The sequence below is a fragment of the Bidens hawaiensis genome, unplaced genomic scaffold, assembly GCF_021521415.1.
Source record: "Bidens hawaiensis isolate Kalapana, Puna unplaced genomic scaffold, B.hawaiensis_p1.1 tig00040320_1, whole genome shotgun sequence".
NCBI classification, from domain to species: Eukaryota; Viridiplantae; Streptophyta; class Magnoliopsida; order Asterales; family Asteraceae; genus Bidens; species Bidens hawaiensis.
In genome coordinates this window covers 28,670-97,960 of record NW_027497122.1, presented here as the reverse complement: position 1 = coordinate 97,960, position 69,291 = coordinate 28,670, and the positions used below count along the sequence as shown (strand labels likewise).

At 36.7% G+C, this 69,291-nt stretch overlaps 4 protein-coding genes and 1 pseudogene across 9 annotated transcripts; 2 read left to right on the top strand and 3 right to left on the bottom strand.

Annotated features, from left to right (window-relative positions):
* Positions 1-18,820: 18,820 nt before the first annotated feature.
* On the top strand, positions 18,821-23,994 carry LOC143592036 (cyclin-D1-1-like). Of its 2 annotated transcripts, XM_077072057.1 has the most exons (7): positions 18,823-19,218; positions 20,379-20,468; positions 22,147-22,242; positions 22,337-22,538; positions 23,129-23,259; positions 23,361-23,447; positions 23,769-23,994. In XM_077072057.1, the coding sequence occupies exons 1-7, from the start codon at positions 18,976-18,978 to the stop codon at positions 23,802-23,804; spliced, it is 885 nt and encodes a 294-aa protein (XP_076928172.1). In that variant the 5' UTR covers positions 18,823-18,975; the 3' UTR covers positions 23,805-23,994. The 2 variants fall into 2 exon arrangements, with proteins under 2 accessions (XP_076928171.1, XP_076928172.1); XM_077072056.1 differs by lacking the exon at positions 23,769-23,994 and having other exon boundaries at positions 18,821-19,218; positions 23,361-23,589.
* Positions 23,995-26,966: 2,972 nt separating this feature from the next.
* LOC143592035 (uncharacterized) lies at positions 26,967-28,049 on the bottom strand (annotated as a pseudogene).
* Positions 28,050-43,792: 15,743 nt separating this feature from the next.
* On the bottom strand, positions 43,793-48,567 carry LOC143592034 (uncharacterized). Its single transcript, XM_077072055.1, has 4 exons — positions 48,275-48,567; positions 46,198-46,278; positions 44,848-44,971; positions 43,793-44,062 (listed from the first exon to the last, which is right to left on the bottom strand). The coding sequence occupies exons 1-4, from the start codon at positions 48,565-48,567 to the stop codon at positions 44,015-44,017; spliced, it is 546 nt and encodes a 181-aa protein (XP_076928170.1). The 3' UTR covers positions 43,793-44,014.
* Positions 48,568-50,551: 1,984 nt separating this feature from the next.
* Positions 50,552-53,736, bottom strand: LOC143592033 (uncharacterized). Of its 4 annotated transcripts, none has more exons than XM_077072051.1 (5): positions 53,468-53,736; positions 52,147-52,317; positions 51,863-52,066; positions 51,320-51,417; positions 50,552-51,153 (listed from the first exon to the last, which is right to left on the bottom strand). In XM_077072051.1, the coding sequence occupies exons 1-5, from the start codon at positions 53,724-53,726 to the stop codon at positions 50,683-50,685; spliced, it is 1,203 nt and encodes a 400-aa protein (XP_076928166.1). In that variant the 5' UTR covers positions 53,727-53,736; the 3' UTR covers positions 50,552-50,682. The 4 variants fall into 4 exon arrangements, with proteins under 4 accessions (XP_076928166.1, XP_076928167.1, XP_076928168.1 ...); XM_077072052.1 differs by having other exon boundaries at positions 50,554-51,153; positions 51,866-52,066; XM_077072053.1 differs by having other exon boundaries at positions 50,866-51,157.
* A 1,118-nt stretch (positions 53,737-54,854) lies between these two features.
* LOC143592029 (AP-1 complex subunit gamma-2-like) lies at positions 54,855-67,205 on the top strand. 2 transcript variants are annotated; one of them, XM_077072047.1, is made up of 18 exons: positions 54,855-55,112; positions 56,948-57,250; positions 57,511-57,652; positions 58,936-59,109; positions 59,718-59,897; positions 60,002-60,156; positions 60,458-60,548; positions 60,663-60,826; positions 60,908-60,962; positions 61,304-61,426; positions 61,716-61,811; positions 61,898-62,025; positions 63,061-63,165; positions 63,845-64,104; positions 65,090-65,344; positions 65,439-65,611; positions 65,744-65,848; positions 66,896-67,205. In XM_077072047.1, the coding sequence occupies exons 1-18, from the start codon at positions 55,081-55,083 to the stop codon at positions 66,989-66,991; spliced, it is 2,637 nt and encodes an 878-aa protein (XP_076928162.1). In that variant the 5' UTR covers positions 54,855-55,080; the 3' UTR covers positions 66,992-67,205. The 2 variants fall into 2 exon arrangements, with proteins under 2 accessions (XP_076928162.1, XP_076928161.1); XM_077072046.1 differs by having other exon boundaries at positions 54,856-55,112; positions 65,436-65,611.
* The last annotated feature ends 2,086 nt before the right edge of the window (positions 67,206-69,291 follow it).

Genomic DNA, 69,291 nt, shown 5'->3' with positions numbered 1-69,291 from the left:
AGGGGTGTTTTCCCGCTTACTTTTGAATCTTTTTTGAATTTTGAATTTCAAAATTCGAAGAGTTGGTAGAAAGATAGGAACAGTCCAAACGTCTGAAACGTCGTGCGACGGTTTCTTCTGACTGTGTCAGGACGTGCAGGAAGTTATGGTGACGTGACATTATATGGTTATTCCAGTCTCTTTTTCAGGCGCGTGGGCGCGATTTTTCGGGCGCGTGGCCGCGAAATTACTGGCACACGTCCTGTCAACAGCTGTTGCCAGCCTGTTTTTTGCCACGTGTCATAGTTTCATTGCACCCTCAATTTCTCTCTCCTCCGCATTAAATTCACCGCATTAATTGCGATTAGTATATAAAGGGGGAGAGGCCTCTTTGTAATCCACACTTTCACCTCTCTTCTTCTTCTTAGTGATTTCCGGCAAATACTCCCCTTTTCAGGCAAGCATTTTCCCGAAATCACTTTCTTCTTTCTGCAAAATGTCTTCTCGTGATGCTGAAGCTATAGCTGACGACAGGGGTACTGCTGGTGAGTGCCAGTGTGCTCTGCCCGGCGATCAGTACCGGTATGTTGTCAGGAAGTTCATGCTCGATCATCTCGAGCCTGAGTTTCCTGAATCCCACCAGACCGTGTACGATGCCCCCAGAGGCAAGATCGGGGTTTATGCTGCATTTTTTGTCTATGGGAATCTTAGATTCCCATTGACAAAATTTGTTTACCGTGTCCTTGAGAGGCACGGTGTTCATTTGACCGAGCTGCACCCCATGGCGATCGCCAAGATTCGCCATTTTGAGTGGGTGTGCCGGATTTTGGGCATCGAGCCCCATGTGGACCGCCTGATGACCTTCTATACCTGGAGGTGCATCCAGGGGTGGTACACCCTGACGACCCGTATTAAGGGTCTGAAGATTTGCGACACCGAGCGCAGTCTTCGCGCGTGGAAGCAGGAATTCTTCTACATTTCTGCCCGCGCCATCCCTCTTGCCATGAAGTTTAAAAATGGCCAAGCGATACCGAGCCTTTACGCCCCCAATTACCAGGAGGCGGAATGGTTTTCGAAGATATCCCGGGTCCAATCTCCGGTTTACCGGTTTGCGGAGTCCGGGATGGTCATGTTAGGGATGAGCCGGGTGTGGAAGAATGCGTCTCAGGTTCCCATCCTTCTCGAATATGGTTTGAACTCTATTCCCTATGGTATGTCTTGTCTTTCTTTTTGATACGAGTTTGTCTTCTAACTGTTTCTTTTCTTTCAGAGGGAAATGATTTGGAGTCGCTTCTGTACCCGCGGGAAACCGACGGTCCCGCGCGGATGGGTACTCGTGCTCTGGATGAGGGCGAGTTGCCCATCCTCGAGCAAACGGCGGATCGTTTTGTGGAGGTCTATCCGCTGGGCCACGAGATCCTGAGCCACCGGCGGCCAGGTAAGGCGATATTCTTTCCTCAATCCCTCAATGCTGTACCCGCTGTTGGAATTCTTGACCTGTCTTCTTCTGAGGAATCCTCAGATGCTCCTCCATTGGTGCGGGAGAAGAAGGCTGTTGCCGGCGGGAAAGGGAAGGAGAAGGCCTCCACAGCTGGTCCGGTGGTTCTATCTGACTCGGAGTCAGATAGTGAAGAGGTGGCGGGGAAGCCCGGTGGTGAGAAGACCACTGCTCCGGAGGCTACGACCGTTACCTCCGAAGAACCAACGAAGACGACGGTGACCGGTACCAAGAGGCCGGCTCCATCGGGTTCCTCCCCGCCCGTCCGTACGTTCAGGGTCAAGAAAACCCGTAAGTACAATCATAGTGTCTTTGTAGATTTATCACTTCATAAATTTAACACTTTCTTCTTTGTGCAGGCGTGGATGTTGACGCATTCCGGGGTGAACCGCAGGGGAGTATCTCCCCGCCAATGACGGTAGGCTCGGTCAGCCTTCCTGAGGCGTCGACCCAGGCGCCTGCGCCTGCATCCGCTGGTCCAGTTGCTCGTTCCTTTGAGCCAACTGTTCCGGCCGAGATGACGTCACCGCCGGCCGTGAGTGCGATTTTTACAGCATCCTTCACGGAGCCGGCGGTTACTGCTGCTGCTGAGGAGGCGGCGACCAAAGCGGCGACCACAACGGCGACCACGGCGGCTGCCACCATGCCCGCGCCACCGGCACCGACGGGCGGACCATCAGGTACGCGCAGGGCTTCCCGCCGATCTTTGCCACCTTCCCGTCTGCCTGACCTGTTGGATGGATTTCCTTTAGGTTCAGGTGATGGGTTTGGCGGCTATCGGCCTGTCATTGACCCTACAGGTGCGTAGGGTTCCTTTCTTTTTCCCTTATGTTTTTTATCATCTTTTCCTTACTGCCTTTGTTTCTTTTGCAGTGTCGGATTCCAATGAAGTGTATGTTCCGCGATGGAACATACGCCGAGGAACAACCCTTCGTACCCCTGTGGAGTGCGTGGACTGGGCTCGCCACGCTGCTCCTCATGGTGCGTTGGGGGAAGCCATGGCTAGCTACCAGGAGGGTAGGCTAACCAATGAGCTTCGGGTTCTCCAGGCCCGGATGCAGCCGCGCGTCGAGCTGCTTTGTCGTGAAAACGACAAGTTGAAAGCAGCTCGCGCCAAGGACGTATCTGAGGCGCGTGCTCTTCGGGAGGAGAACCAACAGCTGGCGGCAGCTGCCGCCGACAAGGAGAAGACCTTCAAGGCCCTCGAGGTTGAAGTTCAGGCGCGAATCGAGGCCCGTTCCAAGGCTGCCCAAGCTGTGAATGAACAACTTCGGCTGGCCAGGGAGACTGCGCGAAACGCAACCGAGAGGGCTGCCAAGGCTGAAGCCGTTGCTGAGCCTTTGCGTGTGGAGAATGAGGAGCTCAATGCCAAATTAGAGGCTCTCCAACGCGCTCATGATGCCTTGGCAATGGAAGATGCCAAGAAACTCCAGGAAATCCTGGACCAGAGGGGGGTGCTTGACCACACCGAGCGGAAGCTTAAGGGCGTCGAAGAGGCTGCCGCAAAGGAAGTTTTACTTGCCAACCTTAACAAGAGCGAAGCCGAACGCGCCCATAACGAAGCTCAAGCTGCCCTCCAATGGATTCTTCGAGAAGCGTTGCCTCAGGTATGTTTAGCTTTATCTTCACGCTTTTCTTTTGTAAGAAAAGGTTCTAATACTTGTATTTTTCCTTTGTAGGTTGTGCGTCGGGTCTTTTCAGAGACCTCTTACGATGATGCCATGAGCGCAGCCCTCAACGCTTCTCATGAGGATGGGGAAAAGGCCGGGTTCCTGCTTGGTCTAGGGTTTGTTGAGAAAGGCGTCCCGCCTTCCAACTTCCCTTTGTTCGATGTGGATACCGAAGCCATTTACGACCAAGCATTGAACCAATACGCCGTCTTCCCGCATCCAGTGGTGGAAAAGGTGGACGAAGTAGCTGTTGCTGATGATGGGTTAGCTGTCCTTAGAGCTTTCCTTGAACCGTCACCCTCTGCCGATGGTGCGGGTCCAAGTGGGAGTGGTCCTGAAGCATGATCCAAAAGATCCCTTTCCGCCACTAGCGTAGATATTTGCTCTACTTTTGTATGCGGTTATATACCCAGCAATGTTTGTAATTTTCAACTTGATGAAATAAAGAATGTGTTTTGTCCTTTTCTTTGTTTATTTTACGCATGTTTACACTTAGCAATTTCTTTAGTACTTAGATAAGTTAACTTTTTGACATGGTAAATTATAAGTTTATTTTTGCCTCCTCTTTCATGATTGTGCGGGTAGGACCGTCACTTGCACTTAGTAGGATGGCTAAACTTACATTTATCCTGCGTGGAAGTTTTCCTTATCTTTTCCCTGAAATTTTCCAAGTTTTCAGAATAAGTTAACCTTTGAACGTGGTAATTGATAGGTTGAAGTTTTGCTTCCTTGTTTGTGATTGTGCGGGTAAGACCGTCACTTGCACTTACAAGGATGGCTAAACTTTACTTTCATCTGACCTGCGTGTAGGTTTTCCTTATAACTTTTTAACATTTTTAGCGTTGTGTTTATGCGGGTTTTGCCGCCTTCCACACGCAACTACTTACTTCTTCTCGCATTGGTGCGGTGAATACCGGCACATGGGAAGTTCATAAGTTAAAGTTAAGGCTATCAACACATTGTGTAAGGAGAATCATTTCCATTAGAAGTGGCTCTAGGCCTTTTCTTTACAAGTTTGGAATTGATCTACATATAACATTTGCGTAATTGAGCTCCATTCCATGTTCTTGGGATAGGAGTGCAATCGAGCCTTTCAAGCCGGTATGCGCCTTTTCCCAGGACTTCTTTGATAATGTATGGCCCTTCCCAGACCGGGGCCAGCTTTCCTGGGCGCTCTTGGTTTGAAGCCTCGTTGTTACGCAGTATGTAGTCTCCTTCATTGAAGTTGCAGAGTTTTACCCGCGTGTTGTAGTACTTTTGCATTTGTCGTTTGTAATTTTCTTCACGCACTGCGGCTAAGTCTCTGCGTTCCTCGGTTAGCATAAGGTCTAACCGTCTTTCTGCATCATTGTCTTTTGGCTGGATCAAGACCCTTGGTGAGGGTAAACCAATTTCGACTGGGATCATGGCTTCAGTGCCATAAGTGAGACTGAACGGGGTTTCCCCCGTACTGGCCTTTTTCAGCGTTCTGTTTGCCCAAAGGACGTGCGGGAGCTCGTCCACCCAGCCGGATCTGTGTTTCAAGAGTCTTTTCTTTATGCCATCGACGATGCTCTTGTTTGCTCTTTCCACCTCACCATTACCTTGCGGGTGTGCCACTGAGGTAAAGGTGTGGGTGATTTGAAGTTCTTTCAGCCACTGCTGTAGCTTCTTGTCAGCAAAGTTGGTGCCGTTATCGCTCACCAGATTCTGTGGAAGTCCAAAACGACAGATAATAAATTCCCAAATAAATTTTTTGATATGTTTTGCGGTTGTTTGGGCTAAGGGTTTTGCTTCTATCCACTTGGTGAAGTAATCGATGGCTACCACTAGGAACTGAACGTTTCCTGCTGCTGTGGGAAATGGGCCTGTCACATCGATGGCCCACTTCTGAAATGGCCACGAAGAAGTGACAGGAACAAGTTCGTTCTTTGGGCGATGCGTGTTGGGTGCGTAAAGCTGGCAAGACCTGCATTTTCTAGTGTATGCCAGTGCATCCATATGCATCCCTGGCCAAAAGTATCCCGCATTGTTCAGCTTAGCCACAACAGCGCGGGGACCTGCGTGAACTCCACAGATGCCCTCGTGTACTTCCCTTAAAAGGTAGTCAGCATCTTGGTTGTCCACGCATCTTAAAAGTGGGCCAAGAAAGTTACGTCTGTAAAGGTTGTCATTGATGAGTTGATAATTCAGTGCTTTACAGCGTAGTTTTCTTGCCTGTGTTTTTGATTCTGGTAGCGTTCCTGCTGCAAGGTAATTTATTATTGGTGTCATCCATGTTTCTGTACCGGTTTGGATGACACAAATTTCCTTGTGCGGGACTGATGGTGCTTCGAGGAGTTCAATGCGGATGTCCTTTCCCAAGTGGGTAAAGGCTAGTGATGCAAGCTTGCTCAACGCATCCGCAGATTTGTTTTCGCTGCGCTTGACATGTATGACTTTACAATCATTAAAATCACGCATAAGGGTTTTTGCTTGGGCGAGGTACAGGGCCATTGTGTCGTTCACAGCCGTGTACGTCCCATTTATTTGGTTGGCCACCAGCATGGAATCCACGTGGGCTTCCAAGTTTTTCACTCCCATTTTACGCGCAATTCTCAATCCGGCCAAGAATGCTTCGTATTCGGCTTCGTTATTCGTACTTGGGAAATCCAACCGAATAGCGTAAGTATACTCTTGGCCCGCTGGGTTGGTTAATTTTAACCCTGCGCCTGAACCCTCGTTGTTGGCTGCTCCATCAGTGTAGAGTCGCCAGATATCGTTAATCTCCTGTGCTGGGGAGGGTTGAGCCTCCTCCTGGCACTCCTTCTCCCGCGTAGCGGGGACTTCTGCAATAAAATCGGCCAGGACCTGGCCTTTTATGGCTGGTCTTGGCTTGTACTTAATTGCATATTCTCCCAATTCAATTGCCCATTTGGCTAGACGTCCCGATAATTCGGGTTTGCCTAGAACGTTTGAGAGTTTGAAGTTGGTGAGAATGGTGATTGGGTGGCCCTGGAAATATCGTCTTAGCCTGCGTGAAGCGTGTATAAGTGCTAAGACTAATTTTTCGAGGGTAGAGTACCGGGTTTCTACTTCTGTTAGTACACGGCTAACATAATAGATTGGCATCTGGATGCCTTTTCGTTCTGTTAGCAGTACTGCCCCGGTTGCTCTATCTGTTGCGGAAAGGTATAGGATTAACTCCTCTCCCGCTTGTGGTGCTGTAAGTGTTGGGAGTTCGATCAGGCGCGACCGAATCTCCTGAAAAGCTGCTTCCGCTTCTGGTGTCCAGCGGAAGTGCGTTTTCTTCAAGCAGTTTCTTAATGTTGACACGAAGGGAAACGACTTATCCGCATGGTTTGCCAAAAAGCGATTAAGTGCGACTAGTCGTCCATTCAGTGTCTGAGCCTGTTTGATGGTGGTAGGTGATTCCATTTTAACAATGGCTTCGACCTTTTCAGGGTTCGCTCTGAAGCCATCTTTAGTAACAATGACTCCCAAGAACTTCCCTTCTTCCATCCCAAATGAACACTTGCTCGGGTTGAGCTTCATGTTTATCTTTCTGAGCGTGTTGAAAGTTTCTTCAATGTCTTTCAACATCGCTCCTGGTTCGGGGCTTTTGATGACCAAATCATCCATATAGACTTCCAAGTTTCTCCCGATCTGGGCCTGAAACTCTTTGTCCATCAGGCGTTGGTACGTGGACCCTGCGTTCTTAAGTCCGAAGGGCATCATTTTATAACAAAATGTACCATCGGGCGTCCGAAACGCGGTTTTGTCCTGGTCATCTACGGCCATGTGGATTTGATGGTACCCCTTATACGCATCCAAGAAGCATTTAAGGCGAAATGGTGCCAACGAATCCACTTTTAGATCAATTTCTGGTAACGGATAACAATCTTTGGGGCATGCTTTGTTCAAATCTTTGAAATCTATGCACATGCGCCATTGTTTGTCATTCTTCGGTACCATTACGGGATTTGCAACCCATGTTTGATATCTACTAACGCGTATGATGCCTGCGTCAAGGAGTTCCTTGACTTGGGTTCTACACGCGTTAGTTTGTTCAGGCCCCATTACTCTGCGCTTTTGTACAATTGGCGTAACAGCCGGATCGCACTTGAGCTTATGCTCCGCCTTACTTCGGGGTACACCAGTCATGTCAGCTGGTGTCCACGCAAAGATGTCAGCGTTTTTCTGCAGTAAGCGTTTGAGTAAGGTGCGGGTGGGATCAACGATTGTTGGTCCAATGGTAACGGCCTGGTCGGGGTATTTGCCATTGAAGGCCCAATTTTCCGGTTCGGTGATGGTTGGTTTGGTCATTTTTGGTTTGGGTTTAGATGAGACAGATGCGATGCATACCTGGGGTATGCCAGTGATCATCGCTATACCCTCAGCTGTTGGCCATCCCATCATGCCGTGGACCGAAGATACCACGGCGTTGAATCTTGTCATCCCGTCTCTTCCGAATAGGATGTCGTACGTGTGGTGTGGCTTTCTCATCACGACAAAATCCACGTCCTCTGTGCGTGAATGATTCCCATCGGTAAGAGTAACGGGGAAAGATAGGATACCCAGGGGGGTTTCTGTGCTGCCATCAAACCCTTCCATTGAAGCGTAGACCGTTTCCAAGCGTTCTTTGTCTTCATCATCCAGCTTGTCAAAGAACTGCCTGTACATCACCGTCGACGAAGCGCCGTTGTCAACAAGAGTGCGGGAAGTGATGTAATGCCCCAGCTGGCTTTTGATGACGATGGGGCCTTCTTTGCTGGGGCCTCCTGGCACTCGCGGGAAGCGCACCTCAGCTTCCTTCCACGCGCATGGTTCTGTCGCTCGTCTTTTTCTTCCTGCGACTTTGCCATGAACCATGTTGATGCTGATGTCGACGGGCTTTCGTCCGTTACCTCTGTACCAGTTGTCATTTCTTCCTCTCTTCCTGATTGATGCCACGAGATGTGCAAGTCTTCCATCCTTCACAAATGTCTCAACAATATCCTTCAGGGATGTGCACTCTTCAGTACCATGGCCCTTTGTCCCGTGGAAATCACAGGATTTGCTTTGATCCGCATTAGGTTTCTGTCGGATCAATGGGGCTTTTGGCCATGGCAATTTTTCCGTGGCAAATATCTCCGTGACGCTCTTTGTGAGTGGCGTCCACCGGTGTTTTCGGTTTGAAGGGTGTGTGTTGTCCCTTCCGCCAACAAGAGGGCGAGAGCTGGATGAGGTGTCAAAGTTTACCCTTGACTGCCAAATACCTAGCCGCCTCTTTTTGTTCTGCCGGGCGGTCCTAACGTTGTTTTCCCTTGTCCTCTGCGTGTAGAGGTGAGTACTCTGGGGAAGATCTCTTCCCAGCTGCTTCTCTGTCTCGGCAAAGCGCTTGGCTGCCGTCATGATGGCATCCCATATAGATGGCATGCCGTCCTTACCCGTTAATGTGCGGATAAGTTCTGGGTACTCGGCGCCCTGGATGAAAGCGGCGCGAACGAGATCTTCGCTTACGTTGCCCAGACTTAGTTTCTTGGAGTTGAAGCGGGTGATGAAGTCTAGTAAAGATTCATCCTCCTCTCTCACGCAGTTGAGGATCGTCCACTGCTCTTCAGTATACTTCCTCTGCTGGCTGAAGTGCTGGCTGAACTTATTCTGAAAGTCCGCCCAGTCATATATGTGGTGGACTGGTAAACGATCGAACCATGCCCTGGCTGCTCCGACCACAGTCATCTGGAACATGTAACACCACGTGGGCTCCGTCCAGTTACTGACGGTAGCCCCTGCAATGAACCTGTTCAAATGGTCGTCTGGGTCGGATAGACCATCGTAAGTGCCAATGTTGGACATTTGTTTGGCACTTCTCGGGGCAATTGCTTCCGCAATGTCCCTTGCAAATTTTGACTTTCCTGCATTCGTAGCAGTTGGTCTAAAGGTTTTGGAGAAGTCACGCGGGTTTTTCTCCGCATTTGTTGGTTTAAAGGCTTCCCCAAAATTCCTTTTTGGCTGGGGGTCCGTTTCCTTACGCTTCCCTTTCGCCATATGGCGAGGGTTTGCGTCGGTGTCGGACTCCCCCTCGTCATCTGAGTACTCGCCCTCGCTGTTCATAATGAGGTGTTGGCGAGTACTGCCGAATTCGTCAGCCTGTTGAACTGAACGCAAGCGTTCGTCCAATTCAGCTTGGAACTCTTTCTGACGTGCCTCGGCCCACGCCTTCACTTGATCTAGTGTTTGGCGAGGGACCCTCGTACGTTTTTCCAGCTGGGTATCGGTGAACCCCAGTGGAATATTTACTCCACTTGCCCCGGCTTGGGTAGTCGGGGTAGTGTTCGTAAGGATTGTATAACCGCCGGTGTTTCCCCCAGTTGCTGGGGTTATTACCGGGGTTTCTTGGTTGGTTACTGGCCTTTGGACCGGAGTAACGTTAACCATTCTTCAGAAAATTCGAAAAAACTAAATTAATTCTAGCTTTTATGCACGGATGGCGCCAATGAAGTAACGTTAACCATTCTTCAGAAAATTCGAAAAAACTAAATTAATTCTAGCTTTTATGCAGGTAGGTCCCAGCAGAGCCCAGTTGGTCCCGCAAGACTCACCTTGAACAGGGACGTCTGCGCAAAGGCCATCTGCTTCCGCAGGACCCACCATGCTCATAGAACCTTACGCGCAGTACGCAAGCTGTACACGCAGGGAAAGCCTCCCAATGGTGAAGTACCCCGCCTGTTCCCGCAGTTGCGGATACAAGCCATCAGGGAAGTCTACCCGCAGACAGCAGGGCTACACGCACAAGACAATAGATACTTCAGTAGTCACATGAAGGAATGAGCAAGGCGGGAACAATCCCGCCAAAGTGAGCCAGTCCGTATGATTCTGAAAGATCTGTACTATACCTACCAAGGTATGGATAGGACAGACAATCTGATCAGAACAGCCCATGAGCCAATCACAGGGTGACAGCTCACCGACAACAGTACGAGGAGGAGCACCCTCTAGTACTGTTTGTCACTATTAGCCGCTGCCTACTCACCAACCCTTACTGCAGGACGTGCGCAGCCTACAGTTGGTGAAATAGTGTTACTGTTGGCCGTAACCTATTCACCAACCAGCATGGCCTGCGTATAATCCACAGTACATAGGATGTGCATAATCTACAGTTGGTGGAATAGTGCAGCCGACTTTGTTACTGTTGGCCGTAACCTACCCACCAACCAGTATGGCCTGTGCATAGTCCACTGTTGGTTGAACATGAATACTATTCAGCCGGCTGTACCTTCTAGGAAACCTACCTTCGGCTATAAATACTCCAACATCTTGGAATGGTAAGATCATCTGCTATCCAGTTATCTAGCAATCTCTTAATATACACTTATATTCAGAGCAACCTAGTCTGATTCTCACGCCGGAGGGTGGTCACAAGGAGGAACCCCCCCCCCTTCTCAGTGACGAGCTTACGGTGTTTGTTTTGCAGGTCTCCTGAAGAACAGCCTTCTCAGCTAGATCTCATTCGTGGGAAACATTACTTAACCCCCAGATTATTTATAATCTGTACCGGGTCACTTAGTGTTTCTTCAAATATCATTCAGGTGGCTCACCGCTAGGTCATCTTGTGATGGTTAATTGTCGTGAATTTTTGTAGGGTTCTATTATGCGCACTAGACACATGCATACAACTTACTAAGGTTGTTATAATGCCGCCAATTGTAACTGAGTTTGATTCATTTTTAGCAGTAATTATAAACGGCTTGACGGTAAAAAGAAGTTTGCTGAATCTGGGCGACCATATCTTAAGGCCTCTTATTTTATTAAGGTTTAGCTTGGTTGGATTTCCAGATTTTATTAACGAGTGGAAACAATCAGTATGTATGAACACGTGTGATTGTTTGCCTTTAATAAATCGCGTATAAAAATGTATTTCGACAAATTATCGCGTGTTAAAGTTCTAAGCGAGAAGAACTAACTTTTTTATGAAATAGGTCCAGATTTTAGAATTCGTTTTAGGGTTGCAAATGTAAAAGATTAAGCTACCATTGGCACTAAGAGTTATTAGTTAATTAATTGATAATTCATAGTTTGTCAATTACACAAAAATTAAATAAAAAGATCGAGAATAACTAGCAAATTAAATGAAAAATCAAATGTTTATAAGAGTGGACGGGGCGGTGCGTGATGGGTGATCCATCACGCGTGATGGCCCTTTCAACACCGCCGCCGCCCCCTTGTCACACGGAAATTGGCTTAGTTGCGTGATGGGTGTCACGTGGGATGAAGGTTCCATTTCCAAGAAAAGAGCCGTTAGGGTGGGGGGGGGGGGAATGTAGCCGTTGGGATGCTTGGAAAATAAAAAAAAACATTATTTACCTATATAAATATATCTTCAAAACATACACAAATCCAACTCAAAATCTTCTATTACATACACCACTTTTAACATATCAAATGGAGGGTTCTAAGAAACGTCGGTCGGGTTCAAAGAAAACCCAAACCCGACCAAAGGTTCGACAAAATCTAGGCGCCTGAACTTCAACCTCGAGGGCCTTGAAGGCCTTCTCCTTGTCGGCGGCAGCTGCCGCCAGCTGTTGGTTCTCCTCCCGAAGAGCACGCGCCTCAGATACGTCCTTGGCGCGAGCTGCTTTCAACTTGTCGTTTTCACGACAAAGCAGCTCGACGCGCGGCTGCATCCGGGCCTGGAGAACCCGAAGCTCATTGGTTAGCCTACCCTCCTGGTAGCTAGCCATGGCTTCCCCCAACGCACCATGAGGAGCAGCGTGGCGAGCCCAGTCCACGCACTCCACAGGGGTACGAAGGGTTGTTCCTCGGCGTATGTTCCATCGCGGAACATACACTTCATTGGAATCCGACACTGCAAAAGAAACAAAGGCAGTAAGGAAAAGATGATAAAAAACATAAGGGAAAAAGAAAGGAACCCTACGCACCTGTAGGGTCAATGACAGGCCGATAGCCGCCAAACCCATCACCTGAACCTAAAGGAAATCCATCCAACAGGTCAGGCAGACGGGAAGGTGGCAAAGATCGGCGGGAAGCCCTGCGCGTACCTGATGGTCCGCCCGTCGGTGCCGGTGGCGCGGGCATGGTGGCAGCCGCCGTGGTCGCCGTTGTGGTCGCCGCTTTGGTCGCCGCCTCCTCAGCAGCAGCAGTAACCGCCGGCTCCGTGAAGGATGCTGTAAAAATCGCACTCACGGCCGGCGGTGACGTCATCTCGGCCGGAACAGTTGGCTCAAAGGAACGAGCAACTGGACCAGCGGATGCAGGCGCAGGCGCCTGGGTCGACGCCTCAGGAAGGCTGACCGAGCCTACCGTCATTGGCGGGGAGATACTCCCCTGCGGTTCACCCCGGAATGCGTCAACATCCACGCCTGCACAAAGAAGAAAGTGTTAAATTTATGAAGTGATAAATCTACAAAGACACTATGATTGTACTTACGGGTTTTCTTGACCCTGAACGTACGGACGGGCGGGGAGGAACCCGATGGAGCCGGCCTCTTGGTACCGGTCACCGTCGTCTTCGTTGGTTCTCCGGAGGTAACGGTCGTAGCCTCCGGAGCAGTGGTCTTCTCACCACCGGGCTTCCCCGCCACCTCTTCATTATCTGACTCCGAGTCAGATAGAACCACCGGACCAGCTGTGGAGGCCTTCTCCTTCCCTTTCCCGCCGGCAACAGCTTTCTTCTTCCGCACCAATGGAGGAGCATCTGAGGATTCCTCAGAAGAAGGCAGGTCAAGAATTCCAGCAGCGGGTACAGCATTGAGGGATTGAGGAAAGAATATCGCCTTACCTGGCCGCCGGTGGCTCAGGATCTCGTGGCCCAGCGGATAGACCTCCACAAAACGATCCGCCGTTTGCTCGAGGATGGGCAACTCGCCCTCATCCAGAGCACGAGTACCCATCCGCGCGGGACCGTCGGTTTCCCGCGGGTACAGAAGCGACTCCAAATCATTTCCCTCTGAAAGAACAGAAACAGTTAGAAGACAAACTCGTATCAAAAAGAAAGACAAGACATACCATAGGGAATAGAGTTCAAACCATATTCGAGAAGGATGGGAACCTGAGACGCATTCTTCCACACCCGGCTCATCCCTAACATGACCATCCCGGACTCCGCAAACCGGTAAACCGGAGATTGGACCCGGGATATCTTCGAAAACCATTCCGCCTCCTGGTAATTGGGGGCGTAAAGGCTCGGTATCGCTTGGCCATTTTTAAACTTCATGGCAAGAGGGATGGCGCGGGCAGAAATGTAGAAGAATTCCTGCTTCCACGCGCGAAGACTGCGCTCGGTGTCGCAAATCTTCAGACCCTTAATACGGGTCGTCAGGGTGTACCACCCCTGGATGCACCTCCAGGTATAGAAGGTCATCAGGCGGTCCACATGGGGCTCGATGCCCAAAATCCGGCACACCCACTCAAAATGGCGAATCTTGGCGATCGCCATGGGGTGCAGCTCGGTCAAATGAACACCGTGCCTCTCAAGGACACGGTAAACAAATTTTGTCAATGGGAATCTAAGATTCCCATAGACAAAAAATGCAGCATAAACCCCGATCTTGCCTCTGGGGGCATCGTACACGGCCCTTTCAACACCGCCGCCGCCCCCTTGTCACACGGAAATTGGCTTAGTTGCGTGATGGGTGTCACGCGGGATGAAGGTTCCATTTCCAAGAAAAGAGCCGTTAGGGTGGGGGGGGGGGGGGAATGTAGCCGTTGGGATGCTTGGAAAATAAAAAAAAACATTATTTACCTATATAAATATATCTTCAAAACATACACAAATCCAACTCAAAATCTTCTATTACATACACCACTTTTAACATATCAAATGGAGGGTTCTAAGAAACGTCGGTCGGGTTCAAAGAAAACCCAAACCCGACCAAAGGTTCGACAAAATCTAGGCGAACCGACGAGATTTCGCTTACAAGACGAACCCGACACAAACCAACCTTATTATCCCCAACCTTTTCAACCGTCCCAAAACCAACAACAACCTTCCCAACAACAACGTTATTATCAACCGTCCCATAACCAATCGTATCAAAACCAACCTTTTATTCCCTCTTTTTCTACCCAAAATTACCCAAATAATGCTTTTCAAACTTTTGGATCTCAACCGTCTCAAATGTTTGGATCCCAACCGTCTCAAATGTCCGTCGATCCTCTAGACGATAACGAGGTTATACATCAATTTGCAAGTGTTTTTCGTCACGAAGTGCAAACTTTGGATGAAGATAATTCCGCGGATGAGGAGCCGCATCAAAGAGGTAATCGGCGTTGGTTGGCCTATGAGGAGGCCTCCTTGACCAAGGGTTATTTACATTGCTCCGAATAAAAAAAACACTCAAACCAACAAAGAAAAGAAGCGTTTTGGAAACGTGTTAAAGAACATTTCTTGAAACTTTCCGGCGCAACCGAACGAAACAAGGATCAAATGATTGGCAAGTGGGGAGATTTGAATAAAAAATGTCAAAATTTAATGCTTGTTACGTCCAAGAGGTAACTATTTTAGTTTATTTATTTTATAATCTATTACTTTATTTTTATAATTTGATATATATATTTTTTCTAAATGTTTTGTAGTCCCGAACTCCACAAAGCGGAGCGAGCGAGGCGACTATCATAAAGAACACTTTGGCCGAATATGTCCAAGCTTACAAATGTGGGGATTTTCCCCACTTGGATGCGTGGGAGATTGCGAGACATCACGCGAAGTGGGAACCGATTTCGTTGGTCGATTTGAACGGACCAACGGCTCCAAGGAAAAAAGCATCTTCTTCAAAAAGATCAAAAACTTCCGAGTCCGGGGACTACACAACGTCTACCGGCGGCTTATCATGCAACATGCCAAACATGAACTTGAACGAGGAACACGAAGACAATCCCGACGAAGACATACCCACACCCACACGGCCGAATCGCAAGAAAAGTGGGGGAACCGTCAAGACTTGGAAAGGAAGCGGTGGCCGAAAACTTCGCCGAATACAAGTCGGCTAAGATGGCGGAAATGGCCGAGATGAAGGAGCGAAGGAAAGAGGCTCATATTTTAAAAATGAAACGTGAGGAGACGTATATCAACCATTTGAATGAAAAACAAAAAAAACGCCGATCTAACTTTCCTCCTACAACCGCACGAACATCTTGAGGAACCATTTAAATCGCTCCTACTTCAACGCAAACGCGAGATATGCGACAAGTGGGGTTGGGAAGGGCCGTAGGTTTTTTTTGTCGTTTTTTTTAATTCAGTTGTTTTTATTTAATGTAATATTGTTTTTTTAGTTAATGTAATATTGTTTTCTTTTTATTTAATTTAGTATTTATTAAAAAAAAACAATCACATCACACCACCACCCCTAGTAAAAAACCATCACATGTGATGAATTTTAGGTTGATGATGTGGCACCATATAATTGGATGGGGTGTGTGATCAGTGATGCCACCACATCCACCACCCCTCCCCCGCTAATAAAGTTAAGCAAATGTGACTTTTTTTTGTCGTAGTGTGTTTTGCTACATGTATGATTTTGATATGTTTCAATAACTATAAATATTCTGAACCGTGTAATTGATTAATAAAGTGTTTCCTTTTCTAATAATAATATAGGTTTTTTATAGTTATAGTTATTTGGTTACTTTTTCACTTTTTTACGTTTTACTTTTAAAACTTTTATATACGAATAAGGAAAAGCTATAAATATTCTGAGCTTTGTAATTGAATTTTTTTAAAACGATAAACAAAGTCGGCCACCCAGGTACATCCACTGACAAAATGTGACGGACGTTCGCGACCGCAGATAGCATTGGTGACTCAGACTGTCACCAAATCTTGGGTAAAACCATGTCTCGCGCACAACATTTTGTCTCAAACAAGACTCGAACCACCTACTTAATAAGTCATCAGGATACTGTTGACACATGTTCGCGATTGCATACAATGTTGGTGACGCAGCCTGTCACCAAATCCCCGAGAAATCCATCGCCTGAAGCACACTATGGTAAAACTATGTCTCACGCACAACATTTTATCTCAAACAATACTTGAACCGCGTACTTAATATGTCACCAGGATACCGCTAGAGCACTACTTCTTTATGTCATATATAATTGATTAATAAAGCGTTTCTGTTTTTAATACTAATATAAGTTTTATAGTTATATAGTTATTCGATTACCTTTTTCTTCCTTTTTTTTTTTTCATTTTTACTTTTGATACTTTTAAGTACATATCGGGGAGAAAGCTATAACCATAAAAACACACCGCCAAAATATTCTTAGATTAATATTTCATGGTTAAAGATAAATATATAAATTTCTTTTTTCAATATTTATGAATTTTATATGTTTTTATGAAGGAGTTTGTTGGGCAAATATTATAACCAGATCTATATTTTTTCAATAAAAACCTACAACGTTTCATCGTTTATCACTTGTGCTTTAATCCGTATAGTTTAAAACCAACTAAATATCAAAAATCATTAATTATTGTATTTCTGTTAGTCGATAACTATTCAATACCAAAATTGTTGTAAAACCAACTAAATCCTAAAGATAATTCATTACTATTTATTTATTAATTAATAACTATTAAATATTAACTTAAAAATAAAGAAAAACAACTAAACAAATACTGATTGTTTTATACAGTAATAACTGTATGATAAATTTATTGTCTTTTGTATTTCGCTTAATTATTAAATACTATTTTTTTCATTAGTTAAATATGCAGTACGAGCTCGGCTCGTTTATACCCCCTTCTTTTACCTTATCAAATAGTTAGATAACTTTATGTCCTTCAAGAGGTGTGAGTTCCATTGATTGTAAACCTTGATGTCATTTGAAAATAAAATTAGAGAATGTATAAATCACTATTATCATCATCATCGTACTCATTGACGGACCCAGGATTTTTTGTCAAATTTTCGGTTTACAAAATTTCCAGGACAGTCGTTATTCGGGTCGGGTCGAGGCGATGGACATAATAAAACACGGAAATATGGTGTCATTGGAAACGAGTAAGTAAAAAGAATTTATATTAGAAACTAGATAGAACATAGACTTTTAATTCATTTTTATTCATACCCAAAAAAACATAAACGTAAGCTATATATATAAATATATATATATATAGTCTTACATACATGACCAAACATGAAAAACTAACACAAATAAATGGTTAATTATAATATGCATATACAAAATAAATAATAAAAGAATATGCAAAATCCATGTTACCATTATATATGTTATATGGTGATAAAAAAAGCAACAAAAATAGAATATGATAAGGCTTGAACCTGCAACCTTTCAAAGGAAAAACAATGGACTTTTTACTAGATCAGTTCAGCCTAATAGTATGGGTTCCAAGTATAAGTTTTTATGGGGTCCTTTCAAAATTTAATATACCACCTCTTAGTAATTTTTTAAAAAATTGGTGTCCCATGACCCCAATGGGTTCTATGTGGGTCCGCCCCTTACCGTACTCAGTAAATCTCATTAATATCAAAGTTATATTAGGGTCCGAAAAGGGTAAGATGTAGACATCATTACTTTTATCTTATAGATACAGAGAAACTGTTTACAGTAAGACCCTCAGCTCGACAAAAAGAATGTATAAATCAATACTAAAAAAACTCTCATTTTTTAAGTATAAGTATTTCATTAATTCAATTAAATAGTGTTAAAAAAGGGACCAATTCCCAAAATAGTCCAATACAAGAGAGATTTTTTAAATAGTCCAAAAGTTGTTAAAATTCACAAAATAGTCCATGGAAACTTATCTGCAACGTGACTTTGGTATTCGTGACGTGAGATTTGATTAACCACTCACAGTTTGACACGTGTAAAGGTAACGTGAAAGTTTCAACGAAATCTGTCTTCACCGAGAGTTTTCAACCCAAAATCATTTTCTCAGAAATTCACCTCCTCCGACGCATTTCAGGTAAATTTCGTCTCCTACGAGAAATTTCAAAAAAGTTACAAACAAAACGATACTTTTCCTATAGAATTAGTCTTGTTAGATGGTTTTTAAAAAAGATTAAAGAAAACGACAATTTCCCAATGAATTTAATCTTCTCAGATGATTTTCATAAAAGTTTTAAAAATTTGGCAAGTGTTAAAAATGTGATGGGTGGTGGTGGTGGATGATGGTGGTGGTTGGTGGTGGTTGATGATGGCGGTGTGTGGTTGATATGGTTTTCAAAAATGTTTTATAGACAACTATTCTTTTTATGCAAAAAAAATAATTTTCATCTAAAACCATCAAATTTAAAAAATTTATAACAAACTCCATCTTTTCTGACAACTCATCTTTTTATGCAAAAAAAGTCGAAATTCACCTGAAATGCGTCAGAGGAGATGAGTTTATGAGAAAATGATTTTGGGTTGAAAACTCTCGGCGAAGACAAATTTCGTTGAAACTTTCCCGTTAGCTTTACACGTGTCAAACTGTGAGTGGTTAATCAAATCTCATGTCGTGAATACCAAAATCACGTTGCAGATAGGTTTCTATAAACTATTTTGAGAATTTTAACAACTTTTGAACTATTTTGAAAATTTCTCTCTTATATTGGACTATTTTAGGAATTGGCCCTTAAAAAAAACATGCCATCATATAGTTCTGTTATAAACAGTTATAATAATAATAATAATAATAATAATAATAATAATAATAATAATCCCTTTACAAAATACGTTGCAGAACACTAGTAGCTTAATAGTTAATACACACAGACACGTATACATCTTCATATATATATTTATACACAACACACACACACCTATCACTTCATTTCTTCACTGCTATCAAACATGTTGATACCAACACTATGAACACCATCAAACAATATCAATCATCATCATCTCAACACCACCACCACCATGTCTTTATTATCTGACTGTTTCTCCGACTTACTCTGTGGCGAGGACTCCGGCATATTATCCGGCGACGACCAGGCGGACTGCAACTACGAGTTCGATTATTCGGCCGATTTCGATGACTCGATTGCGGAATTTGTTCAGCAGGAACGGAAGTTCGTTCCTGGAATCGATTACGTTGAGAGGTTTCAGTCTCAGGTGTTAGATGCTTCCGCTAGAGAAGAATCGGTTGCCTGGATCCTTAAGGTAGTTTATTATTAATCTCCATCTGATCTTGGTTGAACTGAACTGTATTGAAAATGATATTCAGTTATTGGTTTTGGTTTTTTTGGAAATCGAAACCTGTAACTTTAAAAGTGCGTGCGCACTGGTTGTTGGTATTGTTTTCCGTGAGAAGATGGTGATTCGTCCCGGTCAAATTGAACAATATTTTTTTTTGAACGGCAACTAAGTAACGTCGGGTACCTCGTACGCGGCCCTCATTGGCTAAAGGTAACCCGAGCCAGCCACTAGTCCAGACGGACGGAGACCCTAGCGGTCCACCTGTTGAGGGATTCACCGGATAAAACCCGACACCCACGCCCGCCAAACGGCACGACAGTGAGTTGTATTTTATTATAAAACCAGGTGAGATCAGGACTCGAACCCTGGCAAGCCAGAGTCATCCCTCATATCTCCCATATAAGTTGGTGGTAGTGAGGTTTGATCCTCCTACCTCTCACTTGTAAAGTGAATACTCTACCATTGAGCCACAACCAACTTATGGTCAAAGTGAACAATATAATTATCATTTTAATAATAATAATAATTTTAATAATATTATACTCTTTTCTAAAGCTGCGCTCTAAAATCTGTAAAACGATAGTGGTTCGTTCCGGTTAAACGGAGAATATTATTATAATTTTAATAATAATAATTTTAATAATGATAATAATATTAAAATTATTATTTTCTAAAGATGTTTGTTAATATGCGGTCTTAAGTCGTTGAGTTTGAAAATTTTTCAGTTACCGGATTCGATTTCTTTGTAAACACGAAAACTTTGCTGGTGCTCGAGAAGTTAATTATCATTTAAAACTCGTGCTAAACATATTTTTGAATCAGTGTGCAGCGATTGCTCGAAAAGTTGAGTTAATTTAGACATATTCCAGCTCAACACGAGTTTTAGATGATAATAACAAGCTAGAATATGTCTAACTAACTTTTTGAGCAGTCGGTGCTCACTGTAATTCAACACGAGTTTTAGATGATAATAACAATAGGTGCGCACCTGTTGTTATTAGCATTTAAAACTCGTGTTGAGCTGGATTTAATATTTGTAAAACACGTCTGATTATTGATTATTAATAGTCGGTTGAATCGGTGAAATATTGATACGAGTTTTGTTGTTTTCGGTGATTTAACAGGTGCAACGGTTTTACGGTTTTCAGCCGTTGACGGCGTACCTCTCCGTCAACTACCTGGATCGTTTCATCTATTGCCGTGGCTTTCCGGTGGTATATTCCGTTGTCTCCGTCAAATATTCTAAAAACATTTTTCTAAAATTTTATTTTATTTCCACTAAAAGTGGTTTGGATTTATGATGAAAATGATTTTTTTATACAATTAAACCCTCTATTTATGTGCTTAAATAATAATTGAATTTTAGCATTAGACGATTGACTACACGAACATGTTAACATGACACGAAGTTAAACAAGTTTGGGTTTGACCGTTTGAGCTTAACAGGTTTCGAAATGGGTCCACATGTTTGTAATTTTTTTTCTAAATATAACGCCATAACCTTTTTTAAAAATAAAATGTGTATTAGTTAGAAATAACTTTTTTTGCAACTTTTTTTCATTACATATGTGATATTTATCGTGTCGCATATTCGTGTTTGAAAACAATGACACGATTAATTGTATTGTTGTATTCATGTCTAGCATTATAATTAATTATGTATTATCGTATCGTGTTTAACCTGTTATTTCAGAGAAAATATACCACATTTGGTATTGCCATGCTAGATTACTATCACACAATTTTAATTATACATGATTTAATTGCACTATATAATAATGTTACAAATAAGAAAATTGTTTACAACCATTACTTTCCAGAAGAGATTCATATGAAGTGAGAACTAGTTGATAATTAAGTGGGACCATCACATTTTTTGCCCTCTTTTTGTTTCTTTCTTTATTGTACTTGGAACAAAATTTCATCACTTTGAAAGAAATTTCTGGATTTTACTTTTTCTAATTAATTTCTTTTAAAAAAATAACATTTCTAATAATACCTTATTAAACAAGAATGGACGTAACATGTTGTTCATTTATTAGCTCCTTTCACATTGAACCAATAAGGAAATACACTTACTTGTATTTGTCCTTTTATTTCCATCTTGTAGGTGTCTTTGCATGATCTAAACAAAGTACTAGGTCCCATATGATTTCATGTTTTTAACAACTTTTTACATTTTATCATTATTTACCAACCAATTATTTTTAGATATTAGATGATGTATTTAAGTGCGTGTGTGTTAATTAGTGTAAACTTCTTTATCATGCAATAATCATATGTTCATGGTGATACAGGGCTCAACTGCTTTGCTGTCTATTTGTCCACCTGTATCACATGTGTGTAAATTTATATCCCTTAAAAGCAATTAATATATGACATGTTACTTTATGTAAATTACTTTTAAATAGAAAACTATACCAGTGACGTGACATACTGAAAGCAAGACAATAATGTTTTACGTAACTGTCATATTTATCACATTTAAAACAATAACTACAAATTTTATAAAGCTGGTAAATATGACAGGTAGAACATAATTGTCTTTCTTTTTGTATATCACTATATCTTAACAGCACAACGTATAATAAACCTATACGACCTATTTATTTATCATTTTCTCTATTTAAAATTAGTGTATTATTAAACGCGTTTATAAACGATTATACACTTTTTTTTATTTTAAAGTAAAATCAAAAGATAAAAAGGAGATCCAATATTCTTTCAAAAGGTGGCATTTTGATGTGCCCATTTGTCTCTACTAGTCCCACGGAAAACACTAATTATATTTATATAATCATCATCTATTATTAATAACATTATATTTAATTATTTTTGCAATTACTTTTTGTTTTTGTGTTTTCTAATCTTTTTTTTATTAATAATTAACAGGCAAATGGGTGGCCTTTGCAACTCTTATCTGTTGCTTGCTTGTCTTTAGCTGCTAAATTGGAGGAAACACTTATTCCTTCCATCCTTGATCTTCAAGTAAACATTCTTCACTTTTTAATTTATTTTTAATTTATTTCATTAATATTTAATATTTCATATATTTAAATTAATCTTTTGATCATTAACATAGGTTGAAGGTGCAAAATATATTTTTGAGCCGAAAACAATACGACGAATGGAGTTTCTTGTGCTCAGTGTTCTGGATTGGAGACTAAGATCCGTTACACCGTTTAGCTTTATCAGGTTCTTTTCACACAAAATCGACCCGTCTGGGACGTATACGGGTTTCCTTATCTCAAGGGCTACCCAAATTATCCTATCAAATATTCAAGGTATGTAATTATAATATACTAGTTTGTGACCCGTGTAATACACGGACAATTAGTGAAAATTTTAATATTTAAATATTAAGCAAAATACAATCAATAACACAGTTGTCATATATTGTTAATATAATTACAAATTACACTAAAATTACAAGGATTACAAAAAAAATTAAATAAATAAATAAATTTATTCCACGGAATTTGTATATATCATAATTAACACACATAAATATATCACGAGAGAACTGATAAACTTTAAAAAAAACTATTATCGAGTTGTAATTATCATCGGTCACTGCATTGTGCGTGTTTCTAGTAGTATAGTAACATTTACTTATTATTTAACTTAAAAAATTAAAAATAACTATTAAGATATTTTCTTTTATGAAAAAACTATGCTAATATTTAATTATCCGCATGCATGTATGTGTTTGCATGTTTGATAATAATAAATCAACCACTTATTTTATGATTTTAGACCCTTTAGTCTTTTGATAATAATAAAATTATTATTATTAGTTTATTAATAATATATATTATCCATGCATGTGATTCCAAATGCCAAAAAAGTTGACCAAAAAGTTTGACCATTGCAGAAGCAAGTTTACTTGAGTATTGGCCATCATGTATTGCTGCTGCAACCATACTGTGTGCAGCAAGTGATCTTTCTAACTTCTCACTCATCAATGCTGATCATGCTGAATCATGGTGTGATGGTCTCAACAAAGTATGTCACATTCCGCTTTAATCACTTGTACATTATGCATTAAAACTTGTACATTGATATAATATTAAAATATTAATTAAAAAAAATAACTTGTCTTTCAGGAGAAGATCACAAAATGTTATAGATTGGTTCAAGGAGTGAGCCCTTCAAAGATATTACCGGTGCACGTTCGAGTCATGACGGCTCGGGTGAGTACCGAGTCGGGTGACTCGTCGTCTTCGTCATCACCTTATAAGAAAAGGAAGTTGAATAACTACTCGTGGACAGACGATGACAAAAGATCAAGCTCTAATTAAACGAGACAAAAAAACAAATAAAATAATATATATATATAATATAAATAAACCTAGATTCCTTCTTATATTTTTTCCAAAGGAATCAATAAATTCCCAAAAAAAAAATTAAAAAAAAATGAAAACATTAACTAAGAGTGATTTTATTAATTTATTTTTAATACAAAAATGCAAAATGTCATGATTCATAATTATGACTTTTGCCTTGTTCCCTAGGGCAAAGGGAGTTTGGTACATAGTATTTTGGTGTGATCAAAATTTGTTTATTTAGTACAAAGTGGAGAAGAAGCCAATCGTTGGTGTGTGAAAGAAAGTTAAAGTGAAGTGGGAAGTTGTGTTGAATTCAAAGGTGGTATTCATTGTTGAATGCATCAAGATTGAGGGGTGGAGCGTATGTGGGGCCCACTTTACATAATATTATTATATACATAATAATATAAAAATATTAATGGGACGGATCAGATAAAGTTATATTATTGGTTGCGACTTGCGAGTGCATATAAGACCGAAACAACAAAGGACGAGGGTGAAACGGGGATGAAACGATCAACGACGGGCGGCTACTCTTTTTTTAATCTTTTTTTAGAAAATTAGATTTGATTTTTTTTTATGTTATGGAAAAAAAGAGAGATTTGGATTTTGAGATTGGTTTGAGAGAAGGATACATGCTTATTAGATTTGTAAGTGTGTTTTCACACGTGTGCATGTGTGTGTTTTTTTGGCGGGAAATGTAAGGGCGCATCTTACCAAAATGCTTGATTAGTCCCGGTCTCTTGTTTAATTAACATTACATAACCCGGGACCTTGATTTGTTTCGTTTTAGTTCTTGATAAATGATTTTCACGTGTGTGACGGTGACACGTGTGTTTGTAAATTCTCTTTAATTATTTTATTATAATTATTTTTGTAAGAGTGAAAATCAATGTCACTTTCTAATGGTCTGAATTTGGCCTAACCAAACCAAAGGTCTTTGGGGCCTTTTTCTTTTATTATTATTATTATTATTATTATTATTAAAAAAATTTGTTCCATTGAACATGTTTGTATTTGTCATGTCGAATATTCATGAAATTAATTATATAATTTCAGCATGTTCTTATTCCCTCTATTCTCTCTCACGTGATTGACAAGAAAGTTATTTGTAGGTTTCTTATTTGTTTTAAACCTCAAACATACTTTATGGTGTGGAATTTCATGCTTCTATGTGTATCATAATGTGTAATGGACCATACTAAAACCTTTAATCATATCACATCCAACTAACGATGCTAATCGATATTGTTTGTTTCATATCGAGGAACTCTAGACAGTGTTTTTCTTTGTCTGATCGGTGACTTTCCGGAAGGTCATCGGTCTTGTAAGTACTCTTGATCAAACACGCTTAACTATGGAGTTATTTTCTCATTGATATTCGATATGTTCAATACGTGTCACTGATATTCAAACACATGCAAACTAATTACATAATCTATCCCACAAGCTTCGGTTAGTTACATATTTAGCCCACAAATATGACTTTTGTAATTCTTTGTAATTCGGTAACCCCCAAGTTTCATTAAGTTACACAAATAACCCACAAGTTTTTAATATGACACAAACAGTAACGAACGAGTTTAAAGCAACTAGTAATTTATTAGCTCAACATATTATGCTTATGTAATGAATTGTACAAATTACTATTCTATAATCTATTTTATTAAATTTAAGTATGTTTCTTGACAAAAAATGATTGTCAAGGTGTTTAAGTTGAAGAATAAGTTAATTGGGTAATCAAGATAAGAAATGATTTTTTAATCAATATCTAAATTACTTAATGAATGTGGGACTTAGTGTATTATGCTTGTATGCTATGATTTGAGTTTAGTTGGGTCCCATGAGTTTGGGTGTTTATGTTGAATATGACTTATAGATGGCCCTTATTTCTCTTAGCCACCATCTCCACCGCCCTCTCGTGACGGCCATCATCATCATCATAATAATAATAATAATAATAATAATAAATCATATTCAAACACATACACACATACAACATTATCATAAGACTATTTGTAATGGTTTAACTAAAATGTTAATGTCACGTCACTCTCAGTAGACATAGATGTTTTTACTAACTTTTCTATCAATGTAGTTTTTAAGATACTTAATTTTATAGCTTAAAAAGGGTTGGTGGCGCAACTTGTTGTCAGTTTGCCTTACATATGTAATGGTGATATTTTATACTGAGATTTAAAAAAATATAATATATATATTGAACTAAAGCAAATTAAATAAAAAAACAAGAAAAAGAATGGGTGATGTGGATGTTTATGAGTGGGTGACACAATTAAATCACTAAGCAAATGAGCCTCACGCCCGTCATCAGCATGGCGCTTGGGCACTTCGTGCCACATCTTCATCCATGTATAATGGTGTTTAGCGTCCTTGCAAGGTGATGTTACAATGGCGTTGTTCCACTACACCTAGTCTAAACAAAAATACGCAAGAAAATGAAAACTGATACAAAATCATTTATGTAGTTATGTTGATGTATCTAGTTACACAATCAACCCACAAAGAAGTTTTTATTATCAAATAATTGGTTGTTCAGAACAAAATTGTATCCTAATTATATCTATCGAAACGAAATCCGTAAACTCCTATTCACATGACACGTATTGTGACTCGCCTTCAATCATCATAAGTGGTGATCATATTTCACAACTCAATCGCAACGTACCTACACGATTATAGTGTAGACCGATAAATCATTAAGCATATTGATAATAAAAAATGCTCAATCTCTCGGTGGTGGACGTAAGATTTCTTTTCATAGAGACTTAACCAAAACTTTTTGAAGCACAATCGAGATTTTTGCATATAAATAACACTTTTTTTAATGGGCATGGCTACCCATTCTTCTAATGTAGTTCCGCCTCTGCTCGATTTATATTTTCGTCTTTTAAATTCAAGTTATGCTATCTCCCCTGTGAGACTTGCTTAATTTTTTATTTTTTTTTATTTGCCATACAAAAAGAAACATGTAACAAAATATCTCACCCGGTGCCTATATAATCAAAACCAACCTATGAATATAAATATATAATATATGATTAGATATGTTTCCAATGTAGTTTACATGAAATCATATTACAGTTGATGTCACATTGAACATGTAGGGTGGTGGATGTGGTGTGATCACTCGTCATACACCCCACCCAATTATATTATGCCACATCACCAACCCAAATTCCATCACATGTGATGGTTTTTTACTAGGGGTGGTGGTGTGGTGTGATGGTGTGTGATGGAATTTTTTTTTTGTAGCTTTAAAAATTATAACAATATTTATTAGAACTTAAAAATAAAAACAATAGTTTAATAGAACATAATTCAACTTAAAATTTAGAAATAAAAAATAAAAGTTACAACGAACGTCTACTTCTCGTCTGAATCCGGAAATTCCAAACCTAAAGAACCTATATGCGCAACAAGATCCCATCTCAACCGATAATGAATATCTTCATCCCGCAAGTCTAATTGGACATCATCGGGAACGGGAACATGAGTCGGAGGATCCGGTACCCAATCTGGAGAAATTGCATTTCCATCTTCTTTTATTAACATATTGTGTAATATGATGCATGCATACACGTAGCTAGAGATCGTGGGTTTTTTCATTGCACGAACTGGTCGACTGAGTATGCACCATATACCCTTTAAAACACCGAAAGCTCTCTCGACATCTTTTCTTGCCGATTCTTGCAACTTCTTGAACGCCTTTTCAATGGTCTCGATAGGAAACGAAAAGGCTTTCACAAAAACAGACCATTGCGGGTAGATACCGTCGACAAGATAGTAGCCACGTCTGTAATATCTCTCGTTGACAAAGTACGGACAGAAAGGTGCGGTGCCATCTGTTACGTTTTGAAACAACGGTGATGTGTACAGAACAGTGATGTCGTTGTTTGAGCCGGGAACACCAAAATAAGAATGCCAAATCCATAAATCATTTGACGCAACCGCTTCTAGTGAGATGGTCGGTCGTTTGATATCACTCCTAACATACGCCCCTCGCAACTCCCGTGGACAATTCCTCCATTCGATATGTGTACAATCGATACTACTGAGCATCCCTGGAAAATGCCATCTAGCCTTGTGTGCGGCGTAAAGACGTGTAATGTCGTGTCTTGTTGGTTTTCGTAGAAACTCTTTGGCATACAACTTTATAATCGCGTTACAAAAGAATTGTAGACATTCACGTGAAGTTCTCTCAGACATTTGTAAGTATTCATCGAATTGGTCGGGTGGGTTACCTGTCGCTAGTTGACGAATAGCGGATGTGCATTTTTGAAGCGGCGTAAAACTTCGTTTGCCTCTCGCGTCGTAAGATTCTTGAAACCATTCTTCGTTTGCTTCGACGTCGGCTACAATCTTTAAGAATAAAGATTTCGGCAAACGAAAGCGTTCTCAAAACGTCTCGTCGTTGTACTTCGGCTCCTCCCCAAAATAGTCGTTCATTAGCACGTCGTGGCCATGTATATGATCACGCTCCACCACCTTTTTCTTTGGACGGCTCGGGCCTTCAAGTTCTTTGTATAGCAACGGGAACCATTCAAGAATGTCATCGTCCGAAGACGAAGAGCTATCGGTGTCTAAGGGCATCGAGTGTTTCAGAAATTCCATATTTTTTTGTTGTGAATGAAGGGGAAGTTTGAGAGTGTTTTTGAGTTGGATTTGGTTTTGATTTGGATTTGGTTTATGTTTTTGTTTTGGTTTTATATTGTTTTTTTTAAACCCCCCTCCAACGGCTAGATCCCCACCCAACGGCTACATTTCTTCTTGGAAATCACACCCCACCAAGCGTGATGACCATCACGCAAAATACCATTTTGCGCGTGACCATGGGAGCGGCGGTGGTGTGGGTTTTCTCATCACGCGTGACGGGGAGGCCACCACGCACCGCCCCGTCCGCCCTAAAAGCTAACATGCTATTGTATATATTTGTATTATACATTATACATTTTTATATCTTCCTATTTTGTATTCGGTTTAAATTGATATTTGTGGCCATAAACCAATTAGAGTAGGGTAAGTTATCACCAATGTATATATAAAATTATATATGTTTATATTGTATTTACAGTAGGTGACGAAATTATGATTTCTTGGTTGGGTCAAGAATGTAATGTGTCGACTATATTCAGATGGTCCAGTTTACACTTTTCTATAAAATGCCTAATATATTGAATAAATAAATAAATAAATAAATAAATAAATAAAAATCTAGAATATCCGAGAACTTAATAGAAAGAGACTCCTTTTTATTTATTTATTTATTTATGTTTTTTTAACGACAAACTACACTACTCCTAAATTACACAATTTCCTAAAGAAACGTCATAGTCAAGGATCGAACTTTTGGCAAAGAGGTTCTTTTTAACGCCATTGGTTCCGCTAGACGAGAAAACCCCACCATTGAAAAGTTGTATATAGTTTTAAGAGTGAACTGCGGTTTTCCTTCATGTGGCTTGCTCAAATATGCGGTTTTAGTCTAATGGTTTCAAATAGGCGATTTTCGTCCATGTGGTTTCATTTCACTTGCGATGAAACCCCACACCACTAACCCTGTTAAGTCTAGTCTTTAGACCCATTAACGTGCTCCTCACGTGAAGGACAGTTTTGTCCTTTTTTCCACAAATACACACCAGCGACTCACGTGAGGAGGCTTGCGGATTACGGTTGGGGTTTATTTGGGGAGAAAAAAGACAAAATTACCCTTCACGTGAGGGACACACTGATGAGTTTAATGACTAGACTTAACGGGCAGTGGGGTGGGGTTTAATTGCAATTGAAATGAAACCATAAGAACGAAAACTGCAAATTTGAAACTACAGAACAAAACCAAAAATTTAGACAAACCACATTTTACTCTAGTTTTAACTTTTAACATTATAGCATTATTCTTTGAATCGGACAGGAAAGCAACCGTTTATAGAATTCGTTCAGCCGCGTGCCTTTAAATCATCTTCATTTGAGTCGGCTAGTTATGTCGCCGACCAGATGAGCTGATTAACCAAGTTTTTAACAACTTATTTATTTATTTTTTACTTTTAAATGTATTTACCGGTTTATTTACATTTAGGATTCAATGACTATATATATTTTACTTATTTCTAATGTATTCCCAGTATTAATGTTTTCTGTTTCTAAGACTGGTTTAACACTGGACCAGACCGCTGATAGTCCGGTTATAAATACATAGAATTGAATCGAATCGAATTGAATCGAATAGTAGGCAACTATGGTCGTTAAAACATTGAATTGGAAGTGACTAAGTAATATGAATCAACCACACCAAGGATCCCACATACAATTTTTTAATAGCCACCACGAGATTATATATACCTTTTGAAGTAAAAATAACTTTTGTATATTTACCTCATGCAGCATTTGTTGCCATTTTTAAAGTCCATGAAGCTACAGAATACCCTTGTGCCAATTGATATTTCAAAGTTACACAGCTCACAGCTGTTTTGGTGGACCATAATGAAGGAAAAGTCAAAATAAAATGTCAAACTCAATTAGTGTAGAAATATAAATTATAAAAAAATAAATATATATTTTTAACTATGAGAATGTGATAGAATACTCATACGACCTCACTAATACAATGCTAACTAATGTGATAAGCTAAAACGCAGCTTACGCTCTACAAATTACTTTGAAGAAAATTGAAGGCAGAAAACCAGTAGAAGCTTGATTTGTAAAAAAATAATTATCAATTTGTGTTTTTTATTATTTTTGTAGAATAAAGATATTTGATATATTATGAGAGTATATATATATATATATATATATATAAACTAGGGGTGTGTGGGTCAAGTTATTCTACAAAGGGTAACAAAAATGAGAAGTGTGAGAAGCCATAAAAAATTGACATGTGTCAAGTGTGGACCAAAAGGAAAAGAGTATAGAGGTAATTGTACATATTTTCTCTCTCCACATGCATGATACATGTTAATACCCCCATCATTTTAGAACGTCTATAACTTTTTCGTATGATATTTTTTTAAAAAAATAAATTCATCATAATAACAATCGTTTTTTTATCTTTAATATGAGTATGATTTTGTTATATAAATTTTAGAACAAAAATTACGTCATTGTGTCTTTTCGCACACCATTGTGTCTTTTCGCTTATCATGGTGTCTTTTTTCCTCATTGTGTCTTTTCGCACACCATTGTGTATTTTTTCGTCATTGTGTCTTTTCGCTTATCATGGTGTCTTTTTTCGTCATTGTGTCTTTTCGTACACCATTGTGTCTTTTTTCGTCATTGTGTCTTTTCGCATACCATTGTGTCTTTTCGTACACTATTGTGTCTTTTCGCTTATCATTGTGTCTTTTTTCGTCATTGTGTCTTTTCGCACACCATTGTGTCTTTTCGCTTATCATTGTGTCTTTTTCCGTCATTGTGTCTTTTCGCTTATCATTGTGTCTTTTCGCACACTATTGTGTCTTTTCTCTTATCATTGTGTCTTTTTTTCGTCATTGTGTCTTTTCGCTTATCATTGTGTCTTTTTTCGTCATTGTGTCTTTTCGCACACCATTGTGTCTTTTCGCTTATCATTGTGTCCTTTTTCCGTCATTGTGTCTTTCAACTCATCATTATGTTTTTTAAACACTAATAACAACGTTGTGTAATAATTATATGTAAAAATAATGATAAAATAACAACAAATTATCTAATACATAAAACACAATGATTAACACATGTTACACAATAACTTGAAACGTAACACAATGGTGAATACGTATAACACAATGACCTAAAACGTAAGACACAATGGTGAATACGTATAACACAATGGCCTAAAACGTAAGACACAATGGTGAATATATATAACACAATGACTTGAAACGTAAAACACAATGGAAACAACATATTACACAATGACACAATGAACAATAAAAAACACAATTAAAAAAACCCATTAATTTTTTTTATTTTTATATAACAATATGATACTCTTATTAAAGATAAAAAAATGCTTATTATTATGGTGAATTTTTTATTTTAAATAATGTCGGATGAAAAAGTTATGGAAATTTTAAAATGATGGGGGAATTGACATGTGTCTTGCATGTGGAAAGAGAAAGTCAACAAATGTGGGTTATTACCTTCATGCCCTTTTCATCAATTTTTATTTATTAAATTAATCTCAGCCATTCAAATCTAAGATCAATGGATTAGATTCCTTCTCACCCTTCTCATTTTTATTGTCCTTTGTATTTTAACTTTACCCAAGGGTGTGTATGGTCGGTTTGGGGCGGTTTTGAGTCAAACACATAACCATAACCGATCCATTATGGCGGTTTTGGTTAATCGGTTTTGAATGTTATAACGAGTCGGTTTGGGTCGGTTAACCATAGCCAAAACAATGTATCTACGGCTAAAAGTTTGGCACCAAATATTACAAAAAAATGACATTACATAGTATAACAAAATATATAATCCATAATACTAATACCATATATTTAAAAGAACGACAACATATAATCCAACAATGAAATTCCAAGTTAACTCAATAACAAACGTGAACAACCATCAAAATGGTGTATTCCGATCATATGTTCGGTGGAAGTTAGCCTCGAACATATTGTTGGTTAAATAAATGGGTTGGTTCGGTTATGGCGGGTTTAGAATTATCTTTAACCAAAACCGACCCATAATTGGTGGTTTTTGAAAATTCACTAAACCGACCCATCGGTTATGTCGGTTATTTGTTAAAATCGGTTCGGTTATGTCGGTTATGGTTCGGTTAAATGGTTATGGCGGTTAAGTTGCTCACCCCTAATATAAACAATACTACAAGCATATATGATAAAAATTGTAAATCATGAGACAAACATTCCTAAAAACGTGGAGTTAATTTGGGAAAATCATGGATTTAATCAAATTATCATTTAGTTGGAAATGTGGTCATGATAATATTTTAAGAGTTAACTATGATAATCATCCCTCTATTACTATATTTATATTTTTAATTAATGTGTATTATCAGTTTTTCACATTTAGTCTATTTCTCTTAAAACATTTAAGCAGTATTTTTTTAAACTCAATCTGAATTCCTTAAAGTTTCCACTTAATTTCTTTTTATGGTTTTATAGAAATGTTATTTATTTGTAGTTATAATCTATAAAAATCAAGTTGTTTTTAAATATTTTATTATCATGATGCAGAAATACATTATTTATGTAACAAGACAAAGAATAAAATAAAATTATGTTCGTGTTTTTGAGCATGATTTTCAACAATTACCGTACTAAATATATCAATTCTCATTAATGGTATAAAATAGTAAAATGGATTGAGACTTAAAAAAGTAGGAGATCATATCTCTTCATTTGTGGTTCTTATTATTATGAAAATTCTACTTACAATGGCGAGGACCACAAAAAATCAATAAGTTTGGTGAGAATATTATTTATTTGTGCTTACAATAACACCAACATTTAGCCAATAAGACATCTTTCAAATCTTGTTCAAAGATAATAGTTATACCAATAATTTCATTTGTGCTAACTATATCACTAGGTAAATAACACATTGTTTGTGGACAAGTGAAACATTGTACTTAGAGAATGTTTAACATCAAGTGATAATCGACGTGTTTTGTACGCATTGATTGTAGACGAGTTAAGAACTCTAGAGTTAGCCATACTTGATGGGAGTAATCCCAGAATGCGTGACCTCCTTAGAAGTCTCCACTTAGGTAACAACAGATATTCGTTAGCTCCATTGTAAACAAAGTAGACAACATTGCTCAGTTAAGGCCTTAAGAGCCCAGATGCTACAAATGGTATCTGAGCTACTCTAGAGTGGCTTAGGATGGTGGTGCGAACATCATCTATTACGATGCTTCACCATGAAGCATTTTTAACATTTTAGACGAAACTCACATTTTTTATCGGGATAACGAGAAAAACTCATCGAGGATGATGAGTCTATAAGTGGTGGGTGTTTGTAACACTCTTTGAAAATTCCACATCATATGTGGCGACAAAGAAACTAGGCTCACAAGGAAGGACCAACTTTATACATCACCTAACGCATTTTGTGGCCAACTGGCAAATGACCATAGATGAGAGGATAACTTTATAGTTAAGCATTATTGGGCATCTCCTGAAAAAATCAACCCGTGCAATAGAAAACAAAACAATGAGCTTCATGTAAGCAATACGGAAAAATTAGTTGGTATAGGATGTCAGATGCTACATTTATGACGTTTGAACTTAACGGAGGAGTTGTAGATCGTAAGTCGTAACAACCGTCAAAAATTTATTTTGAAAGCTGGAGAATTGAGTTTTGAACGTCAGGGTCCTTGACTACTTTCACTATATGTCAAAAGAATCACTTGATATTACATATCTTTATAGTGGTAATTATCCGATAAACATGTTGATCACTTCTTTTTATTAAAATAAACATTGACTTTTAGCCTCTTTAAAATACAAAGTAATCGCCGTATAATCCTAAGCCTCTTTAAAATATAAAGTGATCGCCACATAATTATAGTAATATACTTAATTTCTAAAGTAATGGTTGTAGAGTCCTAATCTATGGTTGGTTAAAACCTTTTGACAATATTGTAAAAGCTCGAATAATTGGATCCAAAAAGAAGGTAAGTTTAGGTCATGATCTACTTTGATCGAGGTACCACTAGTAATAACCTTTTCAAACATTCAAGATTACTTTGAGAACTTATTAATTAAGCTACTAAAATTACTTTTTATTTGTGATCAAGAATAACATAAAACTTAATAAAGTTAAGGACTTATTAGAATTACGCGTAGATTATAAAAAATATTGCTTTTAAATGTATCGAAATTAAATTATTATTCACCTCACTTGGTAGACGCTCTTATCTCTTAGTGAAAGGTTATAGTGAAAGGTTATGAGGATTAACCCATGCAAAGAATGCATATTATTGAGGGATTTTAGTCATTTAAATCAAATAAAATCTAATTAAACATTATTTGAATTTGTCTAGTTTAATTATTGTTAAAAAGAAAAACTATTATTAGTATTATTAATAAAATCAATAAATTTTGTCGTATAATTAACTTTTTAAACTATTAAAATTTGAATATGTAATTATAAAAGACGTCAATTTAATAGGTTTGGTTTACTATAACGTTGTCAGGTAAGCATATTTCTGGCTTCTGGTTACATACATGACTTTGTAAAACCATAAAAACTTTAATATTAGTAATTTTAATATCTTACATAAAGTTACAACACATGATTAAATTATTAATTGCTCCAAACAAACAACTAACAATAATTAATAAACCTAATTAATATACAAATGGCAATAGTTTCACACTTAGAACATGACCTTTAGTTCAAAAAAATCTTGTGCCTTAAGATATTTAATTATTTTAAAGGGTTTATCATTGAAGGTCTACTAATGGGTGCTTTTTGTTCCCAAGTAGTTTAGATGTAATATCCCTACTTAGAGCTATATTTAATTAATTAATCCACCTCACTAATCACACCCACAAACACCCTTTTCCAATATCCACCCCATTGAAAAGCTTGACCATAAATTTATGCATTTGGATTATTATGATCAAATTAAATAAAATAGTATGTATCTAAATACACACATATACATATTTATAGCTTGAATACAAAATTAACTTAAACCAAAAAATCATAAAAATAACATAAAAAACAATAGGTATAACTATTAAGTTTTTTTTTAACCACAACTGTTTAGGTGGTTCTCGCACTTCTATAGTTAAACCATCGTGTATTGGACCAACTCGATACATCAACGTATCGATTTACAAGCGTGGATTTTTAAACTCATGTAAATCAAGATATGTATACTATTGACATTTTATAATATGTAAACAATGTGTTAAAAGCATTAATACAACTCAATGTCTTCTTTAACGAATATATTACTTAGAACTTTTTATTTATCAAATGATATAGTATATTTTTCTATTACTAATATTTTTTGTTAATTAGTTAGAAAGGTGACACACAAAAAGACAGAATTGGAAGGCCAAAAGATGTTTTTATTGTAATTGTGAGTCATGCATAAGACATGCATATTAAGTGTTTATTTGATTATTTTGTGCCATGATATTAGGATTCCCTTGTACATACATATGTTAAAGCACATTAAATATTCACAATGTTTACAAACTTTGTGGTTTGTGCAGCTAATACAACATGCAATGCATAACCCATACTCAAGATTATGCTTTTGATCTACTTAATTATTAGTAGAGAAACTAAACAAGCAATTCATGAAATGATAATAAAAATTATTTTGAATTCAAGCTAAAAAAAAGGTAAGGTATATATGTTTCATCCATTTAAAATTAGTTATTTGGTATATCATAGCATATCTCACTACACATAACATCGTAACTAGTCTCTTTCACGGACAACGTTTTCAAAATTGAACAATCAGTTGGACCATGAACTACCCACATAATCATTCCACTTAGATACTCTTGAACAACCTTCATTTGGCTCGATTGATTGAACTGGCAAACCAGGTCGATTGTTGGACTAGATTTTTTACTGTATACTTTATTGTTTTCATAGCTTTTTCTTTCCAAAATCAGATTTACTGAATCTTTTTCTATCTCAAGCTCCATATTATGTTAACATTGTAAAGTCACTAAAAAAAGAAAAAGTTTTATATGTTGTTTAAAAGTAGATATTAATTTACACACGCACACACACATATGTATATATATAGATAGATATATATGTAATTTATTAACGATATCATACTGTCATGAAAACATTACTCACGTAGATGTCACATCTGCCTAACTTAAAAGTAACTTTTAACTCTTTGTATATGAACTTCAATACCATATGATCTTTATATATTTAAAAATATATACTCCTAAATGTAATAATTTTTTTTTGATTTTGATAAAAAAAACAATATCAAATTGTGTAAATTAACAATAGTTTAAATTTTGACAAAAATATTTTACTTGTATAACGGTATAAGTCAATACAACTAAATCTAGAAGTCTAACATAGTTTGATTTTGATTACCTATATTTGGGACCATGTTGATGCAACCTTACTCTCATCTCATTAAAATTATGAGGCACCCAATTGTCAATATGGAAAACTTATTATGTTTCTATCATGACTCCCCATTATTTGATCTTCATGATAAATTTCTTGAAATCTTGAAATGCCCACTTTCATGTATCCATTTCTCATGATTTTGTTTGTAATTCTAAAGGTTAAAAAATTAACAATTTGCCCCCCTCAACTACACTATGCATGACAACCCTATTCCCCACATTTATTGTGGTCATAACAATGAAGCCATTTATAACCATGAAGTTATTTATATAAACCTGTATTAACGATTTAAGTATGCATACAGACAGAGAGATAAACAAGAGTCGATTCACCTGGTGATCACTTGTTAAAAGAGTCAAGTCGGTTGATAGAGAGCGGAATAATCAAGTCATGGTTGATACATAGAATTTGGGAAAATGGATCGCGTGTCAAGTTCAATTGTCTACATATTTCAGTTTAGATTTATAGTTTTATCTAACTTTATAATCTAGCTTTTACTTATGAATGTTTTGTTATATATTTTAGTAACTCTTGGTTCTCCTACAAAATTTATCATTTCAATCATTATTTTGTCGTTAAAAATTGTGTTTAATGTATTATTTACATTAATTCATATTTGATAACCCTTTTCACCTCTTTAGGTTTTATTTTATTCGTATTTGTTAAAACGCATCCAGTTTTTACCGTATACATCTTACGTTATGAGTTCAAAACTGTCCATCGTCAGATTTATTATGAATCGCATCAAAGGACAATATATGGAACTTTAAGTGTCTTGATGAAACTTTGGTTGCGGGGCATTTATATTGTGCACATGAGTTGGAGATTCTTTCATTTTTACAATCTTTTAGGTTGTATGTTTTGTAGATGACGTGTGTGGTTGTACGTCGGTTGTAACATGTTAAGTTTTCATTTAGAAGATAATAATATGCAACATATCAATGGTTTGTCCAAGAAAATTTGATGGGCATGTTAGCATCAATAATAAGAGTGTCACTATTCAAAAATGACATATAGAACAAACAAGAAAAATGGACTTTACTATATATAGCTTTTTAATTGATAAAATTCATAAACTTATTCACTCATTTCAACTACTCTGATAACGATAACTTTATAGTGATCTATAAGAAATAACGTTGTTAGATACCCCTATTGGTATAAAATTCAACCATTTACAGGACCAGCGTCCATTGTACACCCTAGAGCCCATATCCTAACTAACTTGAGGACCATAACATGCGTGTATACTTTTTTATCGCTTCCCTTATATATAATTTGTTCGTTTAATTGTGTTATGTTCCGTTATTAAGGTGTTAATAAGAGGGAAAACATTTGAAGGTTATCATTTTCTAATTCATAATTCTAGTAAGAGTTTAAGTCAATAATAACATTACCTTCTCTCACATATATGAGTCAGGGTTTTTGTGAGATACTTTGATTGATCTATATATGCAAAACATATAAACATGGGTACTTTTTAAGAAATGCATTATAAACATCTGAATCGGCTAATACTATTAAACTAATTGATTGTTTAGTAGTCTCTTGATGATTCCATTAGAAGGCTACATTTGAATCAGTCAATATCAAAGTGTGTTTGGCACACTAAAAGGAAACCTTCGAATCAGTCATGGATCCTCCGAATCGGTAAAGATTTATAAACTTGCTAAATGAAATATCTGAATCAGTCAGCCCTCTTAATAACTCGAATGGTTGTTCCAACAACCCCAAAATTCATAATGATGTAATATCAACAAACATATTGGTATGGTTAGCATTCCTTGAAATCATGGGCACTTTTCATGACATATGGAAAATTTAGTGGATGGTCCAATCCTAGTCTATCTAACATGTCATCTGACATTCTCTTTATTTCATAACCCCAAATCCTCTTTAAAGTTAGGAATCCAAAGTATGTGTGTACCAATATTCCGATGTTGCCTTATTAAAGCCAAATTTGCTTTATGTTTTCTCACTCACTATGAAATGTTTGTAGAGTTTTGGTCTAAATTAATTGTAGCTAGGGAGCAACCAACGCATCTCTTTATCATAACTTTATTTATTAACCAATAAAGATAAAGATATTACCCCATAAATTCATCTTTTGAATGTATATTTTTTGCTTTTGGGATGCTACTTACAACATCAAGTAAAAGTTTAATGTCCTTCAAACTAAAGAACTCAAAAGTTAAAATGATAATGTTTGTATTAGTATTGTTTTCATTTATCAAGACAGCTGATATTACTCTTAATCTGTTTTATACATATGTGTATCTTTCACAGTCAGTCTTTTCATATATAAACCTTTTTAGGTTTTGTCAACCAGAATGAGACGTCGAATTTTGTATTTCTTGAAGACAAGCTAACGGCGTATAATCATATATACGTCTAAGGAGTACTAATGAAAGCCTGGTTTTATACAAATGATAATAATATTATTTCTTCATTTTTGAAATGTTGGGAAACTTTTTCATTCATCTCAATATCTCATGGAAGAATTTAAGACCACAAAACCCAAAATATTCCATGGGGTAATTGACGTCATTATCAACCATATCTCTAATTTCTTTTAAGGGAGACTATATAAACCAAGAAAAAGAAAAAGGAGCCAAAAAGAGAATACTATTTGTACTTGACCTCCAATTTATGGACATTTTCTTTGTTTGATTTGATAATACATATATGCACTACTATACTTGACAGTGAATATACACATATTATATTATATATAGGGAGAGGTATATATATATAGGAGAACTAATACTAAAGAATACTTTGACCAGTGACGGTCTTAACTTTCAATTTTATCACCATTAAGACCATGTGTAGTGGATGGGCTACAAAATGAGACATTTTGTATCATGTGGTGACCAGTCAGCAAAGGGTGAGTTTTATTTTTAAGATGTAATGGTGTTGTAGCCTCATATACATACATACATACATACATATATATATATATATATATATATATGTCTCACACATACATATATATAATAATACACACACACAACACAGGCGAGAAATACCTCCCCCCCCACTCACACACACAATTCGCCCCAAAAAATCGCCCATAGGGCGGTGTTCGCGCTCCAATTCGCCACTTGTAGCCCTTTTTTTGCCGCCCATTATATAAGGCCTAACAGTCCCGATCAGAAAATAGTTAACTTTGTTAATTTTTGATGAAGTGGCATGTGACATGGCGTGTGTTTTGTTTATTTTTGATGACACGGCGTATTGTATAACATGGCGTGTGACTGTTATTTAGAGCCTGAAATTAGAAGTTACTCAAATTAGCTTACAATTAATTAATTAAATACTTAGCCCATTACACTCAACTCTTTACTATTTCTTAATAATTTTGTTTTTGTTTATTGTTATCATAATTAGAAGTAATATACTTGTATGGAGCACCCTAAATCTCGAAAACGACCCCATATTTCACTTAATGTGATTATCCTCCATACACTGTGTACACGGGTTTATTTGCTTCTCGTGATTTTGTACTTGATATCGGTTCTACATCGAACGTGATATATATATAGGTATATATATATACATGTGTGTATACATATAATATTATTGATATTATATGGTGATGCATATATATATATATATATATATATATATATATATATATATATATATATATATATATATATATATATATATGTAAACAAAAGTTTACAAATAAAGGCAAAAATTATATGGCTTTATAGGTGGAAATGTAATGGTAGGGTTTCCAATTGATATTGTAGAGCTTTGGATGCTATCTAATGCTATCTATCTATGCAAATGCAAATGCAAATGCAAATGCAAATGCAAACATAATGCTTGTGCACCATAAAGCTGAAAATGAAGGGGAGCGTCTCCTACCATTATTTGTCTCATTTCTTTTTAATATCTCACTAGACTAGACTATATTTCTTTTATAATTTGTAACCCACATTTTCAAATTTGGATTTTGACTAACATTGTCTTCTTTAATCGCGTAAAATCCTATGTCGCGGTGACAATAGTGGTTATTAACCCCACCCCCCCCCCCCACCCACCCAAGTGTTTAGATATGTTAAAGATAACGTGAAGATTTTCGAAAGTGTGATGTCAAAACGGTGATGTATAACACAGAGTCGGAGGGTATACTTTTTTCGAATATAGAACCTTAGGGATTGTAAGAGTGAAGTCTTGGTAGATTACGGTATCCCTTTAAACTTGTTACAATGTAGGAAACACATGATCATCATCGATGAAGATTTTTTACTTGTGTTTCTCTTCGAAAATATTCAGAGATTTGTTGTCACTAGAGTATAGAACATGAAAAACGAGTATCATATGAAACCGGTATACATTAAAATTATTTATTAAACTCACCAAAACACTGAAGAAATGGATTTATAAAGCCCAAACTTGATATTTGGTCATTTAGACCCATTTTGTGTGACTAGGTCCTTCAACTATGGATAGTAAACGAATATATTTGATGTGCCAACGTTTAAGCTTTAACCGCGTAATACCATCAAACAAATATATTTGATACACACGGGTAAGCTATGAATGTGACATGTAACAAATAACTGTTACTCGAAGGCAGAGGTGCACAAATCGGTTAAAAATCTAGTTGGTTTCTCTTCAAATCTTACAAACCGATCCCAACCCTTAGATTTCAATTGACTCCAAACCTGTTTCACTGTGCACCTCTCCTCAAAAGAGTATGGTTTATTAATTAGGTACGAGACTAGTTACAAAAAATAACCCGTCTTATTACTATCCGTAAACAAAGCCTATTTTATGAAGATTGTTTGCAACGCTCCGACAGCCAAGTGATTGCCAATACTTACCCAGTTACCCAAAGGTCGTATCAAGCGGGTATCTGTTTATTAAGTTTCTCTGAGCCCAAGATCAATTTTGTTCATAACCGAACCGTTAATCATATTCTTTTCTAGGCTCATGCGATAAGTATGTATTAGTCATTAAGTGTTTCGGGTCAACTTAATCCAACATGTTTCAATACGCAACTATTTGACCTGCTATGGCGCTACCTAACCAACTTTGGTGCACTATACCAACCGAATTAACAATCTTTCATCTTTTTATAATACCAATCTTTTTAAAAATTCATCAAACAAACACACAACCTCATTTCAAGTAGAGCCGTAGAGGTAGAAACGATGGGCACAGTTTTAGATCAATGCGTTGAAACGGGTCATTTAATGAACAAATAGAATCGGGCTAGTTTGACATACAAACACGTACTGTTGTTCATTTCTTAAGTATGAAAACTAATAATAACTAGCGTGATTAATTTTAGTCGTAAGTATAGGTGATCAAATCGGGTTGGTCAAAGGAACCGGAACCGGTTCAGAACCGGTTCCATTAGTCAACATCACTGTTTAAACCGGTTCCATGGTCGAACCGGTTAGGGAACCGAACCGGTTACCCAACCCTCGGACCCGGAACCGGTGGAACCGGTTCTGACCGGTTCCTAAACCGGTTCTTACACTGTAACCGGTTCCAACCGGTTACAGTGTAAAATATTATTTGTTTTTTCGTTTTTCGTTTCCGCTGCTTGTGTAGGTGATGATTTGTGTTCTTCTGATTTCTGAAGAGGCTCATGCTACTTTTGTTGTTCACCCACAGAGCAATGGTAAACAACATATTGAACTTAATGCTATGAGTGTCAGCGTGTTTGAATTGATTAGTCTGTATCGTGTATCGTGTAATGGTGAACTTAAATCTGTATCGTGTTACATTTGTTGAGTTTGCTATGTATTATAGTCTTTTGGCTTACGCAAGTCAAATGCTGAATTATAATCAAGAGCGGTGTTATACGATTCGTATTTGTATAACATGTTAAATAAAAAAAACAATTAACATAAAATTCATTTTATTTACTTTAAGCAATGGTGCGTTTCATCATTTCCCACGATGACGGGTCTACCCAATGAGCGGTGACACAAAGATAAGATTCGGGTAGACCATGTGGAGCCGACCAAACATCACTAGTTAAGTTTATTCCCGTATTTATATTTTCAAAATATGCAATTAGTACCTCTTTGGCCTTCTTCCACAATTTTAAACAATAACGTTTAAGAGTATGACGACTTACGTGAGTGTATTGTGGTTGAAGCGTATCTCGAATCATGGCGGTTAAGCGAGGGTTGTCGAAGTGGCTAAACGGCAAAGCTTCTTGAATCACAAACTTCGCCATACGATCTTGAACTCGATCAATTTGGTATGTAAATATTCCGTCTTCACTATCCATTTGCGTTTGTTGCGACTCGACGTTCTGTTTCAACGCCCTGCAATACGGTCTTTCGATGTGTTTCTTCAAATTTGAATTCGAAAGTGGGTTTAAATAAATCCCACAAAACTTGCACCGAGCCTTCAATGAATGGTCACTCAATTCAACCAAATCCCAATTGCACCAAATCTCTTGATTACGATTATGAGGTACAATACGAACGAAACTTGGTCCGGCGGTGGAACCTTGACCAACCGATGATTGTGAGGCAGCCATAACAACAAATATGAATATAGAAGAAGAGAAAACAAGAGATTAGAGAACTCAGAACGTTGTAATAGCGTTTTTTTTTTATTTTTTTGCGTTCGGGTTTGCGTTTTGAGTGTTGTGATGAACCCATTACACCAAATACCTATTTATACTAGTAGTGGGGTGTTTGGGGAGCCAAAAAACGGCCATTTTTGACCCCAACGGTCAAAAAACGGCCATAAAACCGTTTCCCAACGGCTAGAACTACTCCAACGGCTAGAACCGGTTCCGAACCGGTTCCGGTCGAACCGGTTCCAGAACCGGTTCCGGTTCGGTTCCGGTTCCTACCCGGTCCACCTCCAAAAATGTCAAACCGGTCCCGGATCGTCGGGTTGAAACGGAACCGAACCGGTTCCTACGAAAAACGGGTAGGAACCGGTTTTGTTGTCCACCTCTAGTCGTAAGGAACAAAAGTGTTGCAACGATAATTTACATCAATCTTTAACAGGTCGCATGCATCAATCTTCATTCACATTTAAAGTGAAAAAACTTGTTATAAAAACTTTCGTATATGGTTCACGATTGCTACCTCTACTTTAGCATCATCGCTGATGGTGATTCTACTATATAAGTTGCATATTTAAGGCCCGAATTAGCAATAAACAGAAATTAGTCTCGGAAAAATACGACAGAATTCTATATTGAGAACAGGTAGAAAAGAAACAAAAGAGAAGACAGAAATCAGTTTATAAAAAGTTGAAAACTTTGGTTAACTCAGACCCAGGTTGACTTTGACCAACCGTGACACGAATCAAAATGATCAGCACTTGGTACCTAGTACTTTCTTTCTCCAAGTTCACTGACCGCCTCCACGAGTTTGCAACCTCCTCCTTTCAAGCTCAAGCTGAAAAACAATAATAGAAATTAATAAATTTCTAGTAAATAACTAAAGATTTGTTCATTTTCTTTTAAAGAAATGATAATAAGCATACACGGCTCGAGTATTTTTTTATTATTTTAATATTTCAAGAAAAATGATACTACGTTTTCTCTGCGAGGTGTCTTTGTTGGTTTTTTTAACAATGCTCACAGACCATGAAACATAACTTTTAAGACTAAGCAAAATAGGCGGGCCGGATAACGAGTCAAAGTCAAAGCAAGCTCGGTTGAACCTGATCATCTTTCAGTATGGGTCCAAATGGGTTGAGCTCAAATGACCCGCAATCACTTTTTGAACATATTTTATTCTTTTGTAAACAACGAACTCGTTAACTATATTTACAAAACAATATTATTACACTAACCATATAAAATATGAGTATAACGGTTTAGAAGATTGTATGCTTTGAAAATTGACTTTAGAAGACTTTCAAGTATGAACCCGTTCGACCCGCGTGCCATGTTCCCCTTTTAGTTGATTTTATTATTTGGCCGTTTAAGCTAAAACACAACCCGTTTCATAAGTAAAAGAACCTCTCATTATGCTTACAAAAACAGCATTACTACCGTAATAATTAAAATCTATGAACAAAATGATCTAAAGGACAGTAAGCATTAAAAATACACTTGGGGCCGATCTCAACCTATATACTCGTTCCCCCTTTTAGTTGATTTTTTATGCGATCCGTGTGAGATAAACCACAAACCAAGCCCATTTCATAAGTAAACAGGTCAAAGGTTATATCTTACCACTTTCCTGACACGCTCATTGGCAGCAGGAGTTCCTCCAGTAACAGATTCAGCAAGATACGGACTGCTAACACGAACCTCATTCATCACCACTATCGCAGTCTTGTCCCATCTAACAGGTAGGCTGAATAAAAAAAGGACAAAATATATATAAAAAAAGTAATTGAAAAATCCAAAATATGCATATATCTAAAAAAAGACTTAACAAATACTAAATCCTTCTGCCAATAATCTTACAGTTATGAAAAGCACTTTTAGATTGAACTCGGATTTGATACTTAAAGAAGTCACATAAAAAGAGAAAATCACAAATGGGCTCATTGTATTAACCACAAAGGCGCTTAGGCGCTTCATCCTTAAGATACAGGTAAGGACTAAGGAGTAAGAAGTAAGAACGCTAAAATTCAGGTATTGAAAACTACTTTGAAAATATTGAAGACTGATCTTTTTGTTTTGATGCTACATAAGCGTCTATGGAATTCTTTAAAATACCGAAACTGGTTATTAACATGTTCTTATGATAAGTTAATAGTCCACACGGATAACGGCGCATTGGTATAATTTCTATTTACTGAACTACAACTAGGGGTGTTGGTTCAGTTGGATCTGTTTTAACTGAACCAATTAGATGAAACTGTTTTGGTTAGAACAAAATGAAACCGAACTGTCCAAACCAGCTTAAAAACCAAGTCTCATCAAATTGATCTGGTTTACAAATTACAATTCAGTTTCTCACTTAGCATATTGCTCATCATATGAAGTATAAAAAATCGACAAGTTTTTTAAACCATGTATAAGAGCATAGAATTCTTATTCACTTACTATTATTATTACTATACACACGTGCGCACAGGGCACTATAAATGAGAATAAGGTTTAGGTCCAAACCAACTATGTTTGGACTACTTGTTAGTCTGTTTATTTGGATAATACGACATGTTCCATTTGTGTCTCTTATCACAATGTAAAACCTAGAAAAGCAAGCCTGGTTTGTTTTTTCGGGCTTAATGCTCTTAATACATGCTGGAAAGGAGTTATATGTTAGTCTTACTAATTACCAACTATGATTTGATGACATACTATGTTATCTTAAATCTGGAAGGTCATGCCTGATTTAGTTTTTACTATTAAGCTCTCAATGCATGCTATTTAAATACTGACAACATCCTATGTTATGACCGGCGCTACATGTTTGGCAGCACGTAGGCGCCAAATGTTGACCTGCCTAGATAATATGTAGGCTACTGGTTTCCACTTTTTTGTTTTTTTTTATGTTTTATAAAATGAACTCTATAATTATACACATGAAATTAAGGAATCAAAAAGATAGAAAAGGAAACAGATGCATACGTTTTCGACAAAGCATCAAAGATGCTCTGAGCCTCAGCAGTAACACCAACCCCGATCCTTTCAACATCAATCTCTGCTTGTCTACAAAAACACAATCAATCATTTAAGCATTTACACAAACACTTGAAAAGTTATTACATTTTCTCTGCAGTGAAAACACCCATGCCAAAGTTGCAACAATATGCGATAAAAACAACTAAAGCCACCCACCTCGATTTCTTAAAAATAACTTCACAAGCAACCGCCATTGAAAATAAACAATAAGACTTTAAATTTGGCTGTCAAAACAGGTTAACCTTATGTTCAAAGACTAATAAACAGACAAACAAACATACCCTGGTAAAATCCCACTTATAGAGATGTGGTAAAACTTTTCTCTATCTCGGATGATAGAGAAGTTGCCCCCGAGACAACGGCTCCAGATAACATAGAGTGTGTGATACGACTCCATCTTATCAGTGGGTCGACCCATATGGGTCCACAGGGTCTCAGGTTCGTTACTTTAACAGTTTAACCCAGTCAACCAGGAGCAAAAATTTAGGGCTGAATTAGTGGCAGGTTGACTGTTGACCATTGATTGTCAAAGGCTGAATGTTAGGAGGCATTAACTACCAAATTATGTTTTAAGTATTCCATCTTTGTTCTAGTTTCTATGTCTTGTTTATTATGATTATCAAGTTCTTCTTGTAATTGGAGACTTACCATCTCGAATTGGTTAAATCGGCGACTAGCCCCTCTCGAATCGGGCCCACTATCTTTTTATTTCAATAAAAATAAATACTTCAATTTTTGGGTTCTATCAGTGTGTCACAGTAAATTAAACAGAAACAAAACAAAAGGTACTAAAATAATAGCAGTAAACTACTATAGCACAAAATGGTGAGAAAACTATAGTAGTGAGTAGTAACCAATAAAAGCGCATACAGACATGAATAAGGTATCACAAACTAAGGGTAAGGCTGTAAGGCATTTAAAATTAAGGCTACGGCCTGAGAGTTCGAGACAAGGTGAGACACTCTATATTGATTTAAACTTGGTGTTAACTAACGTAAAAATCATGCTTTATTCGGTTATTCAGATCTAAATCAAAAACAAAAGCAAATGCATCACCAATCTCAATTTGCCACAAACATCATTAGAGTAGTTATTACATTTTCATTTAAAAAAAACACCAAAATCATGCTTTATTGGTTTAAATTTTTGTGAACTAATGTAAGAAGCATTCTTTATTCAATTATTCACAACCAAAAATCATAGCTTTCTATAAGTAAATAAACTTAAAAAAAACAAAAATCATGCTTTATTGGTTTAAATTTGTTGTCAACTAATGTAAGAAGCATTCTTTATTCAATTATTCACAACCAAAAATCATAGCTTTCTATACACAAATAAATTTAAAAAAATAACTAAATTCATTAAAGCATTTTATACCTGCTTTATTCACATCCAAAACTCATAGTGTTATTAAAAAAACAACTAAATTCATTGAAGCATTTTATCAAACACCTGGTGTGCACACCAAAACCCCAAATCATAATTAAAATTAAAATAAAAAAAAAAAAACTAAATTCATTAAAGCATTTCATCCATGTTTTATTCACAACCAAAAACACAAGCTTTCTCTAAAAAGATAAATAAATAAATTCATTGAAGCATTTTATCAAACACCTTGTGTGCACACCAAAACCCCAAATCATAATTAAAATTAAATAAAAAAAACAAATCATTAAAGCATTTCATCCATGCCTTATTCACCTATTCACAACCAAAAATCATAGCTTTCTATAAAATGAATAATAATAATAATAATAATAATAATAATAATAATAATAATAATAATAGTAATAATAATAAATAAATTCATTGAAGCATTTTATCAAACACCTTGTGTGCATTCCAAAACCCAAATCATAATTAAAACAAAATAAAAAAATAAAACTAAATTCATTAATTTCATCCATGCTTTATTCATATTCACTACCAAAAATCATAGCTTTCTAAAAAAAAAAAACTAAATTCATTGAATCATTTTAAAAAACACCTTATGTGCACACGAAAACCCCAGATGAAAACTGACCTAACAGCAGCATCCTCTTTACTCTGAAGCGAATTGAGATCTAGATAACACTTGTTGAGATCAAGCGGGTCTTCAGACTGACCCAGAAACGAAAACTCTTTGATATAATTAGCTTTCAGCAGCCTAATGTTACGGCGAGACTGTGGGTTTGATTTCAAACCCTCTTGAAGAACAAGAATGTTTGATGGGCGATCAAAGGTTATGATTTGGCCTTCGAATTCGTCTCCGAATGTGGTTTTGATTGATAATAAGCAACCCACTGCAAACTCGTCTCCAAAGCTGCTTCCATCCATTGCTGTGAAATTGTTAATTGCGAACTGGGGTTTTTTCGTGTGTTTTAAGATTAAAGTCAAATGTTAAAATGGTATAAATTGTTTAACCAGATACCGGGAGTTTCATCCGAGTTAAAATTTAGAAGTGAAAAAAAAAAACTGAATTTGGAACCGGACCCGAAAAAACTCAGGAATCAGTTTTTTTTATACCCAGATTTTTACTACCCGTAGGTTACGGATAATGTATGCATTTCAGTACCAAAACTCGTACGCGTAGTCGGACCCGATTTGTACCCGGTAATACCCGAAAACCAAGTCTAGGTTTTTCCAATGCCCGATACCGGGTATTGCTGTTCACGAGTCGAGCCCCGGTCAAGCCAGGGTGGTTTCGAGCTTGGGCTCGAAATTAAACGCGGCAACTCAATTAAGGCTCTAGCTCGATTATGAAGTTAAATGAGATTAAGATCTAGCCAACGAGCCGACCCATGATCGAGCCGAGCCTATGCTGATTTTGGCTCGGTTACAAAAATGAGCCAACTTAGCTCGGGATGTTTCAAATCAAGTTTTTTTTAGCTAATTTGATTCGACCTTTTATCGAGCGAGCCACGAGCTCAAGCTTCGAGCCTCGAGCTTTTTGTACAGTCCTGCAAATACCTGATCTATACCATACAAAATACCATAAAAATACCCCCATCTATACACAGGAAAAACCCGAATATATGGTTTTTTCAATACCCGAGCCGAACCAATGCATAGGCTTTGGTTTTTAGTGACGATACGTGAACCCGAACCCGACTCGAATATTGCCAATACTTGATTTTTCAATATCTAGTCTTACCATAACTCGGTTCCATACCTGAAACTGTGTATTAGAAAAACCTGATTTGTGCACCTTTGGTTAAATAGTTACCTTGTAAAAATAATCCAATAGTATACTCGTTTTAATGTTAATCGTTAGGTTTAAGTAACTTTTAAAAATATGACATGCAAGGTGGGCTTTAAACCGGTTTGCCGGTTTAAACCGATATTTTAGAAAAACCCGGTGGTTTTATGTCCTAGCAAACCACCTAAAAGTATCAGGCTCAAAATATTAGCTTGATATACGAAATCCGACATTTAAAACACTTTTCTATTCTGCCCAATGGTCCCTCGACTGCTTTAAAATTCAATTTTTTTATGTTTTCAAAGTTAGATTACATATGCAATCCAATTTTTTTTCTTTTCAAAGTTCACTTTAGTATTGATAAACGCTCGAGTTCGTAGGCTCAGTGTCCGATTTTTTTTTTATTTTTTTTTGTAATTAGATTAATTGGTCAGTTATTGTAATCATAATAAACTAGAGACCACCAATAACAAATTAATTGTCAACAACAAAATAACAGCATTTCGCTCCGAATATAGAGGATAAAATGCCATGCAACGTTAACCCCTTTGGACACTTTCACTCATTGTATATGTTTTTATGATGATTGCTATATAGTTTATTCGGTTATAACAACTAAATTATTCTATAAAAGGTTTTGGATATCAAATCAAATATAAGTACGTATATTATTTGATACTCTTTGAGCATTTGCTAACTATATTATTTTTAAGAGTGTTTGCAATAGGGTATGTCGATCTCTACGGGCATTTGCTAACCATGCGTAGTCAAAACTCTCCTCCGCATAGGGTTGTTGCGCGATACATGACGTCCCAGTCAGCATTTCAAACAGTTGCAAAAAGTCGTGAAGTGATAAAAAGCCCACAACTTTAAAGGAGACACTGTAGGACTGTAGGGGAGAGTTGGGGGCCAAAACACATCCACAACTGTCCCACTACGCATGATCTAAGAGACTACCATTATAGACAGACGTGTAAGACTACCCATAATAATTAGAGATTAATCTCCAGCTTAGACTGTTAAACCCAAATCCGCGAAGCTTAATCACACAACGCACATCTCATTTACACTTAACAATAAAACGACGCATGTATGCATTAAGGAACAAACAAACATAAGCAAAACACTATTTACAAAGTCTTACATTAGGTTCTTCATCACATTAACATAATCCCATAGAACAAACTTAAATAAAAAAAAGGTTCAAACACCATCAAATCATTAACAAATTAGTTATCCCATGATCCAAGTGATTAATTTCTTTTACTACCTTCAACAAACCCCACAAGATTAGCATATATATGCTTATCTATCTTCCCACCATTTTCAACACCAGCTTCCTTAATTTCTTCAACTATATAACCATCATTTTCTTGATTTAAATTTAAACACAATTTAGGGCTTTGAGTACCATCTAAAGTCATCAAATCCTTCAATTCATCAACTAAATCACGGGTTTGGGTTGTCTCGTTCATAACTACATCGGCACAATCTAAATCTAATAAAGACACGAGCTTTTTAGGAATAGTCGAGGGACTAACTATGTTAACGCCAAAAAGTAGAGGGAGTTGAGAGAAAGATAATACAAGAAAGCTTTTAACAATATGGTAGAGGTTGTTACGACTAGCAGTTGCGTTTCTGGCGACGAAGTAAAACGTCACTGCTTGTTTCCCCAGATTGGTTAGGAAATGCTTCCATGTCACGTTGACCGGATGTTGACCTTCCTGTCTACAGAGTTTGGTTAGATAAATAAATCATGTAGATTTATAGTTCATATACAGATTGCAAAATGGGCGGGTCGGTGGGTTCGATGATGTATCGTTTTGTGTCGTTTGAAACGGGTTGGGTTGGTTGATAAAGGTCAGTGGTGAGATTTTTGGAGAAACTTACATAGGGGAGAACGTATGGACGAACAGCGAACCCGACAATAAAGCCGATTAAACACATAACTACCACACCAATACCCCAAGCTATGGTTGATCCCAGTACTGCAAATGTAATATTCAAAATGTATGTTATAGTCTTAAATGAAAGAAAGAATCTTGGTAACTTATAAAAGTTTGGCTCTTAAGTGAAGAACAACTAGCCGACTAGGCTCGAGCTTGGCTCGTTTAGAGCTATTTTTCTACAGCTTGAGCTCGGATCATGAGTCGTTTTTTCAAGCTCTAGCTTGGCTTGTTTATTATTATATATAATAACATATTTAAAACATTAAATAAAAAACATATTAACAATAAGCTCGTTTACGCTCGCGAGCCAGCTCGATAAGAAAAGCTTGGGCTCGTTTATTAAACAAGCTTATTTTAAGGCTCAAACTCATTTAAGCTCGGCTCGATTCAATCTTTTAACAAGCCGATCTCGAGTAGCTCACAAGCCAGCTCGGGTAGTTTGCATCCCCTAAGTTCAAGGATATTACTGACAGTTAACACTTACCACCGGGCCCAGAAGAAGTGTCGGCACAATCCTCAGCCTTTAGATCAATCTGACGGATCAATCTATTACCATGATCAGATATCAACAACGCACATCTTTGCAAATCAAAAGCGAGCTCAAAATCATCAGAAAATGAAGCGTTTTGTGCAGGTCCATCTGCTTTGCCTGTTTTTCTTATGTTGCCTCCAGCAATTGTGGTCACACCTATTGTTTCATTAATTAAAAAAGCATTGATACATACAAAGTTAAAAGATTAGGCATGAATAGATATCAATATTATATACCTGATTTGCTTATTTTCCTAATGACATGGTTGCTCTTGTCAGCAATGTAAATATTGTTTTTCTTGTCAACCGTGAAACTTTTGGGTTTATTAAACTCGGCAGACCCCAGATCACCATCCTTGTATCCAGCATTGCCCTTGTCATTACCAGAAAGCTTATTGATCTCACTTACTGCAAATAATAATAACCATATTATAAATCTATATGCAACACACATGAAAGAAGTACAAAGAAAGAAAACAAAATTGGATCAATAACTCATTAAAATCCACCACACAGTCACACACTTGAAGTTTTCTTCTTTGATTTCTTTTTAAAGTTGATTTGCTTGGATAACCTTTTATTCTGGCATTTATCATATTAGTTCTGTCATAACTCATAATGGTACAAGCGAGCTGAGCCGCTTGCGAGCTACTCGTGATCAGATCAATACAAAGCTCGAAATGTGCCAAGTTTTTTCGAGCTCGAGCCTCAAATAAAGCTCTTCTAGTATGAAACCCAAGCTCGAGCCTTGTATGGGAAGCTAGTTTAGGCTCGCTGAGCCTTCACAAGCCTCATGATTTTTTAAGTTTACCTATTTTGGATTTCTACGTATTAGTTTCACATTGCATAGCCGAGCTTTGACGCATTTAAGGTACTGCACAAGATCGAGTGGAGCTTAGACTCAAATTTTCTCAAAATATATAAAAATAATTTAAAAGGTATATAAATGAATCAATAAGTATGCGAGCCGAGCTCAAGAAAGTCAAAACGAGCCGAACTCGAGCCTAGTTGCATGGCTCAGCTCGTTTACGTTATACGTATGTCTACGGGCGTAAACGAGCCAAGTTGCTCACAAGCTACTCGAATTAAGCCGAACTTAAACGAACTCGAGCCTAAAAATAAGGTTGTTTAGTAAACGAGGTCACACCCCAGTATATCCATGTAAATGGGCTGTTAATATTTGGGTTGTAAACGAGCCGAGCCCTAGCTTGACTAGGCTCGAACTCGACTCTCAAGCTCGGCTCGTTCCAAGCTCTTTTCTAAAGAGTGAGCTCGTCTCGGCTCGTTTACACCACGTGTTTAATCCTCGACCTAGCAATGTTGTCATTTGAATCGAACATGTTGTGTGCATATAGCCTCAATTTCATACAATAAATCGTAAAATTGAAGCAAAAACAATACTCCTATTACTTCTTAATAATAATAATAATAATGATAATAATAATAATAATTCTCAAAGCACATTTATAATCCAACAGAATATGAACATACAATAAATCGTAAAATTGAAGCTTAAACATTACTCCTATTACTTAATAATAATAATAATAATATATACCTTGAGAACCAGAAACGGTCACCGTGTAAAACGTACTCTTAACGGAGTCAAGTATAACGAGATCATCAGACGATGAGCCGTAGAGCGAAACGACGGCGTACGGGTTAACGGTAAGCTTGTCGCCGTCAATTAACGTCGTCACGGTGTAACCTTCCTCTAATATAATATTATTATTATCACATTTGATCACTGACGTTAGGCTTACTAGAATCATGAATGCTGTGATGGTTATGAGATTATTTGAATATGAAGAAGCCATGGAATCTGATGAGTGAGTGATGACTTTGGTGAGTGAGAGTCAAGTAGGGGGTGTTTTTATCTAAAAGAATAAGGTTGCTTGGGATTAGATATGAATGAAAAAGTTCATAAGTTACATTTCTATAACTTATTAACTTAATGAAAATTTATTTGATATGAGGGGAAAAGTTCCATAAGTTACACTTCTGTAACTTATTAATTTAATAAAAAATTATAAAGATGTAAAATAAGGAATCCCAATCACCCCTAAAGGATAAAGTGAGGCTGTTGAATATAATAATAATAATAAAATGGTTCAAAGATGAGAGAACCTAACTTTCATGATTTATGGGCTTTCTTAAAGCTAAATTAAACCACTTGTCTGCTGCTTTAAAAATCCGATTAAACGTCGATTAATCATTAGTCTTTAACTTATAGTTTTAATTTTCGATTAATCCTTATTTGTCCAAACTCGATTAAAATTGAAAATTTTACATACTGAATTTGGAATATATATATATATATATGTGTGTGTGTGTGTGTTTGAAAATTTACATATAACTTTCAATCTGATTAATTTCGATTAATCGTTAATCCTTAATCCACTGCTCGACTAGCGATTTTAGAATACGGTGTCAAACATAATTAACTAGCAGGACCAACTTTATTGTTCAAAACTAAAGTTGTGTTTTGTTTGACTTGGAGTTACCCGTTACCACCGCCTTCTACCACTATCACCACCCACCATCCGCCACCCACCACTACCACTATCACCATCTACCGCAGTTCATACACTATCACCAGTTTATTTTAGCAATCTATAGACGTTAAAAACAAACAATATTCTTTTTACAAACTGTAGAGGTTTGGTCCATCTCTCCTTCTATAAATGTCTGCAAATTTGATCCGTAAACTACAGACATTTTAGTGCCTTTGATTTCGCCAATCACATTTAGTTTAGTAGCTTAGAATCTCATATTCTAATAATAATTTTATAAGTTTTAAATTTATATATACTTAAAAAAATTAAAAGTAATAATATTGAAAGGCTGAGTGCCTCATTTTATAAAAATGTTCAACAAACACACAAAACATTTTCTCACTTGTTTCTTCTTCTCTATCAAATTATGCTACATCTACAATTATTCTTCTAGATTCACCATTCTATAATATCAATCAAATTCATCTTCATATTCAAATCACCACAACGATATCAAATATCATTCGGTTACCAGATCTTAATCTACTTGATCTCCACAGATCTCGATCGGATTTATAGCTTCTATAATAATAATAATATTAATATTAACTTCCACTCGTTCTGCTGTATTCTGGATCTGATCGAGCTGAGCTCTAATTAGGTTTTCATTCAAATCATGAATCCGTTTTCGTCCGAGACGCGTCTCAGGTGAGCTGTTCATTTTGATTCCGTTTGACCTAATTAGGATGATTATGATGTTAAAATTTTGTTGAAATTGAATGCTAGTATGAGATGTATATAGTTAGTTAGGTTTAATCTGCTTATTAAATTGAATTAGGTATGATACACGAGTTCAGCAGTTCAATTTGATCTAATTAGGATGACTGTGATCTCGATTGTTAATTTTGAACTAACTAGGTTTTCGAATCATGAATCCGTTTTTCTCTGAGACGCGCCTGAGGTGAGCTGTTGTTTGATTCAGTTTGATCTAGCTAGGATGGTGATTGTGATATTGATTGTTGCTGATATTGAATGATAGTGTGCGGCGTATATAGTTAGGTTTAATCTGCTTATTGAATTGAATTAGGTATGATACATGAGCTCAGCAGTTCAATTTGATCTAATTAGGATGACTGTGATCTCGAGTTTTATTGAAATTGAATGCTAGCGTATGATGTACACTGATCGGAGTATAGGTTTAGGTTCAATCTGCTTATTCAATTGAAATTCCGTGCGAATGAACTGGTCTGATACATGAGTTGATTGTGTTCAACGCTATATTGAACTATGAAGAATGAACTATAAGAATGTTTAAGCTGCTAAGTTGTAAATTATGAATATGCCAGAACTTTAATAACCTAGTGAATTCTTTTTTGTTTGAGACACGCTAAGGTATGCTGTTCATGTTTGATCCAATTTAATCTGATTAGGATGATGATTGTGATCTCAATTTTTGTTGAAATGGAATGCTACTGTGCAATGTTTAGTGATCGAGTAGCATGATGGATCATAAACCTAGATTCACATCACTCCCATAGTAGATTATGAATTATAAGATACTGAGATAGTAGCAACACCCTTATGGCCATAGCTAATTCTTCTTTGCAAAGTAAGTAGGATCTTGCTGAGATATGAACCTCAGGCCATGCATTCGGTGACCGTATGCGATGATATTTGGATGCCAAAGAATGGTATCTATTCGTGTCATGAAAGGCATGGTCGTTGTGGTTTTACAACTACTTTCTAGGTCGTCCAAACACTGAATTTTGACTGAATTAATCTGAAAAGTTAATCAAAAGGTCTGTGAGAAGTAAAACTAATGGAATTCTCATGGCAGTGTGTTCATGGGTCTATACTCTATATGCTAGACTTCTAGTTGTGTGTGAACTCTTGCTCATTTGTGAAGATCCTTACGTTTATCATTATAACCGACTCATTGTTATAAAATGGCGCAACTACGAGACAGCCAATTTAGAAAGATGTGAAAGGGAATAAGAAACATAATTATGTTAATCTTGTTAATGAATTCAAGAGTTATAACCGACAATTTTGTTTGAGTTTCATCACCATGTCTTTATTGCATGTTAGTGTTTGTACCTGAAAGGCTCCACAATTTTTTATACTTGTGCCCTGTTTGTATTTGCTTTTGCTTCTTAGTTTTTGTTTCACCTGTTAGTATGTTTGTTTCTCCTGTCTAGAATAAGGTAACATGATGAGACTTACCCCAACAAAAGGGGTATTTTGTTTGAGGCCTTGAGGGCATGACTCTGATAGTGTTGGGGTTTGATTGGTTTGAGGGTACGGATATGAGCGAATGGGGTTGATTCCCATAAAAGTGGGAATTCTCCACACGCACTAACTAAAGGGTCGTGTGTATAAATATATGCCCATTCCCATTTCACCCTGTTACTAAACCCATTTTTGTAGTGATTTCTCACTTGGCTCACATATGTTGAATGATATTGCAAGTAATGGTTTCATTTACATGACAATTTTTAGCTTGCGTGATAATGATGATTATTTTAAATTTATTATTTTTGCAGGGACATGATACGGGCAATACGCGCCTGTAAAACTGCAGCAGAGGAGCGTGCTGTTGTTAGAAAAGAGTGTGCATCTATTCGTGCAGCAGTTAGTGATAATGACAATGATTATAGACACCGTAATTTGGCAAAGCTCATGTTTATTCACATGTTAGGATATCCCACACATTTTGGACAAATGGAATGCCTCAAGTTAATTGCAGCTCCTGGTTTTCCAGAGAAGAGAATAGGATATCTTGGACTTATGTTGCTTCTTGATGAAAGACAAGAAGTTCTGATGCTAGTTACCAATTCATTAAAGCAGTATGTACCTACCTTTCCATTTATTAGAAATGACAGTTAGATTTAAATATGAATGGGCAAAAATGGGTTATGGTCCTGATGGTAGTTACCAATCCGACCTGTCTCCCTTCAGTCTCTACTATAAATATACTGTTAACCCCGAACCTGTTTGACATGCTATTATATTCTGGCAACATAAATTCTTGTTTTCTAGGCTTGTTACTTTATTTTCTAGAAAGTGTTTCTAGTGATAAAATAAAGCCTCTGTTGTCATTTTGCAGAGATCTTAACCATACCAACCAGTATATTGTGGGACTGGCTCTTTGTGCATTGGGCAATATATCTTCTGCTGAAATGGCTCGTGATCTTGCACCTGAAGTCGAGAGGCTACTGCAATTTCGAGATCCAAATGTTCGGAAGAAAGTAAGTAAATGAAAATATCACTCTTGACTGCACAAATGGCTCTAAATATGATTCTACATAAAAGTTGTTCAGGAGTATTGTGTATTCGTGCTTGCCGTAATACTGCTATGTTTGTATGTTTTCAGCAGTATGCACTTGCCTTTTTAACAACTTCTTAGATTGAAGGGTAATAACAAAAGATTATCTTGCTGAGCAGGAGTATCCCTTCTTAATTCATTTCAATATATTGTTGTAAGCTAGTGAGTGTCTCAATAGCACTGTTATGTGTGGCTGCCTTTTTAAAGATGTGCATGGCCGTATGTTAGAACATATCAATTAAGGCATACTTCACATCACAAGTTACTAACATTGCTGTGGAGCTCACCTTTTGTAGGAAATAAAAAGATGGGAAACTTGATCATAAGTAATATGTTGAATGATATTATTTTACCCCGGGTGAACATCATTCATATAAGTTCTAGTTTGTTTATACGTGCCACATTGTGCTTTGCTAGTTTGTCACATACTATCTGCTGCAAAATATGCTACTATTGTTCAGCTATGAATCTTATGTCCTTTTTTTGTATTTGTGCGCCTCAGATATGATTATATTTGATAATGAGCATACTCTTCATCTTGAAATGCCTGTGATTGTCATTGACTTGGATTTATATATACCTGTCTTGTTTGTAGATGTGGCCATACTGACTCATTTACCTGTGAATGGATCAGTTTGTATTGCTCTTACTCCGAACAGGTCAAACAAAGATATTAGCTAAAACACATAAGATGGTTATTGTGTTAAAACATTTTTATTTACAGATCTGGATTATTATTGTGCTGGTGTTGTTTTGTGATCACTAGTAACACACTGATCATAAAAAGAAACTGGACAAAAAGTGTGTGTGGGTCAATGAAACCTGACCGCCCTGTTTCCACGCATTAAAAGTTGACCTGTTTCAACACGAACAGGTTTGATCCGTTACCCAACCTGACTCTGTTGCCACATCTACCTGTTTGGATAAATCATATGTATGGCCACACTTTGTTTTCTTGTTTTCATTTACAGTCTGCATACCTTCTTGTTTTCATTTACAGTCTGCATAACTTCTTGTTTTCATTTACAGTCTGCATACCTTCTTGTTTTTCGTTTGCAATTTGTGTACCTAGAAATCTAGAATGCTTGGACTCGAGTGTTGCCAATTGGATCTCTTCATGTTCATTTCAAAATATATGATCTGAGGTCAGTTTTCTAAAAAACATAAATTTAAAAAGGTACTTACCTATGTTCTTACAATGTACAGGCAGCGTTATGCTCTATAAGGATTATAAAGAAAGTTCCTGATCTTGCGGAGAATTTTGTAAATCCTGTTGCTTCTTTACTCAAAGAAAAACATCATGGGGTTCTTTTAACTGTCATCCAGCTTTGTGCGGAATTGTGTACAGTTAGTGAAGAGGCCCTTGAATATTTCAGGAAGGTATATTGACCTTTTCCGTTTAATAGTTTGACTAAATATATGATGAAAAGTTCTTTAGCTGCAAGTCTGATATTAGGCTAGGAAGTAGGAACATTGTTAATGAAAAGAAAGAAATGTTTGGAACCTGTGGTTTACTAAATGAGTCTACCTGCAATGACACAATATTGACATCATGCTAGCATTTTGTAAAAACATGGCAGAAAAACCATGATATATAGATTGTTAAAATATTACATTAGTATGATAGTATGTGAGAAGGCTATCTTGGAACAAGAAAGTCAATCAGCAAAAAAAATACTAGCAAGTTCATTAACTGATAGTTCATCTAGAAACATAGGTAATATGATAGTAAGTATTCCAAGAATTCTAGAGATATAAGAAGACCAACCAAGATTTGAGGGTCACTTTTTAAGTAAAAATTTCTTCTATCGGATTGCTCTTATAGTTGATGATTAAAAAAACTTGTAGTCACGCTCATAAAATTACCTTTTCTGTCTTTTAGTTTGTACTCTTTTTTGAATGTTAAATACATGTAAATTTTGGATGAGAATGAATTGCTCTGCGGTTTTAATGTCATTTAAAGTTCCATAAATTCTTCTTATATGTAGAAATGCACAGAGGGATTGGTTAAAGTTTTGAAGGATGCAGTGAACAGTCCATATGCTCCTGAATATGACATTTCTGGAATCGCCGACCCTTTTTTGCAAATAAGATTATTGCGTATTTTACGTATTCTGGGTCATGGAGATGCTGATGCTAGTGATCTCATGAATGATATTCTTGCACAGGTTAGCTTCCATCTTTTATGTGACATCTTAGTAAGTTGTCATGATATCTAAAATAGAGAGCGCAATTTCTTACTAGAATTCTGTTGCTTGAACTCACTGTCCAGGTGGCAACAAAAACCGAGTCTAACAAGAATGCAGGAAATGCCATCCTTTATGAATGTGTAGAAACTATTATGAGTATTGAAGATAGTGGTGGTTTGCGTGTTCTTGCAATCAATATTCTGGGGCGGTTTTTGTCAAATCGTGACAACAATATCAGGTGAAATGTCTCCCCTGTTGTATTGAATTTCAAATGAAGTTTTTTAACCTTTCCATTTAGTACTTTTGGATGAAATATAGTACCATGTCATTTTTGATTACATGTGTTTAATGCACATAGTTTACTTTTTTTTTTGTTTTGAGTCGCATGTAAATATGAAGAACTATGGACATTTTAAAGCTGAAATATCAAAATCAAATCTTGTTTTAATAAATGATTTACATAAGTTATAGGCTTGTTGGGAATTCGTTACTGCTGATTGTTGGTTCGGTATTGTGAACTTCTGAGTGTTACATGGCAGATATGTTGCATTAAACATGCTGATGAAAGCAATATCAGTAGATGGTCAAGCCGTGCAAAGACATCGCGCAACAATATTAGAATGTGTTAAGGTAATCTGATTATCTATAAATAAAAAGTACATATATAAAGAGCTCTTGGACACTTAAAAATAAATCTTTTAGTTACTTCCGTCAATTCTTAGAAGTGTTTGTTTTTCAATTCAGGATTCAGATGCTTCAATTCGTAAAAGAGCTCTTGAACTTGTGTATCTTCTGGTCAACGAGACCAATGTAAAACCTTTGACAAAGGAATTAGTTGATTATCTGGAAGTAAGTGATCAGGATTTCAAGGGAGATCTTACTGCCAAAATTTGCTCCATTGTGGAAAAGTAAGTGAAGTGTTTCATTTTTGGTAACCTGCAATTCTCTTGTTGGTTTTATAGTTGCTAAATATTATTGTGTTTTTGTAGGCTTTCCCCAGAGAAAATTTGGTACATTGATCAGATGCTTAAGGTTCTTTGTGAGGTATGCATTTTTGTAGCAGGTTTCCCAAATGATAATTTTCTTTGTTCCTACTTGATTTTGAACATATGATTTGTAAAATGCTTGTGATAAGTTTAACCAAGGTAACTGATGTTCTTTTCTGGTTAAGGGCTTAGCTTCTTATGATATTTTTCTTGTCTTTCTGAAAGTCGCTAAGGTTTATTTTTGGTGCATAGAAGAACCTTAACTTGTTTTATTGAAAGATTTAAGATCATTATTGCAACATATTATATTCGTTCTATAATCAACTCAAATATTTTTGATGGGAATTATTTGTTCATTCGCTTAATGAAATACTAAACGTTTGTGTTAATGCTTAACAGGCTGGAAATTATGTAAAGGATGAAGTATGGCATGGTCTAATTGTTGTGATAACCAATGCAACTAATCTTCATGGATATACAGTTAGATCACTCTACAGAGCCATCCAAACATCAGGTGACCAGGTACCATGAACTCCCTCTTAATGACCTTGTTTATTCTATCTATAAAAAATAGCGTGAGCTAGATGGTTTTATTTTATATATGAAGTAATACTAGTTGTGTTTATTAACCTTACTTAGATGCCATATTCAAAGTTGAACTCAATTTAAAGGTCTCAATGAGATTGTTTTAAAAATGTTTTTTTTTTCACAAACCAGTTATTATTTTTTATGTTGAGTAACTAAATAATATGTGATTTGATTAAAATGTGACAAGGGTATTAATGTATATTATTTGTGTGCTTTCGAACAGGAAGCAGTTGTTAGGGTTGCCGTATGGTGCATTGGAGAATATGGTGACTTGTTGGTAAACAATGTAGGAATGCTTGATTTGGAGGAACCTATAACTGTGAGTTTGCATCTTCATGGGTTAATCTATTTAATAATTTGAGTTAAACTCTAATCTGTTATTGTTATCATCATATTTTTGCACAGGTAACAGAGAATGATGCAGTGGATGTTATAGAGGCTGCTATTAAACGCCATACATCCGATCTTACCACCAGGGCAATGTGTTTAACTGCTTTACTAAAACTGTCTTCACGCTTTCCTTCTTGTTCACAGTAAGTTAAGTTTGAATTCTAAAACATAGGTTTCTGTTACTTACGGTTTGGGCCCGGAATTGTAGGTTTATGTAGGCCTGTAAATGAACCGAACGTTTAATGAACTGTTCGTGAACCGTTCGACGGGAAGTTCATTTATGTTCGTTTGTTTAATAAACGAACGAACATGAACAAAAAAAGTTGTGTTCGTTTAATTAAACGAATGAACATGAACACATGTTTCGTTCGTTCATTTATGTTCGTGAACGTTCGTATATGTTCGTTTATTTATGTCTATTTATTTATGTTCGTTTACATACTAATAGAAAATAATTAAATGTTATCTTGAAAAGTCATCCACTTAATGGTTTTATATCTGTTCATTTGTGTTCATTTAAGTGTTTATTTGTGTTCGTTTATGTTTGTTTGTGTTCATTAACATTTGTTCATATTATGTTTGTTCAGTTATGTTCATTTATGTTCGTTTATAATTTAAACAAACAAACATAAACGGACATGAACATGTTCATTTTTTAAATAAACGAACTCGAACACAAAATATGTGTTCGATTAAGTGTTCGTGTAAAGTTAAACGAACGAACACGAACATGCCCTTGTTCGTGTTCGTTCGGTTCTTTTACAGGCCTAGGTTTATTATAACCCCTAGCTTCTATTAGTAGTGTTTGAGAAAAATTTACTTATGAATGGGTTAATTTGGATTGTGTTATTTCATATGGGTTATAAGTACTTAAAAGTCTATTTTTAATGCATACAATCTCCTAAATCCTTTTGTTCAAAGTTCTGAATTATAATGATATTGTTTCTGTGACATAATTAATGCGTTAATTATTTATAAGAAATGGGCATAAAGCTCTTTGTGGGTCAAACCCAAACCGACTTGGCTCGTTTTGACCTATAAAGAAAAGACCTGTTTCACCCGTTTTGACCACGCGACCATCTTGCCAGCTGCCATTTCTATTTTGCATGCTGAACCACTTGTTCCATTGCTGTAATATTTGCATGTTGATTGCTGATGTCACAGTTTGTTATTTTTAGGAGAATAAAAGAGATTGTCAATCAATCTAAAGGAAGCCTTCTGCTTGAACTGCAGCAGAGATCAATCGAGTTTGATTCCATAATTGAAAAACATCAAAATCTAAGGTATGGATTCATCTTCTTTTAGTCATTATTGCCGTTTTAGCATCTGCTTGATACACTTTTGGCCATTTTTAGTAGGCCAATTGCATTGAAAGATATCCTAACTTTTTGTTTGCCCAGAGAAAACCATTAGAAATTTCAAATTTCTTGATAATAAATTATTAATTCTCAAAAGTCAAAACGTTCAAAAAATGGATTTCAGTAACTTTGAGTTGTTGACCACGTTTTAGTTTTTCTGTTGACATGTTTGTAACTTTGACTAAGTTGACATTTGTTTGATTTGGATAGAAAGTGGGCTAACTTAGAAGGATACATTATGTCAAAATTTTTGAAACTTTGATGTTCTTTTGGGGCATAATATAGTATCTTTTTGGCCCAGTTACTTAGATAAGTACAGCCATTTCTTTACCAGAAAAAAAAATGCCAAATAAACTTCCAAAAAGTTAGATAAAATACCAGAAGTTTTAGAATACATTTATGGCAATCCTTACAGTAATGTTGACCGTTTTTAAATTTTTTTCTGACATAATGTTGGCGTGTCACTAATTTCAACAAGTTGGTTTCTTTTCTTGATGTAGTGCTAGTTAACGTAGAATGTTAAAAAGACAGTTGTAACTAATGTATATATATTTTTTAATGAATTTTAAGGCTCATGTATATACATTTTTTAATGAATTTTAAGGTCTGCATTGGTTGAGAGGATGCCGGTTCTTGATGAAGCCACTTACAGTGTAAGGAGGGCTGGTTCGCTACCAGCTGACACTTCCACCTCACAGGGAAATCCACTTCAGATTCCCAATGGTGTTCCCAAAACCATTGATGCCCCTTTACTAGACTTGCTTGATTTAGGCGCTGACGAACCCGCACCACAAAACTCTTCGGCTCCTAATTTTCTGCAGGATCTACTTGGTGGAGATATCTTGTCATCTGCATCTCAGCCAGGTGGTTATATTCAGTACCTGTGAAACTACTTTCGATTTTTTTCTGAAAATATTGTATATCGGTTGCCGTTTTTTTATAAAGTGTTGGGTTGCAAAGTGAATTGGTAATGGGTTGGTGACCTGTCTAATCGGGTTCAGGTCAAAATGGAATTATGTTCCTGGTTGAAACGGTATGGGTTAGGTTGCTAGGTTGTGTTGACATGTAACAGGTTTAGTCCAAACGATATATGATTTCAAAAATTAACGAGTGTCAAATATGATTCCAAAACAATAAATTGTTACAGTAGTAATCTAATGTTTTAAAAATGAAGTGCCAAATATTTGATACTTAGTAATCAAAATGAGGTCAGTTATGTTTCTTGTCGAATGGGATGGGTCGGCTTGAGTTGACATGAATCAGTTTTTATCCAAAAGGTACATTTTTTCGAGAAATAGCAAGTGTAGAATACGATTCCAGAACCTTTATAGTAGTAATCTAATTTTTTTGCATAGATAGGGTTCGTGTCAAAATGGGATAATTTATGCTACTCATCGAAACATGTCCAGTCAAGTAGGTTCAGACTGAACCGTTTTTGTCCAAAACTTTTGATGTTTTTATGTAATTAAAGTCTCAAAAGATGATTACAAACATTATATTCAATAATCCGATCTTTTGAATAGCACAATATGTGTAAAAATGGGGTAATTTATGTTACTGTAGATTGGTATGGCTTGGGTCGAGTTGGGTGCACAAAAACAGTTATTGTCAAAAGATATTTAGTAATAATTAAGTTGTAAAAAATAATACAAACATTCTGTTATGTCGACAATAATCTAAGTTTTTGAATAGAAAGGATTAGGAGGTTTTGTCACTTATGTATTAACCACGGTAAGAATACGTTCTTTGACCATATTTAACCAAACTCGGATATTTATTTTTATTTGTTAGAATTATAAATTATAATGACTTAACTTTTGCTTCTTTATGTTTACTTGTATAATTTCAGGTACAACTCAGCCACAGAAAAGTGGGACCGATGTTCTGCTGGATTTATTGTCAACCGGGCCATCTCCGGCTCAAAACGGGTCATCTACAACTGATATATTATCGCTAGGTCCAGATAATAATAACAGTAATAGTAAGACCTCACTCAATGCTTTAGATAGTCTTTCATTATCTACGGTGACCCAAGCACAAAGTGTGCCTGCATCATCTGTTATCGATCTGCTAGATGGATTCGGTCCTAACCCTACAGTTCCTAGTAAGTATTGTGATATTTTTTTATTAGTTAATATTTAACTCGAATTATTATTAATCATTTTGATATTTTTAACCATTGATTTTGTTAACAGAAGACAATGGTCCTGCTTATCCACCAATAACTGCATTTGAGAGCGGCTCGTTGAGCCTGGTTTTCAATTTCTCTAAACAACCTGGAAGCCCACAAATAACTGAAATTGAGGCAAAATTTACAAATAAGTCCTCTGGCATTTATACAGATTTCATCTTCCAAGCCGCCGTGCCGAAGGTAAGGAGAAAAGCTACATATTAATTTAACTAAATCTTATATTTAAATTTTAGCTGAGTTTCCAGATATTATTAGTTTTTCACAAAGTAAAAAAGAAATTGTTTTAAAAGCTCATGCATTCTCATTTTACAGTTCCTTCAGTTGCATTTAGAGCCTGCTAGCAGTAATACTCTTCCTGGAAGTGGTAGCGGGTCAATAACGCAAAAGTTACGCGTTACCAACAATCAACATGGCAAGGTATTTACTTCATTTTCTTATTAAAAATGCATTTTATCATCCGAATATATTCAATACATATTATATGATAAATGTACTTTATTACATGTTAAAAAACGTCAGCCAAACTTTTGTCTTTTCTTTTTGTTATTTTAAATAATTAATGTCTAAAATATGATTACTAAATTTGTGATATAAATATAATAAGGGTTTGGATCAAATGCAAATGACTTTTATCGTGAGAAGTGTACAAATAACTAGAGTAATTATGTTAACACTAGAGTAATTATTATTACACTATATTGTTTTTTATAACATAATTACTCTAGTTCAAAATTGTAATTACTCTAGTTATTTGTATGTTTAGTATATTAATTTTATTTGTACCGGATCCCACCCCAATATAATAATATAATCTCTTAAAATAAAGCTATTTAGTGACTTCCGGACCCTTTCTCCATGTAACTTTTTTTAATTGACCTGTTGGTTATAAAATATAGCTCAAATCAACCAATGTTAAATAAACGTGCCATAAATGGCCATATGACAACATTGTTCATTTTTCTTGGGGCATAAATGAGCCGAGTCCAAGCTAGCCTGAGCTTGGCTTGACTCGGATCGCTTATATACACATAATTATTTTTATATATCTAAAATTTTTATTTATATATAACATGATACTATTTAGTAATTTTTATCATCTTAATATATAATAACATTAATTATGTAATTATATATTTATTATATTAGAAAATTATATTTATATAAATAAAAGACTCGTTTAATCAACTAAGCTCACGAGCCTAGTCAAACTCAATATATAAAGCCCGAGCTCAAACTCATTTATTTATTGAGCTCTAATTTGGCTCGGATTGAAGCTCATTCAAGATTTCAAGCTTATCTCAGTTCGATGTTTTAGCTAGTCGGCGAGTAGCTCACAAACGTCACATTTTTCTAAAACTATAAACAGATTTAATCCGGAATCATTCTTAATGAATCACGAGGGTGTGTAGACTGTAGAATCATATTTTTCCATTTTACATGATTTTTATATTATGTTTTCACCAGAAATCACTTGTCATGCGCATCCGTATAAGCTACAAGTTGAATAACAAAGATATGTTGGAGGAAGGCCAAATCAGTAATTTCCCGCGTGACTTGTGAAGACTGCGCGTGAGCGGGTAGCATTTTGTGCAATTTTTGGTTAAATTGTTGTTTAATTTTTATATTTTCTTTTATATATCTGGAGTTAGACTATAGCTGTTTGGAAAGTGTTTTTTTTAATGGTATATTATGAACAAATATATTCTTGTATGCAAGTTTGTGAGAATCAGATTTTGCCACCATAGGCATAGACAGAAAGTGATTATTATTATTATTGTTATGGTTATTGTTATTGGATAAACTTTATTTTATCGACTAAGTTATAGTTTTATAATGTTTCTGATGTAAATTTTATCGACGTATTATTTTATCTCCTGGAACCGTTTCTCACCGTATCCGACCCGTAAGTACGACTTGGTATTTGGTTTCTCCTCAAACCTGTACCCAGAACTGGACCCGAAATGGACCCGCTGGTAGAGATGTTCAAAACGGTTTGGGACTAGGAACCGGAACCGGTTCCTATATTCAAAACCCCCTTTTAAACCGGTTCCAGGCTCGAACCGGTTAGGGAACCGAACCGGTTCTCCCACCCTCGGACCCCTAACCTATCTAACCGGTTCTTACCGGTTCCTAACCAGGTTCCTGTACCGTAACCGGTTCCAACCGGTTACAGTGTAAAATTTTTTTTTTTTTTCGTTTTTCGTTTGCGATTTGGATTCTAAACTACGATTCGTATTTGTATAACATAAAAAATAAACAAAACAATTAACATAAAATTCATTTTATTTACTTTAAGTTCAAAAAAAAAAGGTTACATGTTTTAAAATCTTCAAAAACAAACTAACAAAACATTAAACTTATAAATATAAAGTTGTGACATATTATTTCTAGAAAAGCCTTCTTGTTCGTCGTAATTATTGAGCGGCGACTTCTTCCTCGGAATTACTTGTAGAAATGCCTTCTTGTTCGTCGTGCACTCGAACATCAAGTGGTGTTTCATCTTCGAGAGTGGTTACGTGTTGAATACGATCGATTGAGTCCAAGTGATCCTTTAAGCAAATGCGCATCTCCACCGACTCCGAATTTAGTCTTGTTCTTCTCACCGATATTACCCTGCCACTAAGAGAAAAAGCGGATTCCGAAGCTACCGTAGAAGCTTGGACGGTTAGTAAATCACGGGCCATGGTGGCAAGAATCGGAAACTCGGTTTCCTTTACCTTCTACCAAGCCAAAACATCAAAAGTGTCATATTCCTCTTCGGATAAACAGGTAGAGTACTCATTTGCACTATACCTTCCTAGTTCGCTTGAAGGGGTGTTACCCCTTTGTTTTTTAGCCGTTACGTTGCGAACGGTGTTCATAAGGCTAATCATGGGATCTCGTACTCTAGTAGCACTTGAACTTGATGAAGACCCCCCCGGCATAGGCATGTGTATGTTTGACCCATATTTATTTAAATAAAAGTCATACATAAATTTAAAATTCAAGTTAAAATCATTTTTTGCCTATGTTGAAAAGTTTGGGTCAACTTCATGCATATCTAAGGCTGAAAAAATTTCGTCTATCACACATTCAACCCCCGTAACATTTAACATTGGGTTTAAAGCGGCGGCGCAAGTAAAAACCGGTGGCAATTCAAGAAAGTATTTTTTTAATTTAAACTTCATTGGTAATATGATGTTTGAAAACATTGGACTTTTATTTTCAAATTCTTTAAGACTGTTAACGATTAAAAATAACTTCGAAAGAACCAAGGGACTTGTCGGATAATACGTTCCCGATAGTTTCGTAGTTGATGTTTTAAAAACTTCAAGAAAAGTCGATAAGTCATTGATAATTTCTCATTTCTCATTTGAAAAGGGGATTGCCAAATCATTCTCGGCAAGACTAGAATGAAACATTTGTAAAGTTTCTCTTTGTTCCAAAGCACTTTGAAACATTATGCAAGTGGAATTCCATCGATGAGGTACATCCCAATTAGCTCCCAAAGCTTTTCTTCCCGTATCTTTACAAAATTTTCTATATTCCATTTGTCTTTTTTTACTTTTCTTAAAAACTTCATGTATCATTAGTCTAAAATCGTTTATAACCGATGTAACCTCATCCGAAGCAAGTCCGTCTTGCACGATTAAATTAATGATATGTGCAACACACATTGAGTGAAAAAATACACCATTGCAAATCGGCGTATATTTTAATTTTAATTTATCAACCGCCGATGTATTATTCGACGCGTTATCAAATGCCATTGAAAATATTTTATTTTCTAGTTTATAAGTTTTTATAACATAATCTAAAATTTCAAACAAATTATCTCCCGTATGTGGATACTCAAAGAGTTCGAAAGCAATGGTGCGTTT

Bases quoted from the DNA above. Each gene is read 5' to 3' on its own strand.
- LOC143592034 (XM_077072055.1), bottom strand. From the start codon at position 48,567: ATGGATGGAAGCAGCTTTGGAGACGAGTTTGCAGTGGGTTGCTTATTA. The intron at 44,972-46,197 runs GTATGCATCTGT...TTTTTTATTCAG, and splicing joins TTTGATGCTTTGTCGAAAAC to CCTACCTGTTAGATGGGACA. The intron at 44,063-44,847 runs GTAAGATATAAC...ATTGTTTTTCAG, and splicing joins ATGAGCGTGTCAGGAAAGTG to CTTGAGCTTGAAAGGAGGAG.
- LOC143592036 (XM_077072056.1), top strand. From the start codon at position 18,976: ATGTCTTTATTATCTGACTGTTTCTCCGACTTACTCTGTGGCGAGGAC. The intron at 19,219-20,378 runs GTAGTTTATTAT...GTGATTTAACAG, and splicing joins CGGTTGCCTGGATCCTTAAG to GTGCAACGGTTTTACGGTTT. The intron at 23,260-23,360 runs GTATGTCACATT...CTTGTCTTTCAG, and splicing joins GGTGTGATGGTCTCAACAAA to GAGAAGATCACAAAATGTTA.
- LOC143592033 (XM_077072051.1), bottom strand. From the start codon at position 53,726: ATGGCTTCTTCATATTCAAATAATCTCATAACCATCACAGCATTCATG. The intron at 52,067-52,146 runs GTATATAATATT...ATGAAACAATAG, and splicing joins TAGGAAAATAAGCAAATCAG to GTGTGACCACAATTGCTGGA. The intron at 51,154-51,319 runs GTAAGTTTCTCC...CTCTGTAGACAG, and splicing joins GTCCATACGTTCTCCCCTAT to GAAGGTCAACATCCGGTCAA.
- LOC143592029 (XM_077072046.1), top strand. From the start codon at position 55,081: ATGAATCCGTTTTCGTCCGAGACGCGTCTCAG. The intron at 60,157-60,457 runs GTGAAATGTCTC...GTTACATGGCAG, and splicing joins AATCGTGACAACAATATCAG to ATATGTTGCATTAAACATGC. The intron at 64,105-65,089 runs GTGGTTATATTC...GTATAATTTCAG, and splicing joins GTCATCTGCATCTCAGCCAG to GTACAACTCAGCCACAGAAA.